The sequence below is a fragment of the Helicoverpa armigera genome, chromosome 27 (assembly GCF_030705265.1).
Source record: "Helicoverpa armigera isolate CAAS_96S chromosome 27, ASM3070526v1, whole genome shotgun sequence".
In the NCBI taxonomy this organism is placed as follows: Eukaryota; Metazoa; Arthropoda; class Insecta; order Lepidoptera; family Noctuidae; genus Helicoverpa; species Helicoverpa armigera.
This window is the reverse complement of record NC_087146.1, coordinates 3,593,208-3,665,296: the sequence shown is the minus strand read 5'-3', so window position 1 is coordinate 3,665,296 and position 72,089 is coordinate 3,593,208. Positions and strand designations below refer to the sequence as shown.

General features: G+C 36.1%; 8 non-coding genes across 8 annotated transcripts; 2 read left to right on the top strand and 6 right to left on the bottom strand.

Annotated features, from left to right (window-relative positions):
* Nucleotides 1-7,906: 7,906 nt before the first annotated feature.
* Nucleotides 7,907-7,979, bottom strand: Trnan-guu (transfer RNA asparagine (anticodon GUU)). The gene has a single exon. It is a non-coding gene; the product is annotated as a tRNA-Asn (tRNA).
* Nucleotides 7,980-15,512: 7,533 nt separating this feature from the next.
* LOC110369627 (uncharacterized) lies at nucleotides 15,513-16,933 on the bottom strand. Its single transcript, XR_010277904.1, has 2 exons — nucleotides 16,810-16,933; nucleotides 15,513-15,752 (listed from the first exon to the last, which is right to left on the bottom strand). It is a non-coding gene; the product is annotated as an uncharacterized LOC110369627 (transcript).
* A 21,115-nt stretch (nucleotides 16,934-38,048) lies between these two features.
* Nucleotides 38,049-38,121, bottom strand: Trnan-guu (transfer RNA asparagine (anticodon GUU)). The gene has a single exon. It is a non-coding gene; the product is annotated as a tRNA-Asn (tRNA).
* Nucleotides 38,122-44,220: 6,099 nt separating this feature from the next.
* Nucleotides 44,221-44,293, top strand: Trnan-guu (transfer RNA asparagine (anticodon GUU)). The gene has a single exon. It is a non-coding gene; the product is annotated as a tRNA-Asn (tRNA).
* A 1,039-nt stretch (nucleotides 44,294-45,332) lies between these two features.
* Trnan-guu (transfer RNA asparagine (anticodon GUU)) lies at nucleotides 45,333-45,405 on the bottom strand. The gene has a single exon. It is a non-coding gene; the product is annotated as a tRNA-Asn (tRNA).
* A 4,633-nt stretch (nucleotides 45,406-50,038) lies between these two features.
* Nucleotides 50,039-50,111, top strand: Trnan-guu (transfer RNA asparagine (anticodon GUU)). The gene has a single exon. It is a non-coding gene; the product is annotated as a tRNA-Asn (tRNA).
* Nucleotides 50,112-55,966: 5,855 nt separating this feature from the next.
* Trnat-agu (transfer RNA threonine (anticodon AGU)) lies at nucleotides 55,967-56,040 on the bottom strand. The gene has a single exon. It is a non-coding gene; the product is annotated as a tRNA-Thr (tRNA).
* Nucleotides 56,041-56,887: 847 nt separating this feature from the next.
* On the bottom strand, nucleotides 56,888-56,961 carry Trnat-agu (transfer RNA threonine (anticodon AGU)). The gene has a single exon. It is a non-coding gene; the product is annotated as a tRNA-Thr (tRNA).
* Between the last annotated feature and the right edge of the window lie 15,128 nt (nucleotides 56,962-72,089).

The following is a 72,089-nucleotide window of genomic DNA, read 5'->3' as shown; positions in this document are numbered from 1 at the left end:
CAATGCTTGGCGCGGCGAATCTCTGGATTGGTAGCCATCTAAGTCAGCACAACATGCAGCAGTTTGGGCAGGTTTAATTAAAATTAAAAGGCAAATGGTAGGCAAGTAGTGACTTCTACAGTAACTTCTATCATTGTAAGCGCTCTTTTATTATTCTGTAATTCTTTTTGATAAGTTGGAAATCAGCTCCAATCCATCACAGCGTGAGGGAGTGTCAAACTCTTGCTGACTAAAACCCACCAAGTTCCTTCTGGAGCCCACAGTGTACCAGGGCCGCGGTAACTTTTATGAAGGGTCCAGTCTTTTGTCCGCTTCAGTTTTAGATATACTATATAGGTAGGTATGTAGAGGTAATATGTGTGAACATATAGGTAAGAGGCATGATGACCATGCAGGCACCTATTGATCCAAGCCAATATATTATAGGTATAAATTATATAAAATGTTGCAAAGGCCTTGTGAAGGCGTTTTTTAATCTTGATGCGATTTCGTGTTTGGTTTAAGTTATGAACTTAAAATAAAATTCTTGTCCTTGGAACCTAAGTCAAGAAAATTCTTCTTATCGAGTGAGCTGCAGGTTTAATCACTTAACAAGTCCTAGTGTCAGAGTGTTCTCAACTCCGCCTGACGGCCTCTGACGTGGAATTGTAACAACGACTGCTACTGAGTAGCATTCAGGGACGCCGGCGACACGTGCTCACCCAGGCACGGGGGTGTAACACCACTGTATTACACATATTATATGTTTAGAAATGAAACCAACCACCAATTTACAGACTCCGAGTACTTACTTTGTGAAAATTTAAAAACTTCACAAAGCGATTCCGGCCCAAATCATGAATCGAATCCGAGACCCCATGCACGGCAGTCGTGCTTGTTACCACTGCCACTTACGGGGCAACTTTATGCTAAAATTACCTCGGGGTCGAAAAGTTCTGGAATGGAGACCACGGACTAGCAAGCGCAGCGTAGGACGTCCACCAACAAGTTGGACAGCCGACCTTATAAAGGTCGCCGGAAGACGCTGAATGCAGGTCGCCTCCAACAGGTTTCTGTGGATATTTAAGGGGGAGGCCTATGTTCAGCAGTGGACGTCCTATGGCTGAGATGATGATGATGAAGAGAAAATTCTTATTTAGTAAATAACCTATTAAAGATATTTTTTCTCTTATAACTTACCCTACTGTCCAAGTATACATTTTTAAATGATATACGTACATTGTATGATATTAAAGTGAACTGCTCATATTTGCGTCTTGTCCGACTCGCGTTAATAATCATTTCATTCGGCGCGCACTGGCCTGTGTGGTGAGGGAGGCTGTTGTCAGCCAAATATGTTTCTTTAGATATAGAATATATTTATTTGCGCATAGCATGGTATTAAATGGCTGAGAGATAATAGTGTGTAAAATTATGAATCAACGACCATTTTTTTGTTGTACTTTATGAAATAAAGTAAACTGTTTTTTTTATATCTGCCGTTTCTGAAGCTTTTGTATGTAAGTATATTGCATAATTTAATTTTGCATGAAAACCACAATATATGTCAATCATTATGACTATGTAAAAACTTAATGTAGAAATTTACTACTTTATACACTAACTTAAAAATTATGTTAGTTAGTTTGCAGACATCTTTATAATATTCCAAGTCTTAAGAAGCCAGTATTATTTAAGAAAGCTTTGACACTAACTCTAGCTGTGTTACTTTTACAACCCACGTAATAATTAAATATAAACAAGGGCTATTATTACTACCAAAGTTTATGGTATCAGTCATCTTAGACACTTACTTCAAGCTTTAAAACCTAAGTATATACCTACCGACGATAGCCCCTCTCACCTCACTTAATAACTGTGCAAAATTCTTAATGTCAGCGCATTGTATGGTGTTAATTTATAACCAGCACAGAGGTCGAGACGACCGGCTGTGCAGTTCTGTGCAAAACGCTGGGTTCAGCAGTTCTGCGGGATTGTTCGAAAGAGTTACCGTGGCCCTGGTACATAAAAGGCCTACGACGGAACACGACGGTTTTTAGTCAGTAAGAGTCTGACACTCCCTCACCGCTGCTAACCCACAGCGGGAGGGTCATTTGAAGATTTTTGACGCCGTTAAAAAAAAGCACAGTTTTTGTGCAAAATCATGATTGAGCACAACATCGTGCGATTGAAGGCGTGAGATCAAATTATATTCTTTGTTATGGAGCTTATGAGTAAGATATTATGATTAAAAGGTTGTTGTATAGTTTTGTGGTAAGCTACGATTGTCAAGGTCAGTTTATGGATGGGTAATCGTCCTATATAATCGCGCTAGCGCGGTTTCACCCGCGTTACGAAGGCAAAACTTCATGTATAAAAATCATCAGCCAAAAAAAAACAAGCCTACCAAAATTCACCTAGAGCATTTATGTCGATTTGACGCTATGTCAAGAAAGCTCCTTTTCTAAAAAAAAAATAAGAAAAAAATAAAAATAAAATAAAAAAATCTACTAAAGTCTTTTGGTCTTACTACAAAAACTTAGACATGTGTCAAACACTTGTCAAAAAAAATGGACCTTATTACAACGTCATAATCTGACATTTTTTTTAGACAAGTGTTAAACTGACGTTTAAAGGTTTTTGTGGTAAGACGGTTTGAGTCAACTTACCTAATAAATAGATGAATAAGGTGAATGACGCACATACCTACCCCCAAGATATATTTAACAAAGTTACTGAGAATAAGAATCATAAAATATACATAAAAAATATATTTGACACTTCATACATCTTGTCGTCTTAACTTTACTAAACTGACAGTTGAGTTATGAGGAATTTTTAACACAATAACATGAAATAAACTTGATATGTGAATAAAAGAATTTAATAAATATAGCAGACTAATAATTTATGTAATTTTTCTTATGGACGCGGGTGAAACCGTGGGGCACAGCTAGTATATTCAATATAGGTCTCGGCTGTCATTTGAACATCTTTGGCAGTCGTTACGGGTAGTCAGAAGCCAGTAAGTCTGGCAACCAGTCTTACCTTGGGGTAGTGGATTGCCCGAGTAACTAGATTGAGGAGATCAGATAGGGCAGTCGCTCCTTGTAAAATACTGGTATTCAGCTCTATCCGGTTAGGCTGGAAGCCGACCCCAACATAGTTGGGAAAAGGCTAGGTCGATGATGTCTAGCATAGTTCAATAGTTGGGTTCGATGGTGCCCATCAATTTGAGTTAAAAATCGTATGTAGGTGGGTTAATGACATACATACATACAAAGTATTTGTGTAGGATTAGAAATTTTTATGGCTTATACACTCAAAACTGTCGTATGTAGCTAGCTACTGATGTGATTAAACTAGCTTATCTAGCGGCTCCACCCGCGTTTAGTGGGAACTTCTCGGCACCTGGTTAAAACGTAGCCCATAATCTTCCTCAATAATTGGGTTATCTAACAATGAAATAATTTTTTAAATCGCACTTTAGACTGATTAACGGCGAAGGAAAATATAATTTTGAAACCTGGACTTAAAACCCTGAAATCACCAACCTGCATTCAGTAAGCAGGGTGAACTGGTCATTAACGCTCAATCCTTCTCCGTGTGACGATAAAAACACTGATGATGATGATGATGACAAAACAATTGTAAAATTTCTGTATGGTCGACTAGTTAAAAACATAGAATTATGTTTTAACCAATTCCCAAAGATTTAAGATATATTTAAAGAAGATCTTTCTAGGCGGCTGGTTGACGCTTCTCGTGACCAGAAGGCTGGCTATTACCTACCTCGGAAAGAAAAAGAATCAGCATGGCGATCCAACGAGGTAATGCTGCCAGCCTCTTGGGCACGCTCCCAGTTGACAGCGATGGGGACGAATTTTTTGACGCTTTTTAGTTGTTTGTTTTACTAGGATAGTTTTTGATATTTATTGTAAATATGTATTGTAAATATCTATGTAAATAAATGAATTATCGTTCAGAATATATATTATATAAAAAAAAATCGTAAACAAAGATTTAATTCTTTTAAATAAAACCCAGTCACGGGTAACTCCTATAGGTACTTAAGTATATAATTATGTTTAATACCCCACCGCAAAAATAACATTCAACTTTTTTAAATATAATACGTTTTGACAGGTGTTAAAGTGTAATTTAAAAGACCCAGTTTTTACGGTTTTACTGTTAACCATTCAATGGGATGAATACCGTAACTTATGCTCTTTAATATTACATCTCAAGGTTTTAAGTAAGGGGTTTAACACCTCATCATTATGTGGTTCGTTCTTTTAACCGACTTCAAAAAAGGAGGTTCTCAGTTTGACCTGTTTTATGTATGTATGTTTTATGTTAACCGATTTTGATGAATAGTAGGTATTAGTTAGAGTTAGGAGAAGGTTCTAGGTATAGTATTTAGGTAGGCTTAATTTTTTTCCTCAACCCATTTACCCGAGAAGCTCTCTACCTTAGGTAAGACTGGTTGTCAGACTGGCTTCTGACCACCCGTAAAGACTGCTAAAGATGTTCAAATGACAGTCTACAGCTTAGCGTGTCCTCTGAAACACGGCAATTGATATCCAAGATATACTTAAAAAGTACATACAAACTTAGAAAAGTTACCTATCTCGAATCGAATCCACACTCATACTTGATACGTTGGTTCTTTACCCACTAGGCCACTACTAAACTATGCAGTAGTGACAAAAAAAATACGATTTCAAAAAAAAAGTACCGCGATAAACTTATGCCGATAGTCGAAGGAACAAGGAGTGTGTGAGCGAGAGGCACAAGTAAGAGAGAGACAGAAGAGTGCATCATGGAAGGTGTAAAAGATGAAACACGAAAGTGACGCGTGTTTTAGTGGTGGGCTTTTAGTTTCGCGAAATTGTGTTTATCGATGTCGATAATTTGAGGAGTGTAGAGGGGAATTTTGCTTTTGTGGTTGTGGTTAGTAGATTTCGTAGAAAGTTTTATTTTTAGAGAAGGTGATTAAGGGTGCTTTTTAAGCAGGGATTTGGTTTTAATAGTAGATATTTTATTTATTATTGGGAAATTTACCTGGGTGCGTAAGTCTTTGTGACTCGCTTAGTTGATCTAATTTGAGTAATGACAAGTTTTCAAAATAGTATATAAAAGATGAGTGTTTTTACTCAATTTTTATTGGAACAACGTGTATTTTTGGCTTCGATTTTTCTATTTAAACTTCAAAATTAAATTACTAGGCTTTTAAAAGATTTATTTAAACAGAAAACTATTTATTTAAGCTCCTACTCTACCTACTCAACTTTCCTGTTTTCTTTTTATTTGTACCTAAATAGTTTGAAGATGTAATTTAAATATAGGTATCCGTATTGTATACTTATTTCAACAATTTCAATCTATCGATATCGACACCCAAACTATGTCCCCATCGCATCCCCAGAGGTCACGGCCTAAAGTCGTCTTGAAACGAGTTCCCGCCGCCACAGCCGACGACTAAATAATAATAATATATACACATATACTTGTACCTTACGATCAAGCGAATCTGGGGGCAAATTCCACTGTTTTTGACCCCAACTAAAGGTATAAAGAAAGCTTTGTTTTGTCGGTTTTTGCGACATTTTTTTGTAAATGCAGTTTGAGTGTTGAGATGTCTTTTCAGAGGTGATTATTAATAGTCTCTGTGTTATTTTATGAACAACTTTTATTATCAACCAAAATTATTTAAATAGGTTCAGAGATGAAGGAAGAGCGAAAATCAGACAGTCGGATAAGATAGGACATTGGCTACTTTTTACCCGGCTGCGGGAAGTGGGTTTATGAATAAAAAAACACTCATTTGCAAATTGCTGAGTTCTTTGACGAGAGCTGCAAAGGTTTTACATGGTTTTTCCATATATTGCGACTGTCACTAATTCAATAATAGCTACTACTCAATATTATTAAGTATCTGGAGGCAAATTCCACTGTTTTTGACCCCAACTAAAGGTATAAAGAAAGCTTTGTTTTGTTAGTTTTTGCGACAATTTTTTGTAAATGCCGTTTCGGTGTAGTGATGTCTTTTCGTCACTAGTAAAGTGTGAGTGCTCATTTTTATTAATATTGTATTGTATAATATGGCAGTCGTTATGGGTAGTCAGAAGCCAGTAAGTCTGACACCAGTCTAACCAACGGGTATCGGGCTGCCCGGGTAACTGGGTTGAGGAGGTCAGATAGGCAGTCGCTTCTTGTAAAGCACTGGTATTCAGCTGAATCCGGTTAGACTGGAAGCCGACCCCAACATGATTGGAAAAAGGCTCGGAGGATGATGGTTGTATTGTTTAATATCAATTTATTGACTATGGTTTTGCCAGTGTTCTGAGGGAACGACTTACTGCAACGGGACAAAAGTAGCTTAATGTTCTCAGGCTCTAGGTATGCCATATGTTTACCAAATTCTATTTAGATTGGTTGAGTAGCTTTAGTGCGAAAGCGCGACAAACGGATAAACAGATTTTTGGAACTAAGCCTGAGAAAGGATATAGGTTACTTTTTACTTTCTTGCGGGATGTGGGTTCTCTCGAGACACGGGCAAGTTGGGAACAGTTAGTGTACCTATGTATAAAAATATTGTAGTTGTTTGTTAATGCTCAATCCTTCTCCGTGTGAGAGGAGGCCTGTGCCCAGCAGTGGGACGATAAAAAGGCTGTAACAGTAACAGAGTTGTTTGACGAAAGCAGTGTTCCTTCTTTCGAACATTTTAGACCATCATCAATTCACTAGCTACCTACCTTCACAATAGCAAAGTTATTTGCCTAGACAAAGCTTCTATATTTGTCCAATCACGTCGGCTAATAGTGTCATCAGAGATTGCCCCAGTAACATAACAATAGCGACCGGGATCAGGAATAAATTAGACGTTTCCTACTGGGATATTCATTCGGTATTTTGGGTCATAGATTGGTTTATTATACACCAGAGGAGTCAATTTGGTGAGTTATATAAAGTCATGTATTATGTACCTAGGTATTGTATGTAACCATATCTAAGTATTTGTGTGTCTATATGATTGCAAAACATTTTTTATAAGCTTTGTAGTGCAATAAGATAAGCCATGGCGGCTATTCTCTATAGAAAGATTAGCCAGCTTCGCAGGACATATTATAGTGCACAAGCATTTGCGCAGACACAGGTGCACTCACTATTCCTTCACTCTCATAGCCCGATGGGACGGCAATCCGACACCACCGGAGAGAGATCAGGCGCTGGACCTACATTTACGTGCTCTCCGATGCACGGGTGTATCAATCACCAACTTCCAGGCTCCTTGCTGCTTTGTGAGAGTCCAAAAAAACTGAAATGCATACAGAACCCCACAGAGGTATTGCTCCCAAACCATATACCTACTTATCTTTGCCAAAACGCACTTGACTATTTAACAGACTTTAATAAAACAAGAGGTACTCAGTTTCACATGTACCTAGACATTTACAAAAGAAACACATAAGTATTTACAATATAAATTACAAATAAAGTTAGGTATTTTCTTACTATCTTCGTAGTGTCGTATCTACACGTTTAGTCTTAGTCACATCACAGTTTAAGTTTATCTTCCACAGTTGACCTATGCAAATGAGTCCGTATTTCGCGTACTTATAACAGTATTAAAGGAATATTACTTTTAGTGTGTGCTAAATAAAATCATTTTGCCAAAACTAGTAGTTGGAAGTCTCTGGTTTCACAGTTTAGAGGAAATTATTTCAACTTCAGAATAAACTATATTCTCACATCTTTGGGCTTCCACTAACAGGTAGGCCTTTTACTATGAAAATATAGCAGACAGACTATTAAAAGGGATACCTTTGTTATTTGGTTAGTTACAAATGTTTGTCATGTTATTGTAAATATAGTTCAAAAATAGGTAGTCGAACAAAATATCTAGTCAGGATTAAAAAGCAGTCGCCCCCGGGTGGGCTCGAACCACCAACCTTTCGGTTAACAGCCGAACGCGCTAGCCATTGCGCCACGGAGGCTGTGTTTTGTTTTAAAGATGGAAGCACCAGATTGAGGATCTAAGCCCTTGAGACTTACAGCCAGTTTCTTCATCAAAAGTTAAAGCCAAAGTAAAAGTCAAAGTAATATCTAAAGTAAAAGTAACGGTCAAATTCAATTTTTCTATTAGTTCTGCTGTCACTTTAGCCTTGAAAAAACGTATTTGACCGTTACTTTTACTTTAGACATTACTTTAACTTTAACTTTTGATGAAGAAACTGGCCGTTAGTAAAACTACAATAATTATTATTAAGTACATACTTTATTTAATAGTTGCTCCAAATACTGAAAAATAAAGCCAAAATCTAGTTTGATACTGTTGATATCCTTGCGTCACTGAAGTTAGCCGGGTGTGAGAAATAGTACCCTCGCGATACGGGTGGAATAGCGTTTTACAGTTAGAGTTAATGTTAAATTACATACATATATATGGTTATATTTAACCTGCTATTCTGTGTGAGAACTACGGAAAGTTAAGCATTCTTATGTCGCATATTTTCTAGAACTGTGTTCTTGTATAAAAATGTAAGGGCATTTTTTGTATGAAATATTTTGCTCTGAAGAATTTTTGTCTTTGTACACTTAGCTCTCCGTTGGTCTAGCTTGAAATCCTAAATAAAAATAATATTCCAATCTTTTCTCGAATTTTACATTGGCTTACATTTTTATAAGCTTCCTTAGTTCAAGAACGATTCTGATTATGTCGATCTTCTGTTTATTTGAATACCAGAGCATAGTTATAGTAAGTCGTGGTGGCCTAGTGGGTAAAGAACCAACCTCTCGTGTATGAGGATGTGGGTTCGATTCCAGGTCAGGCAAGTACCAATGCAATTTTTCTAAGTTTGTACGTACTTTCTAAGTATATCTTGGACACCAATGGCTGATAAAAAGGTGAAGGAAAACATCTTGAGGAAGCCTGGTCTATATAGTCTGAAATCACCAACTCGCATTGAGCAAGCGTAGTAATTAATGTTCAATCCTTCTCCGTGTGAGAGGAGGCCGCAGCCCAGCAGTGGGACGATAAAAAGCTGTAACAGTAACAGAACATAGTTTTGAAAAATTAGGCTTGGTGTATGAATTAAACAATTGAATCCCTAAGCACGGACTCATCGTACATAGTAAGTACTACAAAAGTCTAGTCTTAGAAACTCATAATAGTACAGCTACCCCACTATATCTCAATGTCAAGATAACTTACATTAGCAACTTATAGTCACAACAATTCGTTTTTATCAGTAAATATACTTAATTAAAATGCATGCATGCAAATTATCTGCGCGTCTGAGAATGCATTTAAATGCTACATTTGTAGTCTTACCTAAATAGGTGAGATATTCTTAGTAAAATTCGTCATAGAGAACAAAATTACTAGCGGAGATATCATAACGCACCGGGGCTGCGGGATTGTTCGAAAGAGTTACCGCGGCCCTGGTACATAAAAGCCTATGACGGAACACGACGGTTTTTAGTCAGTAAGAGTCTGACACTACCTCACCGCTGCTAAGCCACAGCGGGAGGGATTTTTGACGTCGTTGAAAAAAAAAAGATATCACAACGCAAAATCTCCTAAGGAACGAGGAACGTTATTGATTTCCCCCTTACATGCCTTCTATGGAACCCGCCCAAAATAAAATCACCAATCAATCAATACCAATCTTTGACAGATTGGTTTTGATTTGACAAGGAACTCAAACGCTTTCTTAGCTCTAGTAACTGATCACGATTTACGTACGTTGCTTGACCTACAAGAAGGCGCCTGACCTACCTTCCTTATAGCATCTCCGCTATCTTTCCTTCCTCTGTAGTAAAATTACATTTAGTGTTACAAGTAACTATATTATAAGATCTTAGGGAATTCGCTTGAAGAGCTATTTCTTCGAAGTTTATAAACAATTTCGAAATGTTCCGAGTAATTTCAAATTGATTTTATATTGAAACAGTGTGGAGTCTATGATTTCAAGATGGTGTCTAAAAATACTCTTGACTTGATAAAAGGTGAAGAGAAAATACCTTGAAGGAACTAAGACAATAAATTCTTCAAATTCAGACCTCTTTTCTCTATATTTTTCAGCTGCCCAGTATTATATAAGACACTTAAAATTACCTACTAACCTTCTTTGGTATTAATTCACTATGGATTATTAACTCTTTCAACCTAAGGTACAAACCAAAATACATACGTGGTATATTCCAAAATATCTGCAAACAAAATAAAAAGTACTTATTTATTACCAAAAAACCCATACCCATCTCTTAGCACTTATTTCTTTATAAAACGACGAAACAGTATTACCTATTTTGCATGCAGCCTGGCATTCAAATAATCAAAAGACCCCTTAGGTGCCCAAAATCTCGCGAAACTTGAAAAATAACCCTCGATTTGCATATAATAGTCTATAAAGTGATAAAAAGTTGTAATAATATAATTTACAAGCATTCCCGCCAAGTCGGCGGCCATTTTGAAAGATGGCGTAATGAAATGGTGGAAATAACAATGATTTTACCTTCGCGTTTATTGAGTGAGGTGCTTTTTTGAGTGTTTGTTTGTTAGTATTTTTTAGTTTATTAAAGATAATCTTAAAATCAAAATTGCGATGTTCAAAAGAGTATCAAAGTATTTTTAACACGCTTATATTAGCTTCACTTGTAACTATGTATGTAAGAAAATCATGGAATCTTAATTTGACCCACTCCCCGGTCTTCGATTTGGATAAAATTTTGCACACGCTCTGAGTTCTGATGACAATACATGACTAGCGTGTTTTTTAGTTTTTTGAAACCATATTTTTATTTTAAACGTCCCATCTGATGCTCCATAATTATTATTATTGCAATGACCTTTAGTTTTGCCATACTGGGAATTGAAAATACGACTACATATACTTTAACTGCAGTTCCGGTTGTGAAAATGAGCTCGCTCGGGATGCAAGTAGAATCGAGGAAAACAGCTAGTTTTATTCACCTTAACACGATAATTAAAATCCAATATAAAAAAAAACTAAGCATAACCGCGTCTCAAACCAATACACGCAACGAAAAAATACCTCTTTATATAATGCGTCATAAAAAACTCGCTGAAACAGATAAGTATGGAAAAGAGAGTTAAAAAATAATATATTTATACATATATTCTTTTAAAAAAATATAAAAAAATGGAACACGCTACAAGCCTTACACGGATAGCCACCGCAAAATACTTAGGGCTGGCCAAAATAATAAATTAATTTAAAAAATCTTAAACTTAAAAATAGCTAAGAAAAACTAAGATAGGTATTAAGGAAGGTAATTAAACTAGGTATACTATCAATGTAAAAGTATCTGTCTATTTCGCTTTCACGCAAGAACTACTCAACTGATTTAGATGAAACTTGGAAGTAACATAGGTGTACTACATCAGAATAAGTTTCTCATGGTTAAGTACATTAATATACAGCAGAGGCTACTTTTTTATCTGGGTGCAAAAAGTAGGTCCCTATTAAAAGTCTAAGTTTAGACCTAATATCATACTACTGGTATTTAAGGTTGTCTTTAATTAAAAACCAAAATTCTGGCTATATGTATATGTATGTGCATATGTAAATTGAGTCCTAAGATAGGCCTTATAAAACTTCATTCAGGCTTTGTATTGTCCCAATAAAATCAGTTTTCTTTCTTTGGTATTCAAATATAGTGTCTGGTGGTCAAGTATCCTGTATGAAAAATATATGCATTTATTAATACCCATGCACGTAGCATAGAATTTTTATGCACTACCATGATCGAATTAAAGCGTGCGTGAGAACTTACGAGTATGTTATAAGATACCAATATTTTTTCCTTTTTGTTGTAAATCTGTTAAATTAAAATCCCCTTTTGTTAAATCTTGAAATGTGGTTGGGTGACCATTTTGTCATTCGTTCCTACGTGTTTCGGAAAGCACGTTAAATTGGTCCCGGCTGTTTGAACATCTTTGGCAGTCGTTACGGGTAGTCCGAAGCTAGAAAGTCTGACAACCAGTCTTACCAAGCGATATCTTTAAGGATAAGGACATTTAAGGACTTTAAGCTTTCATTTTATAGTCTACAGAGCTAATAATTTTGGGAAAAACTACTACTTAAGTCACTGTGATTTATTATTATATATCTTAGCAAGCAATCATTATGATACTCCTGCCTTTATTCCAATTTTATTTGATGTCAGCGCAGCATATTTTCTCCTTCCATAATCTTCTATACGTACGCCATGAGTTCACAAGTATATTCTTTGCAAGCAAGACCGCAACACCAAAAAATTGTGGAAGTACCTAAATATCATATAAAATATTAAGTAGGTACACTTAATAAATACTGCCGCGCGCCAACCCTGACGATCGGATATCGCACAGCATGTCTCCTGCGCAGTTTTCAACACAATACAAAGAAGTTATTATGTCTGTGTGTACGTCTCGGGATCGGCAGAGAGACAGCTATCGACCCTGTGTATAAATAAACTGTTCAACTTTGCATTCATATGAGTAATACATTCTTTTGCGGTAGGTACCAAGTCTGGCCACCAGTCTTACCAAGGGGTAACTGGGTTGAGGAGATCAGATATTCAGTCGCTCCTTGTAAATCACTGGTACTCAGCTGCATCTGGTTAGACTGGAAGCCGACCCAAAACATAGTTGGGAAAAGACTCGGGAGGTGATGAAGTACATAAGTACCACGCGATTTTAGTTGCGTCCCGAGGGAACTAGTTTTTGAATCTCGATAATACCTAAGTAGCTAATATGTTACTTCAATGTATGAGCAAACTACTATAAAGTTTCATCAAAACTGAAAGAAAACATCTCGAGGAAACCTGGACAATTAAGTCTGAAATCACCAACCCGCATTGAGCAAGCGTGGTGATGAATGCTCAATCCTTCTCCGTGTGAGAGGAGGCCGCAGCCCAGTAGTGAGACGATAAAAAGGCTGATGATGAAACCCATGGGGACAAAACCTCATCATCATCTGCCGAGCCTTTTACCAACTATGTTGGGGTCGGCTTCCAGTCTCACCCGATGCAACTGAGTAGGTACCAGTGCTTTACAAGGAGCGACTGGGTATCTGACCTCCTCAACCCAGTTACTCGGGCAACCCAGTAGCAATTGGTAAGATTGGTGTCAGACTTACTATCTTCTGACTACCCATAACGACTGCCCAAGGCCCAAGATATTTAATGATAGCCTGTGCCCAGCAGTGGGACGATAAAAAGGCTGATGATGATGATGCTGACAAAAAAACCTCATAAGGTATTCTCTAAAACTTAAAAACGATGAATGAAACTCTCATATCATGATACAAAATGATTTTTTAAGAGACACTGACAAATTGCTGGGAAATATTCGAAATATTTAAGGCCTGACTTGTAAAGGTTATTGTTCTAATATAATAGAGGTTACCGGGGTATTATAAAGCGGTGGCGATATGAATTTACCCCTTATTAATGTGTGGGTTGTGCCTTATCAATGTTTTGACGTTACGTTAATGACGTCATATTCTTATCGGATACTATTATAATTTAAATAAATAGATAAATTACAAGTGTATGTTAGTATATGTGAACGTATACTTTTATTTGCTACTTAGAATTTTATTACACTTCTAATAATTTGTGTAGCTCTCAAACTAATGAACCAATTTGAAACGGTTTTTATAGATAAAGTCTAGTGATTCATAGATATGTTTTGTCAAAATCGACATCGGCAAAGCTGTTTTAACATTGCCAATACGAATAGGTGAAGAAACAAATCAATGAAAGACTATTTTAATTCTAAGTATGTAGCTTCTGCCAGTTTGCCGCTTACGGATACAAATTGCCAAGCCCATATTTTATTCTGATAGTAGATCAGTAGATTTAGTTTGAAAGAGTAGCAAATATAATTATATACAATCTACACTTACGGCCAGTTTCTTCATCACAAGTAAAAGTCAAAGTAATGTCTAAAGTAAAAGTAACGGTCAAATTCGTTTTTTCAAGGCTAAAGTGACAGCAAAACTAATAGAAAAAATGAATTTGACCGTTACTTTTACTTTAGACATTACTTTGACTTTTACTTAGGCTTTTACTTTCGATGAAGAAGCTGGCTGTTAAACATACATACATATTACTAGGATTTATATTAGTAGACTCTTTCTTTGTTCACTGATGAGAAAAAATCTCGTGACGACATTCTAACAATGAAAACGCACAACCCCCGTGATTTATAGGCACAAGCCAGTGTTGTCGTGTTATGAAAATATTTAATTATTACACTGCCGCAGTGTTGCCAGACTAAAGGTGACGATTACCCACACGGTAACTTGAATAAAAGGAGGGTACCACAAAATATCTTTTGGGCTTTTTTGTTTGAAAATTATTAGGTTTTTGTGGCCTTTTTGGGGTGAAATTGTCAACTAATTGTGGGGTTATTTTTTATGGAGATAAGCAGTAATATATAGGAATCCCTGCATGTTAAACATTACTTATACTAATATTGTAAAGCTGAAGAGATTTTTTGTTTGTTTGAACGCCCTAATCTCAGTAATTACAATACTGATTTAGAAATATTTTTTGTGTTAAAAACCCTTTTAATCGAGGACGGCTATTGGCTACTTTATATTCAGGTGTCGTGAGGTGATGTAGTTCCTACGTGACGTATGTCATCTACACTGTGAACACCTTTTCGGCCATTACAGAAACCAGTAAGTTTGACAATCAAGGGGTATTTTGTTGCCCCAATAACTGTGCTTAGGAAGTCAGATAGGCAGTCGCTCCTTGTAAAGCACTGGTACTCAGCTGCCTCCGGTTAGACTGGAAGCCGACCCCAACATAGTTGGTAAAGAGGTAGTCATATAATTACTGTGAACACCAAATTACTAACCTATACAATTAACCCAATAATTAAAAAATCATCCATATAGATGATCAATTAATATAAAAACATATTTTCTCGCTTTTCCTGAAACCATAAAACTTTAAATTGTTTTCGGAGACCCAGTTTTTTACCACAAACAATCAATTGAATGAATTGTGTTGGACGCTATTCAACTGAAAAATTACCGCAGAACTGCCAAATAAATTAATTGAGTGGAAATTTAAGTAGGGATTGCAAAGATATGGAGACGATTTAAATAGTATAAAAAAGCAAAAAATGTATTACTTACGACCTCTTTTTCTGTGGTTTCTATCGGGGAAAATTATTTACGTTCAAGGATAAAATGTAGCCTATGTTACTTGTGGATAGTGTAGCTTTCCAACAGTGAATGAATTCTCAAATTGTGCCAGTAGTTTCAGAGCCTTTAGGATACAAACTTACAAAATGTTTTCTCTTTATTATATTTGTATGTTAGTTTTACTAGAATTATAGATGTACCAGGGGATAGTGTAGCTTCTAAACAGTAAAATAATTTTTGAAACTAGTTCAGTAATTTCTCCGAAACTTTAGGGTACAAACCATTTTTATTCTCTTTCTAACATTATAGGTAGTATATAGCCAGTATTGATAGATAAATAAAACAACAAATTAAAAATGTAAACAATAAACATTTATTTCGATAGCCATTCCATTTCAAAGATTTTCATCATCCTTCAGTTATCTTCCATCATCCAAAGAACGGAGGTGGAGGCGGCGGTGGTCCGAATCCCGGACCGAAACCGGGACCGAATCCCGGACCAAAACCGGGTCCAAATCCTGGTCCGTAGTACGGACCAAAGCCTGGCGGTCTAGGATAGAACCAAGGTCCATAATGTCCGAAGAAGTGGCTTTCAATGTTCTGAAAAGAAATACGCATGTATGAATTTACAGAGAAATGTTAGCGAAAATTAGGGTACAACGGGCCCATGAAATTAAATTTTAAAATTGACCCTTTATTTCAGTGTGAAGTCAAGTTTTCAAATAATAAAACAGACTATAGAAACAAGTGAATGTGTATGTCTATTCCTTCCTATTGCTATTTCTTTTGTTCAAAAGCTAGTCTTCCACCAGTGATTTCACACCCGTCCTGTGGGAGTACATCACACACCCGGATAAAAAAGTAGCCTATATATTCTTCGACAAATGAGCTATATTCTAACACTTAAATAATGTTTCAAACTGGTATAGTAGTTCTTGAAATTAGCCAACAAACAAACACACTTCTTATTTTTCACTATACATACATATATACATGAGGTATAGGTATAGATTGTCTTTCCATATCCTTAATGACCTTCCAATATTATTGAAGTTTGTTCAAGAAATTAGACCCACTTTGTCAATCCTTCCTATTAACAGCATTGTATTAGCAAAATATTTGCTTTGTGAAAAAAACATGTATTTAGCGTCTTTATCATACATGCGGTCAATGACTCTACATGGTTTAATATCAAAACATCATTGGTGTTATTACAAAAAAAGGTGGTTGGTGATCAACGCTCAATCCTTCTCTGTGTGCGAGGTGGCTGCAGCCCAACAATGGGATGTTAAAGGCTGATGATGATGTGTGTCAAGCCAGTTTAAGTCTTTTGTTCCTAACATTAGCGTGTTCGAAGAAACTCTTCATCCTTATCCCTAAGTACCTATGTAGCTAGTACTAGTCGATTTCCCGCGGTTTCACCCGCGTCTCACAAGAACTACTGCCCGTACATACCGGTTAAAATATAGGTAGGTTCCCACCCTATTTTACTCGGGAATAGAGTAGCTTTCCAACAGTGAAATATTTTTTTAAAATCGGTTAAGTGGTTTCGGAGCCTTAAGGGGCAAACTAACAAACAAGCCGTTACATGTTTCCTCTCCATTATATTGGTATGGAAGTATAGATTAATATAAAGTACCTATAAATATCTACATACCTGCACCAATCCTAAAACCACAATGCAAACCAACAAAAAACTAGCAAAAGACGCCATTTTGAAAAGAAAACAAAATTAAAAAATCCAACACAACAGTTTTTCTGTACTTCTTTTTACTAATTGTAAGATATAGCGTAAGTACTCCTGATATATATGAGAAAAGCCACAAAAATATACTAAACTGTGTTTTTAATTCCCATAGCTCTTATTCCGATGGGATAAGGTTGAAAATTGCGTGACTTATATAATTTCTATAGCGTTATTTCTGTGGTTTGCTCGACTATTTGTTTTCGCGTCTTAGTGAGAAATGGTATATCTATATAAGGAGATAGTTTTTTCCGTGACAGGAGGGTTATTCCCAAATCAATTTTCTTGATAGGTACTTGTCAATTAACCAAAATATTTGCAAATATTTGTCTCTGTAGGGAAATTATAGGGTATTTCAAAAGTTATGAAATACCTATGCAATAGAAGGCAAACTTTATTTTTTGTAAAGAAAATAATACACGTCATATTTATTCCAAATTGCTACTGAAAAATACTCTATTAAAACGTAACTTAAGAATTGAACCTTATACCCAGCTTAGCAATATACCTAGTACTATGTACTAAATAGATATGATATATGGCAGTTTTCTATTAAACATTTTGACCCCTTTTCAATTTTTTATTTTATTATTATTTTTCAACATTTAATTACAATTTATTGTACTTATAGATAGTTTTTGTATATAAATATTTTGTACGTATCTATAAAAAATCCTTACCAGTAAAAAAAATCAATAATGATAGCATCCAGACATCCTAATGAAGTAAAAATGAGCTTAAGTTTTGATCAAGTTTTCAATTAATTTATTATACAGAATTTGATCCAAATTCCTGCAGCTGTTTTTCTCTTGCCGATGTACAAAGCACACACTTTCTCTGCCTCACCAAAAATATTAGGATCACCCTTGAAGACATGGCGAATGGTAAAGTAAATATTATTATTTTTGATATAGATAAGTCACGAATTATCTCAGAAGGGATTCCCGTAATCCAATGTAGGTTAGCTGGTCATCATGACCTGATAAGCTTGGAGCATATGGCTAGCCTTTTCGTAAGTATGGGTCGGCTTCCAGTCTAAACGGATGCAGCTGAGTACCAGTGTTTTACAAGGAGCGACTGCCTATCTGACCTCTTCAACACAGTTTCTTAAGCAAACCGATACCTCTTAGTAAGACTGGTTGTCAGACTTTCTGGCTTTTGACTACTCGTAACGAGAGCCAAAGATGTTTCAATGACAGCCGGGACCTACAGTTTAACGTGCCACCCGAAACACAAGTCCAAGATATACTTAGAAAGTACATACAAACTTAGAAAAGTTGCATTCAAACTCAAACTCAAACTCAAACTCAAAATTTTTTATTTCAAATAGGCCTATGAAAGCTCTTTCGAAACGTCAAAGTTAGGTGCACGGTTCCAAAGAGTTGGTCTCATGGAGAAGAACCGGCAAGAAACTCCATGGACACTCTTTTTAAAAGAAAATAAAAATAATTACAAACATACAGTTTTCTATCTAGTCCTGAGAATGTTATACAATCCAAATTGAGCTAAAAATGTATTAATAAATTATGCAAGATAATTTTTGTGCAATCGTTACTGGAAAAATAATTTATACAATTCAAAGAAAAATATATTGGGTAACCCAGTTATTATATAATACAATTTGGGGTCTTGCTGGCTTGGGCTTGGCTGGTCTGGGCGGAGGCACTCCCGTGCCCGTGGTCGCCGGGGAAGCCACATGTGCAGAGAAAAGAAAAACAATATTAGTTTAACGCCAGGCATCACTGTCATTAATGTAATCCTGAATTTTATAATACGCCTTTTAATCAAAATGTTTTTAACTACATTCTTAAACTTTTTATCCGTGAGATCAAGGATACATTTAGGTAGCTTGTTATAAAAACGTACACAATTCCCTAAGAACGACTTATTTGTTTTTGTTAGCCTAAACTTGGGAACCACTAATTTATGTTTGTTACGTGTATTTATCTGGTGAATGTCACTTTTAACTGTGAATTTATGGATGTTTTGCGAACAAACATAATATTTTCAAAATATACAAGGAAGGTAATGTAAGTATATTAATTTCCTTAAAGAATTCTCTAAGAGATTCGCGAGAGCCCATGCCATAGATCGCTCGGATCGCCCTTTTTGCAAAACAAAATTGATTGGACATCAGCCGCTGCCCCCATAGCAAAATGCCATATGACATCACGCAATGGAAATAGGCGAAGTATACAAGCCTGGCCGTAGCTACATCGGTCAGTTGTCTGATTTTTCTGACTGCAAAAGCAGCAGAACCAAGTCGCCCTGATAGGGAGGATATATGGGGACCCCATTGCAATTTACTGTCAATGGTAATGCCCAGAAATACTGTACTGTTAATTAACTCTAATTTGCTCTTATCGAGCATTATATTTGTTTCAACCGCAGTGACGTTAGGCAAACAGAACTTAAGACATTTAGTCTTGGAAGCGTTTAATAATAAATTGTTGGCTGCGAACCATTTGGAGAGAATTTCTAGGCTTTCATTAATGTGACTAACATTGGGGTTCTTACGCTTAACTTTAAAGACAAGGGAAGTGTCATCCGCAAACAAAATAACATCCGAAATATCAGACAACACAAATGGAAGGTCATTTATATAAGCTAGGAACAGAAATGGACCCAGTATAGAGCCTTGAGGCACGCCCATTTTTACAACTGTCCCCGAAGATGTTGAGCCGCAGACATCCACTTTTTGCTGTCTGTTGGATAAATAAGACCGGACAAGTTCAAGAGATTTTCCACGAATGCCGTAGTGTCTCAGCTTAGAAATTAGTGTATCGTGGTCCACACAATCAAACGCTTTGGAGAGATCACAGAATATACCGACGGCATCCTGCGAACTCTCCCAGGCTTCCAAAATCTGAGTGACTAACCGCGCACTTGCGTCCGTAGTGGACCTACCCTTTGTAAAGCCGAATTGACGGTCGTGCAGTATATCGTTTAAGTTGAAATGGTTTAACATCTGATCAAGCATGATCCTTTCGAATATTTTACTTAGAGCCGGGAGAATAGAAATGGGTCTGTAGTTTGACGGATTTTTCTTACAACCTGACTTAAATATTGGAATGACCTTACTATGTTTCATCAAATCAGGAAAGGTGCCTTCATCTATACACGAGTTAAATATTTGACTGAGTATTGGTGCAATATTGTCAATCACGGAGCTCAGGGCTTTAACAGAGATGCCCCATAAGTCTTCCGTTTTTTTTAAATTAAGGTTTTTGAAAGCTTTTTTTACTGTATTAAAAGTTATGTAATGGAATCCGAAATCCGGTACTTCTTTAGTAAAATTTTGTTTTAGTAATGACTCTGCAAGTGTAGAGGACGAGTTAAGTGATTTAGTAACCTCTACAGGTACATTAGAGAAAAATTATCAAACGCGTTAGCAACCTGCACATTATCCGACACAGTTGCATCATTAATCGTTAACGATAGTTCAGTATCCCGGACTTTAATTTGACCCGTTTCCGCATTTATTATTTTCCAAACGGTTTTTATTTTATTATCCGATTTAGTTATTCTATCACTAATTGATTTAGACTTTGCGAGAATACATACACTTTTGAATACCTTAGAGTAGTTCCGTACATGATCATGAAAAGATTTATCAGATGTCATTGATTTTTCTCGATACAGGTTATACAATACATCTCTGCTTATCCTAATCCCTTTTGTACACCATTCGTTGAATTTTAATTTATTGTCGATTTTAGTTTCTTAATAGGACATGATTTATTAAATTCTAGACAAAGTGTGTTAAATAACTTATTAAATTTAGTATTCGAGTCCTCTGATTTAAAACTACTGCATAATTTATTGACAACATTATTTTTAAAGGTTTCTAAGGTTCTGTCTGTTAATTGTCTGTATTTTATTACTACGCTTGACGGAGTGTTTCTATTAGCAGGAAAGCTAACAAGCTGCCCTAAGTGATCCGATCTCACACCAGCAATAATGGAAGAATGCTGAACCACACAATTTGTAAAAATATTGTCTAAACATGAACTTGAAGATGGTGTAATTCTAGTGGGTTCATTAAACAAATGTTTTAAATTAAAAGATTGAAATAGAGATAACAGTTGATATTTATCAGAAGATTCAGAAGATATATCTATGTTAAAGTCACCGCAAATGAAAACTAGTTTATTTGACTTAAAAATCTTCCTAAGTATTTCCTCCATATTTGTAATAAATAATGAAAAGTTACTTGCTGGTGGTCTATATACACATACGAATAAATGACTTCCTATTTCTGCACATGCTACCTCGCACAGGCGATTAACAGAGCTCGAGGTGATGTCGCTTCTATCCTTAAATTTTAAGTTATTTTTACACAATATCAATGTACCCCACCCTCTGCAGTTACCCTATTAAATACACTAGCAACCTTGAAATTATTAATATTAAATAACATTTTCTCAGGCTTGAGCCATGTCTCACAAAGACATAATATATCTATAGAAAACTTATCAGTTAAAAGTTCAATGTCTAATATTTTGCCAGAAAAACGGTTTACATTCTGATGAAATAGGATGAGGTTATCGCTACGCTTTTCTATTGTCTTAGAACCTAGTTTAAACAATCAATCACAGTATTGTTAGAATAACTAGTCAATACTGGCTCGTCGCTTATCCTACATTTTGTCATATTGTTGGCTATGACAATGTTAATATTATATGCTATCAATGTAGCTATATTATCTTTATATTTATTAGGGAAAAACATGCTTTCCCTACTCAATGAAATTCACTAACAAACTTGTTAGTGTCAAAGAATAATAGTTTGTCCCTATGACAACATGTCAATGTGTATATAAAATTGTTCAGAGTATGAACATAACTATTTTGAGTGTCAGAAAAACAGTCAGAATATGGAAGTGCACAAATCATTATGTTTTTTAAATTTAGTTTTAATAAGGTGTTGATACCATAAGCAATGTCACTTTTAATTACATCAAGACTGTTGCCTATCAAAAGAACTAGTGTAGTGTTAGCATCAAACTGTGTATTTACTATCTTGTTTATTATGTTGTTGAAGTGTAGGTTTGGGTAGCAATAACTAGTTACATTATGTTCTTGTGGGAGTGAGTGTTGAATATATGAGCCTAAACCTTTACCAAATTTATCTGTAAATAAGACTGACTTGTGTTGCTTAGTGTTGTGAATGATTGGAACAGTATGAGGGGGTCTAGTAATGTAGTAACAGGCCGGGTTCAGGGATTGGGATTGGGTGAGCACGGGTACAGGAAAGATTATTAGTTAGTGACTCATATCTCTCTGCACTGTATTTCACCAGATCCACTAGCTTACCAGCCTGCAACAAGCGCATACTCAGTTCATGTTGAGATTCCTCATATTTCCTGAAAATATCAGATAGTAAATTTTCTTTCACAATTAATTGTTCATGCAACTGTTTTATGTCTAAGTCATGAGAAACTTGGCAATGTTCTAGCTCAAGAGAACAGGTTTTTAATTGTTGGACTAGCTTTACCCTATCTCTTCTAAGATTAACACAGTGTTTTACCCTACTCTGTTTTTTTAATGCTAAACGGCACTTCCTAATAATTTTGTTATACTTAATATACTTTTTAAATTTTTTATTACTCAATACTAAAGGACATTGTGTGATGGTATCATCACCGGTCAGGTCTATAATTGCAGCAGAGCTGTCCACAGCTGTGGTACTTCCTACCAACTTAGTGAAACGATTGAGGGTGTCAGAAGTTTGCACCCGAGCTAAATCAGACTCATATGAGGATATTTTGTTGTAGGCCTCACTTAGTTCAAGCTCGAGTTCAGTTATACGTCTCAAAGTAAGTTCATGTGTTTCACTACATTCCTGAAAAGATGATACAAATGCCTGAAGTTGGTTATGTTGGTCTAGAAGGTCCATATGCTGTATATGCAGCTCGGCCAGGTCATTTTTTAGGACTGTGTTTTTGTCGACAACATTTTTCACTTCCACCTCGCTGTCCTCCCTTTCCTGCAGTAACTGATTACACAGTGTTCTTGATGCCTCAAGATCCTTTAGAGTGGCCCTTAGCTTGTCCTCCAAGTCTTTGATAGCGGCCCTCCTGGTTGTCATTTTGTAAACTTTGAGTTCAGTTATCTGAAATGTGACAGGAAACAGCTTAGTGGCAGGCAAAATATGTTTCTTAGGACACAATCAGGGAAGAGCAATAGTGAACAGAATGAGAACTAGTAGAAAAAGAAAAAAAAACACAAAAGAAAATTTAACTAAAAATAAAAATTAAAGTGGGTAGGGTGAATTAATATTAAAATATTAAAAAATATTTTTTAAACAAGATAAGTGACTACAGTTAAGGAAGATTACATTAAACACAAAAGTTTGACTTTATTTAGAAAAAACAAAAGTGAAACTGACTATGTACAAACAAAGGAATTGGTTTGTAAGTTTGACACAGAACAGAAGTTAATAGAAATACATTGAAGGATTGATCATGGAAAAGTATAGTAATACTTAGTAGTTGTATGAGTGTATATATTAAATAATTGAAGTGTTTGAATGTCTGCGGCGAACGTTAACGTCGTCGATTCTGCTTCCACAATATTGTCAAGCAGAAGGAGACAGTAACTGAGCCGATGTGTGTGTAGGGACGTTGCTCATAACAATGAGCAGTGTACTTAAGTGGTTTGTATAGTGTATAAACACAGAGATACAATAATATTATAAAAGAAAAACAAAATACTCCCCAGATTTCAAATTGTCCGTTTGACAGCTGGTTCACTCAATTACATTTGCTTTGAATTTTCAATATTTGCGACAAAAACATATTAGCAACACTGTTACATACACTTATTAACTATATTACACGATTTTAAACACGATTATCAATAAATAACTATTTTTCTAAAATATTAAATCACAGAGCCGTTTTTTCACGACTTGACAGTTTGACACCAGTGTTGCCAATGCATTGGAACCAACGCCCTCATACTTGAGAGGTCGGTTCTTACTCACTAGGCCACAACGACTATCTCAATTTTTATCCTTTAATTTATTCACTTAACCATACGATGAAATCACGAGCTCCTAATATCTCAAAATAAATTTAATAAAAGATATATTTATTTTAATATTATATTTGACTGTCTCCGCCCACAGTACGGACATATTGGTTGTAGCTCATCCATCACTGTCTATTCTATGGTATGTATGGGGTAGTTTGAGATAAGGGTTAAACAATTTTAAAGGGTTGTTTCATATTGACTTTTGATGGTCATTTTTGAAAAAGGTATATTTTTGAGTGTCATTGCAAAGGAACTTCTTGGTATAAGATATACTCTTTTCAAGGCAATATTTATATTATAACTACTAATTAATTAAACTAGGTAGCAATTTCTAGTAATTTCAACGCGTCCTAGAGGAAATTCTTCCCGTTCCAGGATAAAATATAGCCTATATTACCTGAGGTTAAATAAATAAGCTTCATATCATTTTAACAATTTAGAAAAATGTATTTTTGTGTATATTGTGGATGTACCTTATTAAATAAATAAATCAGTTCAGTTGTTTCGGAGCCACGGTACAAACAAACTAACTCCCTCTTTATCATATTAAATAGGTTCATTAAATAGATAAGAAAACCCAAACAAAAAACCCTTGTTTAGCTTCCTAACTCGTAACAGCCATAAAAACAACAATAATACAACAGAAATAGTTAAAAAAAAAACATTTGAAGTACAGTCACCTCCAAAATGCGTGGCTTAAGCATATTAACACTGCCTACCTAACCAGACGTAATTAACCTAAATATTATATACCTATGTATCACGCGAATAAGTACCACTTTAACTTGAACTGCCTTGACTTACGTTCCATTCAAGATATTCTATCTAATGTCCTCCTCGCCGATTATCGGCTACGGTGGCTGTTCGTGTAAGGAGCTCAGCCAACTGCGCACGACATATTATAGTGCACAAGCATTTGCGCAGACACAGGTGCACTCACTATTCCTTCACTTTCATAGCGCGATGGGACGGCAATCCGACACGACCGGAGAGAGATCAGACGCAGGAAAGACATTTACGTGCTCTCCGATGCACGGGTGTATCAATCACCAACTACGAATAGCTTTGTGAAAGGCTATTCTATCTATCTACTGTTTCTTACTCCATCATCTCCCGAGCCTCATCCCAACTATGTTGGGGTCGGCTTCCAGTCTAAGATGCAGCTGAGTACCGGTGCTTTACAAGGAGCGACTGCCTATCTCACCTCCTCAACCCAGTTACCCGACCAACCCAATACGTCTAGGTTAGAATGGTGTCAGACTTACTGGCTTCTAATTACCCGTAATGACTGTCAAGGATGTTCAATGACAGCCGGGACCTACAGTTTAATGTGCCATCCGAAATAGAATCATTGGTGTCTAAGATTTATACTTGATATGATAACATGACCTGCCTTCAAAAACTGCTCACAAAAGTTCTGAGGTCTTTTAACTGGTTATTAACTTGAAAATAACCAGTATAAATTGACCTGCCTTGGAGCATACTTTTCAAAGGATAGTGGGTCAACCAATACTGGAGTAACAAACATAAGAATACTAGTATAAGTTGACCTATGTTGGAGAATAATTTACAAAGCATGGGAGGTCAGGTAATACTGGTATTATATTAGGCAAGCATGGTGTTCTGATTCGAATAAAGGATAATTATGGTTACTTTCTTATGTTATGTTTTATTAATTTAATAATGTTTTTGGTGTTGTAATGCTCAGTTTTATTAAGGAGCAATTAGTTAGTTGTGGGTTGTGTGAAAACACTGGTACTCAGCTGCATCCGATTAGACTGGAAGCCGACTCCAACATGGTTGGGAAAAGGCTAGGCAAATGAGTCAAGTTAAAATAAAAAAAGTCACAAATTGAATATTTTTGCTATATCTTGTAAAATTAATACAAAATTAATTACTTTTTGTTGACACTATTAATTGCCTCTTTTTCGAAATTATTATATGTCGTTAATGTTTTGTATATTGAGGACAAAATGACTACACATTTCATAAAGACTTGTATTAGTAAGAAATCCTTACAGCATTTTTTCGAACAAATATTTTTTCTTACAAAACTTGCTATGTATGATTGATCATGACGCAACGCGGTTTCGTAGGAAAAATCGATATTCCATACATAAATAATAATGTAGGTAGGTATGTATTACTTATCTACACTAATATTACTATTATAAAGCTGAAGAGTTTTTTCGTTTTTATGCTTCAACGCGCTAATCGTAGGAACCACTGAACCGATTTGAAGAATTCTTACTGTTACTGTTACAGCCTTTTTATCGTCCCACTGCTGGGCTGCGGCCTCCTCTCACACGGAGAAGGATTGAGCGTTAATCACCACGCTTGCTCAATGCGGGTTGGTGATTTCAGACTATATAGTCCAGGCTCCCTCAAGATGTTTTCCTTCACCTTTTTATCAGCCATTGCTGACTAAGATATACTTAGAAAGTACATACAAACTTAGAAAAAATCTTACAGTATAGATATAGCCGATGTATCAAGTCATACAGTCTATAGGTATTAGACAAGTTTTTAGGTAAAATACTTTTTTGGAAATTCTCACATTTTACCCAGATTAAATCAATCGAAGGCCATCCAGCTATTTCGGAGATTATCATCGGAAAAGGCAAACATACAAAAAAATGTTTGATATTCGTTTAGTTAAAATTGTATATTTTGACATAAGTAACGTCCCACAATATTCATATTTATTAATTTATATTAATATTAACATAATATTCTGTTAACGTTTATTTCTTATTTTGCAATATTAAGAAATATTGCCTTGAAGATATTTTTTTTTCACGCGAATCCGAAGTAGCAATACTTATGGTAAATCCACCGTTTATGATGGGGACACTAAATGAGCGTTTTTAACGTTTCAAGCGTTTTTCAAAATTCTATGTAAGTATATGAGTACGCCAGTATGTATGTTACTGTTTCACGCTAAAACTATTGGAACATGGATTTTAATTAATCTTTCTAGTAATCTATGCCAATACAATAAAGATGATGTTTTTGTTTGTTTGCTTATACAATAAAGGCTCCGAAACTACTGAACCGATTTTTTTTTCACTTCTTCCCGAGTAACATAGACAATATTTTATCCTGGTTCCTACGGGACGCTGGAAATCGGCCAGTATATAATAAAATGTAGACAACTCTTTATCCCACATGCGGGAAGTATACAGCTCCCCCAGTACGCGGGTGAAACCGCGAGCAGAATCTAGTTTGAAAATAAATACATTCGCAAAAAAATCTTTCAACCTTTGAATAATCTACAAAAAAGGGCTTTCAAAATTATTACTTTTCCTTCAAAAGGTAACTAAATATTTAACGTGCTCTCCGGAGCATTGCGAAATCTCTATTTAAAATCTGCGCACCCATCCGTGTCCTGACCGCAACAAGTGCTACTTAACCTCTGAAATAGTATTGATCAGTGTGGTTAACTCGCAACTTACAGATATCTAAAATAAATTATACTTAGTTACAATATTGTAAGGTACAAGCTGTGTTTTGCGGTTTTGTTCTTATTTTTATTGTTGTTTTTTAGATATAACTAGTCTACATTTTGGTCGGCTCTCAGAATGTTATAGTTATCGGCACGGATAATGAGCTCTCGGCGGAAGAGTCGGGATCGCTTTGCGCACTGTACACTTAAGACAATAAACCAATAAATCACTTCTGTGCAGGTGAAGGTCAGGGCTCAATATCCTTGCCGATGATTATACTTGACTGTCCAGTGAAAGTTTCTAATACAAAATTAAAGCTATTTCGATTCAAAAGCAAGTTGGCAAATTAATTGTTTGATTTCTCATCGATATAGATGATACTATAGGTACATTAAAGTTCAAGAGTTTTCTTTTGCTTTATTCGCTACCTATTCTTAAAAACAATGGGTGAAAAATTATTTCATTGTTAGATAGCCCATTTATCGAGGCAGGTTATAGGCAACTCCTTTACACGATTGCGGGAAATGGTCCTTATGGAACTTGGGTGAAAAGCAAAGAACATAGCTGTATAAAAATAAATCAGTTTTATTTTTGTCACAGTCACTTAAATCGCCGTTTTCATAGCCCCATCATACGTTATTATTAATCCTTATTTACTGTCCAGCCGTGTCAAATAATTTTAACCAGTAACGTGTCCTCAGATAAAATTTAATATAAAAGAAAAAATAAAAAAACCTACACTCGAGCCTTCTACAGGTTTAAAAATAACTTTGATGTGTAAAGGTTTTCATAATAAACTAATTTATTTAGCCTTCCAAAAGATGTGCTTAATAATCCTATTATAAATGTGTAAGTCTGTCTGTCTGTCACGGTAGAACGGCTGAATCGATTTGGTTGAAATTTGGTGTGGAATTATAAAGTTTAAACTTGGGCCTATATCACACACTGCTTGATGATGGTGTCACATATTTATTTTTATTTATTCTTCAATTTATTTTCCTGTTTTTCTCGAACCCTCCTCGAAAACCTCGAATTGGAAACCGATAACCAAGTAAAAGAGAAGGAAAACATTTTGAGGAAATCTTCACTTTGAAGTATGTACTTGTCAATTCACCTTGAGCTAGCATGATGATTAATGCAAAATCCTTCTTGTATGATCAATTAGCTTCTGCCAGCGATTCACCTGCATCCCGTGGGAACCTTTGCACGAACCCGGATAAAAAGTAGCCTATAGCCTTCCTCGATAAATGGGCTATCCAACACCGAAAGAATTGTTCAAATTGGACCTGAGATTAGCGCGTTCAAACACACAAACAAACAAACAAACTCTTCAGCTTTATAATATTAGTATAGATGACAGCCGGGACCTACAGTTTAACGTGCCCTCTGCAACACAGTCATTGATGTCTAAGATGTATGAACTCAGAAAGTACATACAAACTTAGAAAAGTTGCATTGGTACTTGCCTGACCTGGAAAAGAACCCATACTTGAGAGGTTGGTTCTTTATCCACCAGGCCACTGCCACTTCAATTCGATGACAAGATCTACCTCGTTAATACCAGTATCACTTCATTAACAAACAGACAAACTATTATCATGAAAATATATGTTAATATACAAGAAATCAACATAATTAGCTATATTAGGCTCCTCTCCACGGGCGGTCTCTGGCTCATGCGACTATATCGTATAAGTTCGATTTTACCAATCAAAACGAATATTGTAATTGGTTTAGACAATTTTTTGGTGTGGTTCCGTATAGTTATATCATTTTTACATTGAAAAAATGATTCGATTCGACACCAATGACTGTGTTTCCGAAGGCATTTTAAACTGTGGGTCCCGGCTGTCAGTGAACATCCTTGGCAGTCGTTACGGGTAGTCAGAAGCCAGAAAGTCTGACACCAGTCTAACCAAGGGGTATTGGGTTGCCCAGGTGACTGGGTTGAGGAGGTCAGATAGGCAGTCGCTTCTTGTAAAGCACTGGTACTCAGCTGAATCCGGTTAGACTGGAAGCCGACCCCAACGTGATTGGGAAAAGGCTCGGAGGATGATGAGACAGCGCTATACACAAATTAATACACTTTACTTCTGTATTGAATAGTTTAGATAAAAAATACGGAACCCTAAATATTGAAAAACTCTACATCACCACATAATTAACATAAGTATAGGCAATAATAATAAATTTATTAAATTATTCAAATCTTGATCAACAGACAAACATACGAGCAGTTATCGGCGAATTATTCAATAGATCTACCTATCTATACTAATATAACAAAGAGGAAACATTTATTTGTTTGTACCCTAAAGACACCATTTTTTTTCTTTTTTTTTTCAACGTCAAAAATCATCAACTGACCCCTCCCGCTGTGGGTTAGCAGCGGTGAGGGAGTGTCAGACTCTTACTGACTAAAAACCGTCGTGTTCCGTCGTAGGCCTTTTATGCACCAGGGCCGCGGTAACTCTTTCGAACAATCCCGCAGAAGACACCAAAACTACTGAACTGATTTGACGCATTTTTTCACTGTTGAAAAGCTGCACTCTTCTCGAGTAACATAGGCTATATTTTATCCCGGTACGGGCGGAAGGTTGCCACGGGACGCGGGTGAAACCGCGGGAAAACGGCTAGTGTATAAATAGTTTTATTTATATGAATGTCAGTTGGTCAGTAAGCGGATTTTCATCAATCTTGAAGTCTCGTAGTTGTGATTTATAGAGAGCTTAAAGTCAGTTACACACTGTAGAATATCTTGGACCAATGACCCTGACCAAGGGCACGATAAACTGCAGGTCCCGGTTGTCATTTAAACATTATTGGCAGTTGTTACGGGTAATCAGAAGCGAGCAAGTCTGACAACCAGCCTTAGAGTATCGGGTTTCCCGGGTAACTGGGTTGAGGAGGTCAGATAGGCAGGCGCTCTTTTGTCTTTTCAGTCTTTTTCGAGGTTACTGCTTTTCATGAACTGTGGAGATACCATAGACTAGAAGTTTGTTAAAATCGCTCTTAACAGCTATATCTTCAGTAACATTATAAATATGTATCAATTTTAATATATCTGTCTGTGCTGTTTTCATGCTTAAAACACTGCTATGTTGGTAAAAACGACTACGAAGTACTTTTTCATTCGTGAGAAATAAATTATAAAATGTAAAACAAAATTTTTATGATATCGTTCTGACATCAGACCACATTGACTGATCGGCCGATAGCCTTTTAGTTATAAAACCGGCACGTTCCCCGCCTTTATTCAATGGTCGTCTAAAATGGCGCTTTCTATAAAAAGGTTTTTTTTTTTACTTTTGGACTCAAAGATACTATTTTTATACGGAAATACAGTTAGTATCTTTAGGTTAATGATTTTCATGGTTAGATTACATAGTCATAGAAATAATAATAGGTAAAGTTTTGAACTTAAACTCACGTTTTTTATTTCACATACATTACATTTTATATGCACAGAAAGTCCATAAACATTCTTTTCCAAAAAAAAAACAAGTGTTTAAAATAGTTTTCTTACAGTACAAGCTATCTCTGACAAAAGTATAAAAGAGTTATGAAACAGTTTACAAATCAAACAGCATTTTACTAAAACTTTTTCTTTCATATTGAAAAGACGTATGTCTCAAAGTCTTACCTTCCTGTACCTAAAACAAGATCATAATTATTAACATTATCATATCTTAACACACCATTTTACCACATCCCGTCCTATATTAGGTACTAGAAGGTGCTATAAGCGTCGTTTTAGCGGCGCGGCACCGTGACTCATACGTAAATATTTACCCAAAGCGATGCTCCGCGCCAAATGTTACCTACCACAGACTATAAGTAAGGATAGAAGGGGAAGTCACTATATTTTAGAATTATTTATTTAGTGAATAATAAGGAAATCTGAAGAAAATACTTTTCTTATTTGATTTGTAGTTTTCAACTTTGACTGATTTTTTCAAATCGGTTTTAAGTTTCGGAGCCTTTACAACAAACATATAATATATCTATTTCTCTATTTAATTTATGGTTGTGTGAATAAAATACTTTTGCTAAATAGTCTATCTCAGTAATGTAGGGCTTGTGCGTTGCACTATTTTCGAGGATTATAATTTCGACAGTAATTTTTATTTTTGCTAAAAAATGCGAATTACATTTAAATTCAATTATTAGGTATTGGAGAAGGCGGGTAGCCATAAGCTGTACCTTTGCATTATATTCTTTGTTTTATTTTCTTCTAGGTATTTAAATCTAAATAAATTGTCTTCACTTATTTAGATTTTTAGTTATTTTGGATTCTAAACGTGTCCTCTACCGCATCCCTAACTCTGCAGCTACATCATAAAATGCATTACGGTGTTGGAATTAGCGCCTCTAAATGTTCCAGGTTCGATGCCGGGATGCAAACAACTAATATCATTACTGAGCCATCGGGCTATAGCGGGGGTCAGCAGGGTTCTTTGTTTATTAGTTTTTAAAAATTCTATAATAGCTTTGGTTAAATTGGACATTGGGTAGACCTAGCCTTAAAAGTTTATATAGCTCTGTAAATAATCAACATTGGACATGACTAGAGTTATAGGTTGCAAGTGATAAGTATAAACCTTACTACTATTATAAATGCGAAAGAACTCAGTCTGTATATCTTTAGGTATTTTTACGCCAAAACTAGGTACTTACTGAACCACCGGTTTAATGATCAGCAATGGTCAGTGACATTTGATTGTATAGGCTACTTTTCATCCGGCTGTGGTAAGTAGTTCAGTGTAGCATATGGGTCTCTTCGATTAAGGGCCCTATCTAACACTGAAATATGTTTTCATATAGGGCCAGTAGGTAGGGCCAGATCTTGAGGTTCTTAAGTTTTCGTTAGGTTAATTATGTTGAATGTTTATTTCTCTTTTATAAACACTATAACATAGGTACTTAATTCGATTTACAGTGCGACAACCATAGAATTCTACGGCAACAAAATACCACATTTTACTATTTACTACCTATAAAAACAGCCCAAAACCAGATGCTTCAATCATTCTAAAATATAAATTAAAAAAATAACGTCCATAGATATAACATGACAATTTCACCCCCAGCGCTTCTAATAGACAACTATAAATTAAACATTTTGCAGAAAAGCAATTCACTTTAATGGCTCTATAACTTTGCTGGTCAATAATTAAGGTCGTTGTTTAGTATTACACTGTTAGTTTAAATTGGACGCTTCGACGAAAGATTTTTAACCGACTCAAAAAAGGGAGGTGTTAGTTTGACCTGTATGTGTATGTTTATGGGCGATTATCTTGCGTTTGCGCACAGCATTTGTCAAACTTACGAGAGGGTTTTGGGTAAATTATTGGAGTCTTTTTTAGGGTTTCGTACCTTAAAGGTAAAATGGGACCCTATTGTTTTCACTCCTCTGTCCGTCCGTCTGTCACCAGGCTGTATCTCATAAACAGTGAATCGTGATAATTAGAGAGTTGAAATTTTCACAGATGATGTATTTCTGTTGCCGCTATAACAACAAATACTGAAAACTAGAATAAAATAAATATTTTGGGGTGTTGTTGCGGTTTTATAAGAAATGGTACGGAACCCTTCGACTTGCACTTGGCCGGTTTTTTAAACCAATCACTAGATGGACGGATAGCTGAAGATCTAGTAAAGTGGTGAACCTTTGGAGAGGCCCTTGTCCAGCGGTGGACGTCTTTCGGCTGAAACGACAAGCAAGGACATTTACAAAGACATTTCAATTATTATAAAATGAACAGCAGTTTTCTAATACTTAATTATAATTATGTTTTTTTCCTCATTTCTATCGACTGGAAAAATACTCAAGAAATGGGACTTATTGTATTACACTTTAAGCAATGTTTACTGTTTTTGTGAAAAGAAGAAAAAATATGTGATGTTTTTTTTCAATTTTCTATTAATATTTAAGAATATTTCTCGGAAGGTGTAACATCTATTCCACATCATAACATGAAAGCATTTTCCTTGTGTTTTTGAAGTATATCTTAAATATATATTTTTTACAAAATGAAAGTATAAATACATAACTAGCTGTTGCCTGTGGTCTCACCCACATCCCAAAAGAACAACCTTCAGCAGTCGGATAAAAAGGATCCTTACACCTTTCTCAGGCTCTAGACTATTTGTATACAACCTTTCATTGAAATCGGTTCAGTAGTTTTGACGTGAAAGCGTGACAGACAGACAAATAGACAGAGGCATTTTCGCATTTACAATATTAATAAGGCTTATTGAAAATATCAATTGGTTTAGACTCCACAGTATTTTGTTTTGTCATAAAAGCGCTTCTGACAGATACAGGCATTGTTACTTTCGCATTTATAATATTAATCAGGATTATTGAAAATGTCTATTAGTTTAGATTTCAGGTCAATTTTCATAGTATTCTGTAATAACAGTTAATGGATAGTGATGACTATAAATTGCAATTAGTGTATTACTAGCTTTTGCCCGCGACTTCGTTCGCGTGGAATAGTGACTTCCGACAGATTTTTGGTTTGACATTTTATTTTTTATTTTTACATTTTTTGTAATAAAAACTATCCTATGTCCTTTCTTAAGTTCCAAACTATGTATGTAAAAAAAAAAAATCACACAAATTGGTTCAGTAGTTTAGGCGTGAAGAAAAGACAGACAGAGTTATTTTCATATTTTATAATATTAGTAAGGATTCTGTAAATGTTCTCTTACAATATTATATTCCTAAGATTTAATATTTGTACCTTTGCTTACGTAGTAACTATTTAGTAATCTTTGCCTTAATGAACTGTAGCTGAAATATAGGTCAGTTTACTTTCGCAGATTATTTTGTATAAGTTTGAGCGGGTTTAAAAGATCTTTCATAAAAAAAGTAGGTTGTTAGTCTACAAAATTATAAAGTACCTTTTTAAGGTTTTTGTGAAAATTCCTGTTGAAGATAACGACGTGTTTTTTTCACTTTTTTATAGGTATCAAAGAAATATTAATTGCTTGAGTTCCTTCCAGTTTTAGTCAGAAATCTGTATTTGAAAAAGAAATGATTTGGACATCGATTTATTTCTTAACCAGTTACAATTATCTAGATGATTTTCAGAAGTTTAAGTCTCAGAAAGTACTTAAGTCGTAATTAAGTAAATCCATCGATATTTTTTTTTACCATCGAAATATGAAATATTTTGTCATCTAAAAATGTTACAATGCCCAACTACAAAACTACTACTAAAACCAAGTATTAGAATTAGGGCTTTAACAAATAAAAATAAACCATAGAAACTACATTTGAAAATCTACAAAATTGATGTCAATATAACAATAAATTAAGGCATTGATGACAGTGATATTAAGATGGCCGACTAAAGGTCATACATGCGTGACCTATACAATCAATAAACTGGGTATTAAGTTAACAAAAAAATATTGGTCAAGTTCGATTCTCCGGGTCCTGTCTGGGTTCCGCTGTCGCTTAGGTCAGAAGTTATTTATTTTCATTTGCATTAAAACATGGTATTTACATTTGTACATCTATACTTAATATAATTAAGAGAAAGCATTCTTTAGTTAGTTTATTTGTACCGTGATGGCTCCGAAACTACATTAATGGAATTATTATAATTATGAAAAAGATTCATTATGGAAACCTACACTCTTCCTGAGTAACATTGGCTATATTATATCCCGGTGCGGACAGTAGTCCCCAAGGGACGACGAAAAGACTAACAACTAGGTAATTTGAGTGCCAACTAACGTTATTTCGAAAGTAATTTTTTACTTTAAAATGTTGATCCCTAAAAAACTTAGTCATATCGATGGCTATCGCTAAATTATTAGATAGATTTACACAAATTATAGCAATTCTCGTAACCTTTTAGTTCTTTTGTTATAAACTATTACAACGTTAAAAGGTTTAACGGGTTTTGGACATTTAATTGAATTTATACACAATAATGTATTGAAAACAATTTCTTTTGTTATTCAGATAACTATCAATGTATACTAATATGCTAAAGAGCAAAATTTTTTTTGTTTGTTAGAAAAGCATTATCATAGAGGCTGCAAAACATGAAACGAATTAAAAAAAAAATCAGTATTATATTAAATTCGATTACACGTACGTGGCGTGGGTAAAACCGCGGGAAAACAACCAGTTATTGACATAGGTTTTGTATATCTTTCACTATCAATATTAAATCCAGTTATTTTGCCAAAAAAAACATTAGAAAAAAAAAACAATTCACATAATGAAGTACCAAAGTCAATATTGTTATCATGAAAATAGGTCAAAAGCTCCACAATAGGGTCCTATTTGAAGTAGTCAAGTTATAAATAGAAATGACACTAATGTTTTCAAATTGTCGAAAAAATTTGTGGGCATTTTTTTTTTTTTATTAACTCTTGTTATGTTTTTTATTTCTCTTTGCTGTTCACATCTGTTAATACTTAATGCTGGGTTTTTACTTTTTTATTAGTGTCACATTTTTATTGTTTAATTTTGTTAAAAGCAGTTTTTTATTAGTAAAAATATTATTGCTTCTGTCTTTTTTAAGTATAAGTATATCGTCAATGACTGAGTAGCAATATGTAAGTACCATATATACGTGCTCTCCGATGCACGGGTGTATCAATCACCAACTTCCAGACTACGGACTGCTTTTTGAAAGTTTCTTACGGCCCACATAGTTGTTTCGGCCCGACCCGGGAATCGAACCTGAAACTGTGGTGCAAGGCTGTCGCACTTGCGGTCTAGTAATCACTAGACCAACGGAACCAAAAGTATCTAACATACCAAAAGTGATTAAAAGATTCATCATCATCATCATCATCTCAGCCGGCGGACGTCCACTGCTGAACATAGGCCTCCCCCTTAGATCTCCACAGATACCTGTTGGAGGCGACCTGCATCCAGCGTCTTCCGGCGACCTTTATAAGGTCGTCTGTCCACCTTAAATGACTAAAAGACTAGCGTCCCGCCCCGGCTTCGCACGGGATAACAGTATGTCTCCACTATTTAATGTATGTTATTATACATATAAACCTTCCTCTTTAATCACTCTATCTATTAAAAAAAGCCGCATGAAAATCGGTTGCGTTGTTTTGAAGATTTAAGCGTACAAAGGGATATAGGGACAGAAAAAGCGACTTTGTTTTATACTATGTAGTGATTCACCTATTACAAAATACCTAATTACCTATTATTATGCATACACTTTTCAGCAGTCGGTAAAGCCACCTGTAGTTCCAACACTATGTAGATTTACGAGATCTGTCGGTATGTGTGTGCTTGTGTAGTTAACATAAATAATATTAAGATCGCACATCGCAAGATGGGCAGGTTAGCCCGACAGGTAAAGTGCGCTGTTCATGACGCGATTTTGTTAGCAAGGATGGGGTGTAAAAAGTCGCTAGAATAGTGTGTATTGGAGTTTTTGAATGAAAGAGAATTAAAGTTCAGTTTTGAAGTTTGTGGTGACAGTTAAGGTATAAAAAGGATAAAATATTTTTTATTTCTGTTAAAACACGGGTGTATATTTACAAACCAGAGAACCAAAAAATCTACTTTATGTCATTAGAGCTAGTTAGGTACTTTTGACATTCTATACATATATATATAATCTACATATTTAATTAGCTTCATCCGCTTCCCAAGAAAACTACTTCTCGCACCCGACTAAAAAGTAGCCTAAGTTACACTGATATTTTTGAGCTTTATTGCCTACTTTTAAAGTATATAAGTACCTAGTCCCTTTAGGACGCGAGTGAAACCGCAATCAAGTAAATAAATATCTATCTCGATGGTCGATTTTAAAATACTTTTCAATTTCTATCCTACATATATTTTAAAATGTGTAAAAAAAAGTCGCTCACAAAATTCGTCTAATGAACAGCGTTCCCTACCAAGCCATTACGTTACCATAGAGTATCGCATGAATAAGCCATAGAGTTTGAAAGGCAAGGCAGGGCCCGAGGCTGTTTGTGTTATCCTGTGCCTTATCGAGATGAGATACCGCAAATTATGAGGCAGCCTCAAAATGTGACGCGAAGCATTTTAGGGTTAACTGTCAACATGGCATGTCAACTTTTTTGGTAATAATTTGTATTTCTCATCATCATCATCTCAGCCATAGGACGTCCACTGCTGAACATAGGCCACCCCCTTAGATCTCCACAGATACCTGTTGGAGGCGACCTGCATCCAGCGTCTTCCAGCGACCTTTATAAGGTCGTCTATCCACCTTCTTGGTGGACGTATTTCTACGACGTATTTCGTACGTATTTCTGCTGTCATTTAACATCTTTGGCAGTCGTTACGGATAGTCTGACGCCTGTAAGTATGATAAAAGTCTTTCCAAGGGGTATCGGGTTGCCTGGGTAACTGGGTTGAGGAGGTCAGAAAAGCAGTCGCTTCGTGTAAAACGAGATATGCGAGTGAATGAGAATGGCTATCTTATTATACTTCTCTGAAGGAAAATATCTTGAGGAAACCTGGATTATAAAGTCTGAAATCAGCAACCCGCATTGGGCAAGCGTGGTGATTAATGCTCAATCAATCCTCCTCCGTGTGAGAGGAGGCCGCAGCCCAGCAATGGGACGATAAAAAGGCTGTAACGAGTTCTGAGTGCATGAAGTAGGTAAGCAACAACATATAGTTCGGCAAAATAAATATAATCGCCCCCGGGTGGGCTCGAACCACCAACCTTTCGGTTAACAGCCGAACGCGCTAGCCATTGCGCCACGGAGGCTGTGCTACTGAAATATGAAATGTGTCAAGAATGGAGTATTTGGAAGTATTTGTAGGTACATAGTATTTTATCTTTATAAGCGAATCTTGTGAGTTGGGGAGGTCAGAGAGGCAGTCGCTTTTTCTAAAACACTGGTACCCAGCTGAATCCGGTTAGACTGGAAGCCGACCCCAACATAGTTGGGAAAAGGCTCTGGAGATGATGATTATGAGTTAGCCACGAGCCACCCTAACGTGTAACCGGAATAAAAATCGTGATCGTTTTTAAATGCAACACACAATAATTATAACATTTGTAACACAATGGTTTCCAAAAGGCGTGTTCTTAAGCCATCAATCTTTGAACTAAAGTTTCTTTTGTCTTAATTGGTTTTAACTTAATTATAACGGAAAGGTATGTGTGAAGGACGTTTTAATTTCTATTTAGATGTTATTTACTGAGTTAACTTTGTTTTTTTGTTATTTTTTTTGTGAAAGTTTAACGAAGATATTCAGGTAATAAATGTTCTGTTCTGTTCAAGTTTGCTCTATTTTTATCGCGAGGAATAGAAGCGGGTACTTCTGACCTATAATTGGATAGCTAACTGGGTTAAATATAGGTATAATCCTTTATCATAGTTGTTCATCTGGTAAAACATGTGACCTGTGAAAAATATATTATGTACTATGTGATGTCACTTTCATTTATCGTTCTGATTTACGACTTACTTTTTGTAGACCGTTTGCGTTGCACTATTGTTATCAGCTATCCGTGTATTCTAATTCCCTCCTTCAAAAAATCGGTCACCCATTATCGGACGAGACTTATCTCATCTCGATGAGGCAGAGGATTTCACAAACAGATGCAGGGTCTACTTTACCTTAATCATCTCCGGAGCCTTTCCCCAACTATGTTGAGGTCGGCTTCCAGTCTAACCGGACGCGGCTGAGTAGCAGTGTTTTATAAGGAGCGTCTGCCTATCTGTCCTCCTAAACCCAGTTACCCGGGCAACCCAATACCCCTTAGTAAGAATGGTTGTCAGACTTTCTGGCTTCTGACTACCCGTAACGACTGCTAAACCATCTAGTAGTATCCGGTTAGACTGCAAGCCAAACCCAACATAGTTGGAGAAAGGCTCGGCAGATGATCATGCAGTAGAGAAATATGTTCACGTTCGGAAACGTGTCCTATTCAAATCAATTTTGTTCCTTTTCATAGAATTGAAAGGGTTGCCAGAGTAAAAATATTTTTACGGGCTTTTGTTTATTGTTGTATATAGTCTGTGAATGATTGGATGGCGCTTTGAAAATGTTTATTTTCAAACTAGTTTTTTCCTCGGTTTTGCTTGCATTGTAAAAAAGTGTAAATTTTTACGTGGACCTCCAAGTTTTTCCAAAAACAAGAATATTCTTGTTTGTTATAAGGTCAGCTGACGGTCATTATGTTCTATCGAAATCAGTCGAGTAATTTCAGCCAGAGTTAGGCAATGTTAAGAATTAAGTATAGTTTAATTATAACTTTGTTTTACCAAGATCACTCCTGCGTTTCTTTGGAACATACAAAGTGCTTTTTAATACAAACAGACATACAAAACAATATAATTTATTTCTGCATATTGAGATTTGTATCGGTTTATTTAGACGTTTTTTCGTAGAAGAATGTATTTTGTCATGCTACATGCCGTCATGATGTGTCATACCTACAAGACCGTGGCTAAGTAATAGTCATGGTTATCAGTTCTGCTTTTAAATTTAATAATATTTCGTTAGGTAAAGCTAACTTTGTTGTGACTAAGTTACCGCCTTATGGGTCATTCCATCACAGGTTAAGCAACGCTTGGCCAAGACATAAATGACAAGCTATGACATGTCACTATGTCATTATGAGTTTCTGTTCCTATGTGTTTCAGGATTGTGAATGACAAGCATATACATGATGTCCTCCTAGCCGATTATCGGCTACGGCGGCTGTTCTCATGTAAGGAGATCAGCCTACTGCGCAGGACATATTATAGTGCACAAGCATTAGCGCAGACACAGGTGCACTCACTATTCCATCACTCTCATAACCCGATGGGACGGCAATTCGACACGAGCGGAGAGAGATCAGGCTCAGGACCGACATTTATGTGCTCTCCGATGCACGGGTGTATCAATCACTAACTTCGGGCTGCTTTGTAAAAGTCTTCTAAAACCCACAAAGCGATTTCTGCCCGACTCGGGAATCGAACCCGAGACCTCGTGCTCAGCAGCCGCACTTGGGACATCTAGACCAACGAGGCAGTTAAATACATATATAGATACTCGTACATAGCCATTAGCCACCAATCTACGGAGCAACCGTGGCTGATATTTAGCCACAAGCGAATTTCTACCAAAAGCACACATAATAATTTAATTTTTAAACTATGTATTTCAGGATATTTCATCCATCTCAATAACCGAAATATTCAATAACCCTACCCATCTATCCCCTAAAACTAAATTTTCAAGATGGCGTCCACAACTTTACGACCTGGTCAGCTGACGAGTCGGTCCTAGCTTCTAATATTAGATAGGTGACCTGGATCTTGTATTGGAACAGGTTAGAATGCTAGATAAAGTTCATGTAGCATTTTATTTCAGTCGGTAGAACCTTTGTAGGTATTTAGGAAGTCAGTTCATAGAGGATTGAGTTTTCTTTAAGTACCTACGTTCTTTGAATCGTTCATCTGCTGTCCTGTTAGTGTAAGCTATGACACTAATGCCCTTAGGTAAATAGGTATTACCTACTCATATTATATGCGAAATTAACTCTGTCTGTATGTCGCGCTTTTACGCAAAAACCACTGAACCGAATTAAACAAAAAATTTGTACACAATATAGTCCAAAGCCTGAGAATAGTCTAAATAAAATGTAAGCGCTTTTTTGCCCGGTTGCGGGTCTCCTGGACGTTGGTGACAACGGGATTATCATGGCATATTTTCAGGACGGGCTACCTAAAGGCGTAACGAAATATATTTCAATGTCGAATACATTTTGACTGTGGAATAGTTCTTATACATTACTCGATTAAGAGCTTACATTTTCTATTTTTTACATTTATAATAATATTTAGTAGGTTTTTTTTTGTTTCAATTTGTATTTTAATATATCTATGATTACATTAATTAATACTAAAATAATCAAGGGGGAAATATTAAAACTAAGTATCAAAAAATTCATCCGCTGTCAGCGGGGATCGTGCCCAAAAGGCTGGCTGCATTGCCACGCTGGATAGCAATGCATATCCTTTTGGTCCAGCCTTTTGGTCACGAGTGGACTCCACTAATCGCTTACTGATTTCTCGAAAGAGTCTTAAATAACATAAAGGTCTAAACATATGCACATAAAAATCCTTTGATCAAAAATTGCAATGAAAAATCGATCAATGGTTCCACCAAGCTTTTGTCACACTTCAAGACTAGAATAACATGTCATCGCACACACAACAAAGAATAATTACAATCTTTATTTGTTAAGATTGTGAACAAAACTTCAAGGACCAATGACAGATGAACATCAAACCTTAAAAGAATCGTAACTTCCATAAAATAATAACAAAACAATGAAAAACCTAACAAAAGCGAGAATCAAAGACTGATTTCACATTAGATACGTATTGAACCATTGTTACAACAAAGAAACAACATGTCCGGCTTCCTTAAAAGGTATCCGAATCACAAATCTCAACTCTATAAAGTGCAATCTTGGTATTTCCTAAGAACACTTCAGAACAAAAAGATCCAAGAAAGACGTTTTATACGCCCAAACAAAAACGCAGAAAGCACTTCAACATTACTCGACAATAAATAAACGTATAAACTTAATTTAACAGCAAACCTTAGCGCTCGAAAATAACATATTAACCATATCCCGTCAAGATCTTTACTTCTAAAGATACCCATTGAAACATTCCAAAAAAAAACTTACATACTGCTCTTTTTTTACAATTAATCAAACGTGGCCGAACAAAAAAAGTTTCTAAGAGTTTTAAAAAGTTTGCACCAAAGCATTGACGGACCTTCTTTCAACGAATATCAGAATGACAGTTGATTTATGATTTTCCATTGTGGCAACACAACGTTCGTTATGGCGCGAAACTCATTTATATTGCTAATGACATTTGGAGATGTTTAAAATGGCGGCTGATAATGCGCGGTAAAGTTTTTATTTTTATAGTTTTTTGAGATAATCTTTGAATGTTATTGTGTTTCGTGATTAATTTTGAACGTTTGTTGAACTTTGGCTTCGGTGTAATTAGTTTGGTATTGGTTAATTGCGTTGTTAGAATCAAATCTTTGAATGGAATATATTTCTGTGCGATTACACCGTTTTCATTTTAAAGTTTTCCCTTGGTTTAAGAAGCGACGGTCATAGGTACTTGATTTGAAATAAAAACAACGATAAGTTTGTGCTTCCATCCCACAACAACTTAATAAAATAAGTATTCAAATGATTCATTTCAATAATTCACTACGAATTTTGAAAAAGTTTTTATTATCATTTAAAAATATACTATGTATCTGTCATTCTACGAACTTTAGTTTTTTTTTTCAGCCCGACCTATACCTACTTTTCTACTACTCAGCCAATTTTTGATGTCACCTTATATTCCCAGTTTCTCTTCAAAATCCCATTCAAAAGTACGTCAATACGGAATCAAAGAGATAGTCAAATCGTCCCGATCTTTGCGTACAAAAACCACCCCTGTACCACCCCTGAAAAACTAGAAGCCAAGGGATTTTCAACTCTATTGCCTTAGTAATAAGAGTGTTGAGTATTTTTGGGGGTGTAAGAAAACAATTGGTGATCGCCAAACGGTTTACGTAGCATACGGAACGATTCCGAATCGATGTTTTTTTGTGCAATCGAGAACGGGTGCATCGGTTAATCGAATAGTCGGAATCAAGTATCGATGGAGTTTTCAATCGGTTTGAGGAAGGATTGGCAGGTATCGAGACTTCAGAGTGAGAGGTTTTATAGAAGAAGTATGACTGACGTCTTTTGTTGAACTTAAAAGTCTGTGTGTCTGGATTTGACGGCATAACTATTGTCTTAAATGAAATTTTGTTCATAGATAGTGTAGAGCCTGAGAAAGGAAATAGGATTATTTTTATTCGGATGCGTGAAATAGTTTCGAAGAACGTGGGTCAAATCACGGGAACATAGTTTGCGCAAAAATGCGGGAAATCTTACCAATAATCCTTCAGTCAGATTTGATATTCTTAAATACCTACTACCTAAAAGGACTTCCAACTTTCTGAATACCTAGCTACAAATGACAGCCGTTTGCATTCCAAAACACGAAGGTACTTAGTATGACAGTTGACCATCCACTGACCGACCGCACCGGGTTGCTTAACCTTTGTTAAAAGTCCTGTTATTTTAGCCACGAGGTCGTCCTTTGATTTACAATATCATTAAAAATAAATACAAGCCTTTAAACCGTTGTTAAGGAAAATACAAATAAAACATTTAAAAACCTTTTTGCTTGTAATCGGAAATCATGTGACAATAACATATTGTTAAATGATAAGGGTCAGAAATAATGTATTTTATTGTAATACTTTTGATGTATTGTGTGCATTAAGTACTGTTTAATGTTGGCTGCAAACTTTTAGTCGGCCGATAGTTTAATCTTAATATTACCAATCATCATCATCATCATCATCTCAGGCGGCGGACGTCCACTGCTGAACATATGCCACCCCCTTAGATCTCCACAGATACCTGTTGGAGGCGACCTGCATCCAGCGTCCTCCGGCGACCTTTATAAATATTACCAATGTATAGATATCCTAGGTTAAGTACCTATTACTTTTTATCACTCCTAAGTTCGTAAACTAAGTCCTCTTTTAACTTTTTTACCATCAGAAGAAAATTCGCACAAGGACTCAATTGGACTATCATCATCTCCCGAGCCTTTTCCCAACTATGTTGGGGTCGGCTTCCAGTCTAACCGGATTCAGCTGGGTACCAGTGTTTTACAAGGAGCGACTGCCTATCTGACCTCAACCCAAGATTCGCAGATAAAGATATAAGATAGTATGTTTATACAAATATTTCCAGTCTTGACACATTTCATAGTTCAGTAGCACAGCCTCCGTGGCGCAATGGCTAGCGCGTTCGGCTGTTAACCGAAAGGTTGGTGGTTCGAGCCCACCCGGGGGCGATTATACTTATTTTGTAGATCTATTATAATATGTTGTTGCTTACTTACCTACTTTCTGTATCCAGATACGTATAAAAGCTAGCTATGTATATAATAGCGTATGTATGTAACCTAGCTGTTTCTCATTTACATATCACTCTTCACACAAAAATTAATCCTTTTCTCTCAAGGAAAATACGTCTTGAAGAAAAAGTAGCTTGTAAAAAGTAAAATGTTCTGTCTGTGACTCTAGACTACCGGTATGTTTCAGTAATTTTGGCGTAAAAGCGTGACAGAAAGTCTAAACATGGTATTAGTAGGTAAGGAATATAAATAGTTTAGTAGTCTTGACTTAACTTTGTTAATTTCATTTTAACTGACCTATACCTAATATAAAAATGCAAGTTGACGATATCTCAATACTACCTAAATAAGTACATAAAAATAAATATTAATACGTGGGTTTAAAACTTTAAAATAACCAGGTATGACGTCATAAGGCACAATAGTAAGACCACAAACAAATAAAAATGGCGACCACAAGTGACATATGAATAAAAACTATAAAGAAACTTATTATTACCGCGATAACTGCTTACCCGTTAAAAGTTTAAGCGTGAGAGTTACCGTAATTCCAAAAAATATAGTCGTTTAACAAATGCTTGACAGAAGTTCCACTATTTATAAGAAACTATGCTACTATTAAACTACTTTTGAAGTAACGTTAAACTAAGAATTATATTTTAAGTTAAACTTCCTGATATCTTATTATTGTTATTTTTTTGTTTATCTCGCTTATTTTTACATTAAAATGGGACAACAATCCGACACGTGTAATTGTGTGATTGATGCACCCGCGCGGAGAGCACAACTCACAGACTCCAGGCTGTTAGAGAAGATTTTAAAAAGTTTACAAAAAGATTTCGGCCCGATCCTGAAATCGAACCCGGGACCCCGTGCAGTACTCGCACTTTGCGAACACTAGACCAACGAGGCAGCTTGATATCTGTGTTTGGCAGCTGTAAGACCATTTTTATTAGGTGAATAAAAGTAAAAGAATCGCCCCCGGGTGGGCTCGAACCACCAACCTTTCGGTTAACAGCCGAACGCGCTAGCCATTGCGCCACGGAGGCTGTGTGACTCTCTCTGAAATATTATATTTGGCTGTAAATCAGGAAGATAGAATATTATTAATTCACATACAGATGACAAGAAACCTCTTATAAGCTCGAAAAACATAACATTGATTTTGTATTTTAATTGTTTATGTTTACAATTTTTATGAACCTATTCAACATTTTTAATCTACGCACGTCCCTATATGAGTAATATTAATACTTGATCTAAAGTGAACCTTCTTCTAAACAGTTTTATAGTGACAAAGGTCTTAAACACAGAGGTCTTAATAACCGAAAGGTCGTGGGTACGCAATCAAATGCATTTTATGTTAAAATACGAACAAAATGTGTCACATTTCCTTGAAAACAGACTATTTTGATGCGAAGAATGCGTTTCTGTATGTTTTTAGTAGTTTGAGTCATACATAAGTACGTGTTATAGACTGTTTCCCGCGGTTTCGTTTGTTTTTGATGTAGGTACCTACTTCGTATATGTCATCATCTGCCTAGCCTTTCCCAACTATGTTGGGGTCGGCTTCCAGTCTAACCGGATGCAGCTGAGTACCAGTGTGCCACATGGAGGGACTGCCTATCTGACCTCCTCAACCCAGTTACTGGCAAGCCAAAACGTCTTGGTAAGACCGGTTGTTACACTTTTCATCCAAGCTTAATTAAGCAAATTTTATTTGTCAGCTAATTCTCTGAAAATGCTAAAATGCAGTTTATATTTAAATTCATTATAATAAGACCTTATTAAATCGAACAATTATAAAATCCTCATTAGTTATATGTCACACAGACATTTAAGTCAAAAAGAAAAAAAATGTGAAACGTCGTTGTCAAATTTTTTATAAACACACCACACAATCGCAATATAAAAAAATCCAAAATTAATAATAAAATGCAAAATCCATGCATAGAAGCCGATCGGGACATTAAAGATGATAATGAAGAAACGATATTCAACGCAGAAAATGAAATAGATAATCCTATAGCGGACATATGTCAAGGAGATTTGTATGTCATTGGCACACTATGGATTCAGGCACTTAGAGCTGTCCTAGTAGGTGGAGACTTACCCTTGGTACCAGTAGTCAAAGCTGCTGATAAACCAGCGGAGTCAACACCACAGAAACCACCACCAATGAAGTATGAAGACCTACCAATATACGAGAGCCCACACTATGAATATAAAGACTACATGGCAAGCAAGAAAGCATGTCCCAAAGCAAATGTGAAGATCCTACAAACGTACTTGTACCCAAAAGTGAAGAGCTACAGGAAGAGTTGGGTGGACTCTTTAGAGGAGTTGAAGAAAGATGTAGGGGAAATGAAGGCTGATGCATGTGCATGTTACAATAAAAAAAAGAAAGAAATAAAGACATATTTGAGGGCACCGGAGAATTCTGGGATAAGACAGGCTTTCGTTGTCGCTGGGGCTGCTACAGGATACTACCTAGGTTCAGGCAGGGGTATACCACGAAGGATCTTCTACACAAGCTTAGGAGCCCTAGCATCTGGTGCCGTATGCTTCCCTAAAGAAACTGATGAGTTGTTCAGAAATATGTCGTACAATTTCGCGAAGATGGCTATAGCGTTTTATAACAAGACATGTGGGAAGAATTATAGTTTGAGGGAGAAAATGCCTTGTCCTGACGAAGTGCCTCCTCCTCCACCGGCCAGACCTCCTCACCAGGTGAACCCGTGTCCGAAGCCCCCAAGTGTTCAAGCTCCTCCGTAATTTGAAGTGTCCCTTTTAAATCTCGTTTTATAATAAAAAAAATATTAATTAAAGTCATGGTCATGTTTGGCAACAGTAAACTTTTGAGGTAACTGCAAGTTGGATTTTTATTTTGAAGTTTTTCAAGTAGTTGTAATTATCATTAGTCTGGCTTTTTTCGAAATCAAAAATCGCAAGAGAAAGAGCCGCCATGCTAAATATGTTTCAGTTTTCAATTCTTTTGATTATCCAAAATACGGTTATTGCCATTTCTTACTTCATTAACAACTAGCTGTTTGCTCGTCTCGAATAAAAAGTAAGCTGTCTCTCAGGCTTAAGATTTAGACTGTGTGTAAGTTTAATTGATATCGGTTCAGTTATTTTGCATAAAAAAATATGCGAAATTACTTTTATTCTTCTCCTTTTTGGGAAATAGGTTAAAAAGCCCAACACACAGAGTAACTTTCATATCACAATTATTTTTGTAATTAATGTACCTATAATCATCGGCAGGGATATTGAGCCCTGACCTTCACCTGCGCAGAAGTGATTTATTGGTTTATTGCCTTATGTGTACAGTGCGCAAAGTCCCTACTCTTCCGCCGAGAGCTCAATATCCGTGCCGATAACTATACCACCTCCTTCAACTAAATACAATGCAAAAACACAGCAATGACTAACCATTTTCCAAAGACAATACTCATCTCTCACCAAGCATAAAGCCCACCATTCACTCGACCACACCCAGCCCGTTCCACCAGGGGCCCGATTCTCCTAAGTTAATAATGTCAAAACTGAATAGAAATCGAATCGCAATATGATCGCAATAGCAGTTTTAACCATATCGGGCATTCTGTTACTATATAATATGAGATCAATCGTATTCCAACGACATTCGATTGGTTTGCGATTGGTCCATACGGTAGTTTGCTCTACAATCATATTGCAATCGTAAATCATTTGCAGACAAAATGATTCATTATTGAATGACAGAAAAGGATACAAACGGTTATTTCAAAGAAAAAATACACACACCACATACGCTTCAATCGTAATCGAGTCGTGATGGGATCGCAGTCGAACGTGAATCGTATGTTGCTTAAGTAAAATTAGGAGAATCGGGCCCCAGGGTTACCATTCACAAGACGTATTTTTATTACCGTCACGATTTTGTGTACCCAAGGAGACGATTTTTTAGTCGAGTGAGCAACTAAATGCCGTGACGGTTTGGGTAAGTAGTGTTGATAGAACTTCTAAACTGTTGTGTTTATGTTAAGGCTAAGATATATATGTACAGGGTGATTTTATACCGCAAAATCTTTTAACAATGCATAGGCGTCTTTCCTAAGTATGAGATATATAAGGTTTTACGGGTAATATACAGAACTTGGATTCGAGAACATAGTAAAAACTACCTTTTTACCTTACCTTCACTACCTTTCCTGGACTTGCCTAGATATACCTAATGGCATAATATGTATGTACCTATAGTAGTTTTAATATGTAGGTAGAGTACCTGCTATATAATTATTTCCTTACATCTCAAGGCATCCAAAGATTGTCTATAAGAGATCGCTTTTAGCGATAAGACGTGTATATTGTGTCATCGGAACTTTTTAATTTTTGAATAAGTTTGTATTGTTGTACATAATAAAAAGGAAAATGTACCTATGTAAGGGTAGTACATAAGTGCCTACATAATCTCTTCATGAGATAAGACCTTAAACTGACCAAAGGCTAAAATTGTTCGTGAAATACCGCAAGGGAAGTCTTGTTCCTAACCCCATTGAGTTGCGTATTACGCTTGACCGCTCACAGACAGACAGACAAATTGTTGCTATTTGTATAGATGTGTAAGTTATGCAAACCCCTATGTTACTTGTGCTAATAATGGAAATCTACTATAGGTACCGAGACCTAACTAACAGCCGCACGCCTCAATCGATCATCATCATCATCATCATCTCAGCCGGCGGACGTCCACTGCTGAACATAGGCCTCCCCCTTAGATCTCCACAGATACCTGTTGGAGGCGACCTGCATCCAGCGTTCGCAATGGATCATAAGGTTAAGCAATGCTTGACGCTTTTGTGGATGACTTTCTTGTTATGACGAGTTCCTCCGTGTTTCAGAAGGCACGTTAAATTGATGGGTCCCGGCTGTCATTTGAACATCTTTGGCAGTCGTAACATGTAGTTAAAAGCCAATAAGTTTGACAACCAGTCTTACCAAGGGGTATCGGGTTGACCAAGTAATATGGTTGAAGAGATCAAATAGGCAGTCGCTCCATGTGGCACACTGGTACTCAGCTGCATCCGGCTACACTAGAAGCCGACCCCAACATAGTTGGGAAAAGGCTGAGTAAAACATTTCTAGAGGTCATAAAATTTGTCCCAGTAAAGTGCTTTTACACTTTTTGGCAGAGAATCTATCTATTAAATTAAGTGAACTGTGTCTCTAGTTTAACCTACGATTAGTCATAAAAAAGTAGTTAAATAAACTACAGTAAAGTCGTCTAATGCTTATATGGAGTTTGTACCAGTTTTCAACATGTCCCCTAGAGATTTAAAAGTTTGAATGATTTGGTATAGAATTGGAAAAAGAAATAGTTGTTTTATGGGATTTTATATGCATTTTGCAGGTTAAGTGCATCTGTGAAAACTAACCTAGGAGCCAAAGCTTATATAAAATCGATTTAGGTACAGTTAGCAACAAAAAATCATTAACGCAAACAAAAAAAAAAAGTCGATAGACTTTTAAAAAATAAAGGTAAATATTAATTTTCAGTTGTACCTACTTATGTACAGATATAATCAAAATATTATTTTCATTAGAAAACTATGGACATAGATTTTATATTTATAACACACTTTATGAAGAAAAATATATTTCTGAAAACTTTCATATTTATAAGACACATCTACAACAGCCTCCGTGGCGCAATGGCTAGCGCGTTCGGCTGTTAACCGAAAGGTTGGTGGTTCGAGCCCACCCGGGGGCGATTCTTTTACTAAAGTAGAGCAAAATAACAAGTTCTTACAGAAAGATTTCTTTACGATTAGACCAAGATCCCTTGAAACTTCGCCATGCACCATGTAACTTCTAACTTCTATAACATTATGGTAGGCTACTATTGATCGTTGCAATATTTTAAATAGGTTTCCTTTATAAATTATTTTGTCCATCATCCCAGTTGCCCTTGTAACTGGGCCGAGGAGGTCAGATAGGCAGTCGCTCCTTGTAAAACACTGCTACTCAGCTGCATGCAGTTATACTGGAAGTCGACTCCCCAAAAGTTTGGGAAAAGCTCGGCGGCCGATGTAGCTTCGATCAACCAACCAATTGTGAATCAATGGATATACAACAGCTAGAAGTGACGTCACGAGCCGGACAGGCTTAACAAGAACATCTTGTAACAATACATCGTAAAAATAATGAGGTATTGTTCCCCTTGTACCGTGGTCAGCGGAGTTATACCACTGGATGTGGCTAAGGGCTCATTTCTTGGTGGTGAATTAACTTTATAGGTACATATTGACATAGTTTTGCTTGTTAATTTTGTACCCAGTTTTTAAAAGTTTTTGACCTTTACCTACTTATCATGTAAATGTACTTTTATTTTATTTTTAATATTTACTAGTTTGCGCCTGCAGCTTCGCTCGCGTAGCGTTCGGTTATATCGAGTTTCCAAGAGAATTCTTCAAAAGTCCGGGATAAAAACTATCCTATGTTCTTTCTCAAGGTCAACTCTCTGTACCTAATTTTATCAAAATCAGTTCAGTGGTTAATAGACGTGAAAGCGTAACAGACAGACAGACAGACAGAGTTACTTTCGCATTTATAATATTAGGAGGGATACTTTTTGCATATATGTTACAAGACAATGTACAAAGGCGGACTTACCAGTCAATCTTTAGGTGGAGGGACAATAGTATTATTATTAAAGAGCATTTCCATAACGCCTACATCCACGTACAACTTGCGATAAAACGCATATATAATATAAAAACAATACGCTTGCATGGAAGCGCGAGTCTTGCTGATCCGCCGATTGTAACACAACGCTGCCCCGCGGTGTTGCTTGAGCCAAGCTTGTTAGCTTCCGGGGTGGGCTGGTATTCAACTTGCTGTACAGCTTAACACGGATTTTTCCAAAACTTTCATATTTTCATATATAAATAGCAGCGGCCTAGCCTTTTCCCAACTATGTTGGGGTCGCGGTACAGCCGAGTACCAGTGTTTTACAAGGACTGCCTATCTGACGCCCAACTAAGAGTTTGTGGTATCTGACCTCAACCCAGTTACCTGGAAAACCCAATACCCTTTGGTAAGACCTTCTGGCTTTTGACTACGCGTAACGACTGCCAAAGATGTTCAAATGACAGCCGGAACCTACAGTTTATCGTGCCTTCCGAAACATGGAAGAACTCGTTATGACAAAAAAAAATACTCTTTTTATTATATTAGTATAGATATAGCTCAATAACTGCAAATCACACAATATTATGATCTGGGTTAAACTTAATGGGATATCAACCCGCATCGCTGGATATCCAATATTTGTCAATGAAATACTAATCAGAGTAATGTATGCAAGGGAGAATATTAGTAATCCAATAAATATAAAATAGGGGCACTGTGGGAACGGTATTTTTACCACAATAATTTTCTAAAGACTCGAATTTTGGTAAAAGCGGGTAAGAAAGTCAACTTTAATGTCTAACAAATTAAGAACGATTTTTATACAATTTTAAAAGTCGTTGGAGAAACAGTGTGATGCAATTCATCATCTTATTTGAATAGGTCTTAATATTCTGTTTCTTTATCACTACATATTGCAAATCACGTTAATCATTAGCTAATCACCCTATGTATGTTTGTTACTTAGACGCGCGCAAACGTCTGATATGTCCAATTAGTTTAATATTACCTGCATAGTAGGTAGGTAATATGTATAACTACATCAGACTAATATAGAGGCTATATTTTGTGTGTAAGAGGTAAGTACATACATAGTTCCCTCAAAATGAAATTATGTATAATCATCGGCAGGGATATTGAGCCCTGACCTTCACCTGCACAGAAGCGATTTATTGGTTTATTGTGTACAGTGCGCAAAGCGATCCCCACTCTTCCGCCGAGAGCTCAATATCCGTGCCGGTAACTATACTTACTCTAATTCTGAGTTTTTGACTCTTAACACTATATTTCGCCCTCAAGATAGAGTAAAATATCTCTCCAAAAGAAACATTGTGTAGAGTACAATATGACAACACCCTATTGTTGTAAATCAATTGTCAAATATATACAGGTAAACGACAAACCCCATACATTACAATAGTTATTTTTTTATTAATATTACTCTTATTTTTGTTTAGAAAATATTGTACAAAAGTCGTCTTGAATTGTAGTCGTATTCTGTAAAGGTGCGTACGGATTGCGCGTTCCTGTGTTACGCGTAGTTGGGAAGCACTGTCCACGCGTACATTGGATACGCGTACAGCTCCTGTACTGACCGCCGCGAACCTGTACGCGAGGTCAATCGATCCAGAGCGCTCCGCGAGCCCCAGTCATTCGCCATGACACCGACAAGAACACGCGTGTTTATTCATTTTGCCGTCCAAATATAGCGTAGCCGGCCGCGTGCGTCCTCTTTGACGCGCGACCAAAAACCGACAGACGGTGGCTCGCGCTGCGAGTTGGCTCGCGCGGTACGCGTGCCCCAAGAGTGAACGCGTAGCTGCAGGTATGGACTAGGCGTTCCGGATACGCGTAAACTGAGTACGCGTACCAGGGTACGCGCAATCCGTACGCACCTTAACAAAACAAAAATCATGAAGTGTTAATGTGAGAAAGGGATGAAATGTACGGGTGTATAGTTCCATCTCGTTCCTGCAATGGTTTATGATAGCTAGTACTTAGATCTAGTACTTAGGTACTTAGGTAGTAAAAAACTAATTTAAGGTGCATCGGCCTAGAAGTCAGTGGCAAAATTAGCTTAGGAACATCCATAAGACACCCACAAACAAAAGACACACACAAAAGTTTTTTATTTCAAATTAATTAATATGTTTTCCTGTTTTCCATCATTATATTCTCTAATACCTGGACTTAGGAGATCAGCTACTTAGTACTTAGCTGTGCAGGACATAATATTACAGGGCACAAGCATTTGCGCAGACACAGGTGCACTCCCTATTCCTTCACTCTCATATCTGCACTTCAGAATTAAGTAAGAAAGTAATGCAACGTATTATTATTACAATCCTAAAGTTAACTACAATATCACAGCACTTCATAATCTCAGGTAGCTCACCCTTATTTTTTGTAAACAAATTAATCTTTCACGCACAACTCTGCATTGTATAAGATCAATAATACCCCAGTAGCTGAGAAATAAAAAATCGGTAAAAAAACTTTTAAGTTAAACGGTTTTATCTTATGTGCACTGAAAACTAGAAAATAAAAAAATAGTTACTTACCTGTCAACCTACGTAGGTGGTCCCGGTCATATTAGACTAAAATAAAAAAGTGGGGCCCATTAACTATTGCTGTAGTACTTTCTTCTAGAGGTATAATAGGTGTGGATTGCATCGACTTACTATAATCGTAACTGGAGATTTTGACAATCAATATTCAGCCGTAGCGGCTTCACCAGCGAACGCCGAGCTCATGATCTACCAAAGTATAAAGATATGCTTTGCCATAGGTAGGATTTCACAGGGGCCCCACGTTTTTATTTTAGTCTAATATGACCGGGACCACCTACGTAGGTTGACAGGTAAGTAACTATTTTTTTATTTTCTAGTTTTCAGTGCACATAAGATAAAACCGTTTAACTTAAAAGTTTTTTTACCGATTTTTTATTTTCTAGTTTTTAGTATTTAATAAAAATGCCTACCGAATATTCCTCATTCTATCTAATTCATTTAGTGCATCATTATTACACGGTCTCTTACCTGACAATTTATTACAATCTAATTCCTCCAAGCCTCTAAGCCCTTCCAGATACTTTTTTTTAATGACCCCAAAAATCATCACATGACCTCTCCTGCTGTGGGTCAGCAGCGGTGAGGGAGTGCCAGACTCTTGACTAAAAACCGTTTTGTTCCGTCGTAGGCCTTTTATGTACCAGGGCCGCGGTAACTCTTTCGAACAGTCTCGCAGCCCAGGCAGGCCTTGGCCCTGTTGGGCCCCGCTGGAGTTACTGACAGTTTTCTACTTGTGAAGCCCTTTCATTTGATACCCATATTGGTGGGATTGATAAAAAATTGTTATCCGCCATTTTGTAGCGGCCGCCATCTTGGATTTCAATTTTTTATAGTATATTGTATTCTGCTTGTTGAGCCCTTTCATTTGATACCCATATTGATGGGATTGATAAAATCTACGTTATCCGCCATTTTGTGCCGGCGGCCATATTGGATTTACAATGTCATTGATATTACTATGTTGTATTGTCATCGGAAATAAAGGTGTATACAAAATTTCAGATTAATCGGTTGACAGGAAGAGGGTGAAATTTGAATGACTAAATTTGACCCAAGAAAGAATGAATAAATAATAAAACAAACGGGGTGAGCTAAATAAAAACCGTTTAAAAAAAAACTATTGAAGAAATACTATCTTTTTTGAATGTATTGACAAATATACGGAGAAGGTTCGTGGCTTAGTAAATGCCGCTATGGTCGGCTTGTTGGGGCTGTTTTGTGGATGGGTGACCATTTTAAGATTTTTGGAGTCAAAAGTGGATATGGGAGAGCTTGATGCATACATATTTTAGAATAATTAGGAGAATCTATAAGTATTGTGAGTGAGTGGAATGGAAGGGAGTGTCATGCCCGTTTTCACCAACAATCTCTTAATCTAAGTGCCACTTAGAATAAGGGCTCTCCCAATTTTGACATAAATAGTTATTTATGTCAAAATTGTCCCTTATCCATAGTTATGGATAAGGGACACCTAAACTTTGGTGAAAACGAAATTCTTATTAAATGTTCCGTAAATGCTCTTAGGGGATCCCTTAATTTAGGTATTTGTTGGTGAAAATGGGCATCAGACTCTTATTGAGTAAAACCCGCCATGTTCCTTCTGGAGCCCACAGCGTACCAGGGCAGCGGTAACATTCATAAGTACCAGTGTTTTACATGGAGTGATTAACCTATGTGACCAACTCAAGTCAGTTTCGTGAACATACCGATACCCTTTGGTTAATATACAGATTAATTAATTTAATTGACAATGCGGATGAAAAAATAAGAACAATTTATCGTAGGCGCCGTGGCTTAGTTGGTTAAAGCGCATTTTAATACTAGCAGAAACTTCACACCTGTTCACCTACAGTTTCTCCCGTATCCCGGGGGAACTATTTCCTGCACCTGGATAAAAAGTAGCCAATAAGGTACTCTGAATATAAACTATATGTAGTTTCGAGTAGCGAGGTCAAAGTTTCATCAAAATTCATTTCGTAGTTTTTGCGTGAAAGAGTAACAAATATCCATACTTACATCCATCCATATCTACCTAAATAATATTAGACCTATTATATTAGAAGTCTCAAATGAATCGTTATTATGTAGAGGTAAGTACCTACTTATATAAGATCGTTAAACGTGCAAACTTTAGGTATTGGATCTTAAGCTAAAACAATTTATCTAGACTTAGGACTATGAAGTATTGCGTCTATATACCTACCAATACTCAAAACACAATACTCCTGGGCGATTAGGAGCTAATAATATATGCAACTTGGCATGTAGGTACCTAGTTATTTACTGCATGATTAATATTAAACTATATGTAATATATTAATTATACGGAAGGAATGACAAAAATATATATTTATAGTTATAACCAAGGCCCCGGCGAGATTCGAACTCACGATCTCCTGTTTACTAGACAGGCGCTTTAACCAACTAAGCCACGGCGCCTACAGTTCATTTTCTTATTTTTGCATACACCTTTGAATATGAGTAGGATAATGTGACACTATTTTAAATTCTCAAATAGAGCTGTTTCACGGGACTAACCAGTGGGAACTACTACGCGCACCTGGGTTCATAAACATAACTTATATACGTTCGTGTCCATGAAAATACGTAGAAAAAAGATGTTACGTACCTATTCTTATTATAGTAAGTAATTAAAATTCCTGTGATGTGAAAGTGACAATGAAAGAGGATCTATACTGTTTCAAAAAGATTCTTAATACCTAAGTGTGTACAGGATAAAATTAAAATATGTTTTTCCTCTCAATCATTCAAGTAGGTTCCCATTTTCATCGATTTAATCAAAATACAGCTTCATCCAACCCATTTAGGTACTCCCTTTTACTACACAAAACAGACTCCCTTCCAACTGATTACCAGCCAATAACTTCTAGAAACAACAAAAATATGGCCGCAAACGCCTCTGAATAGCTAAAAGGTCGATATTCACGTTAATTACGGTAAAATTCTTATCTGTTCGCCATTGATACGCCATTAGTGCCGAGACATTTAACTCAAATGAACGCGAACGCCTAAAATACGCAAATTCATGAACAACGTTGTGGGTAGGGGTGGGGTAGTGTCGATAGATAGGTGGAAAGTTGTCGATGAATTTCAAAACTGAAAACTTGAAATATTTTTTGCTAGAATGTTTATTTTTGGTGAATAATTGATAACGTTCCTTATTTATTGTTATTGTTGTTTTTTGATAACCTTATGTATCTATGTGAAAGAATGACTGGAGAATTCTCAGAGAACTAAGGTATGGTAAAAATGTGTGTAACAACGAAGGCCCCGGCGAGATTCGAACTCACGATCTCCTGTTTACTAGACAGGCGCTTTAACCAACTAAGCCACGGCGCCTATGACACAGTGCTCTTGTTTTTCATCCACAAGGTAAATGATATTAATTAATACTAGTATGTATTTATAGCTTGGAGTGGTATGTTTCTTTCGCGGTGACCATCTTGTCATGACCAGTCGTCATGCCGAGTCCAACTTGGGAAAAGCTAGGCAGATGAGATTTTGTTGTTGGGCTATTTTGACAAAGAAACAAGATTGTAATAAATTCAATAGCCAGTTATGTTTACTTAAATCTGTACATTTAGAGATAAATTATAATATGTAAGATTGTTATCACCTATATTTTTAAACAACGCTATACACACGTTCTAGTTATTAACATGACAATTTTGAATCCATAACACTTTATTACAAAAATATCGATACTTTCATTCGACGCTATATAAAACTATCGACACACAAAATCGATGGCGTATAATCTCTAGCGGCGGGATTCGAATTCGATGTTTGAATTTTTAAAAGCCGCCATGATGATGACATTTGAAAAATATTTTATTGATGGATCATGGCTGTTCGTAAATTGATGTTTTCGTTAATTTTAAATGTCTGATAAAGTAAACGGTGGACGTAAATCACTGCTAGATTTAACTAAATGTTATCTTTCTAATATTACTTTACTTAGGTACTTCTGCTAGCGGTTTCACCTAGCTGCGTCCCTTGAGTAGGTACCCATCGCGCACCCGGATCAGAAGTACTCTATAAATAGGTAGCCTTTTCGAAGGAAACATCTTGAGGAAACCTGGACTATACATATAGTCTGAAATCAGCAACCCGCATTGAGCAAGCGTGGTGATTAATGCTCAATCCTTCTCCGTGTGAGAGGAGGCCGCAGCCCAGCAGTGGGACGATAAAAAGGCTGTAACAGTAAATTTATTATATTCTAGCTTCTGCTAGCGGTTTCACCCGGCTAGTAACTGTTTAGTTATCTGATTAGGTATCTGTGACTAAACCGTGTACCTGGATAAAAAGTAGCCTTCCTCTATACAATGGAAATACACTTAAAACTAATAAAATTATTATATATTTTCATCAGATTTTACTAACTATTGATAGAGCAGCCAAAGCCGTTTAATTGCGGGTTTTGCGATGATTGAATTTTAATTGTCTTTCAATTCTTACGCGCCAAACAACAGATAAGTACCTAGTTAGCTTATAGAAATCCACCATAAATACCTATGGAAATTAATCGTTATCCCTATATCGCTATTATTTCTCAGCGATTGATCTCAAAATTCACAATCCGTCGAACCGTGTCGTCTTTAATCAAATCGGATATTCATTCAAATGATACTTAATTTGTTCCATTTAGCCGCCATTACAAGTTAGTAATTTGTATCAATAGGTATGTTAGCTTTATGTATAATTTCGTCAATCCCAACCGTGCAATCAGATAATTTGTACTAAACGCAGAATACAGAAATCGAACACACGTAGTTAAAGGTACGTTTTGGAACCGAGCTGCTGACCGCACGTGCAGCGACTGCATGAAATCGGTCAATATTTGTGGGTGAAAATAGGCAGTATAAGTCTCAAATGAATTATGAGATTTTAAGTTATTGTTTGTAGTGCGTACATAAATTGTAAAATAAATAAATAAATAACGATTTCAAGTAAATACATACAAACCAGTAGAGTAGTGCAGTCGACAGTTTGCTTCCAAAACGTACCTTTACTGTTCGATATTCAAAAAATACTGAGAACTGACCGCAAATAAAACTCAGATCATTCAAAGCTTTATATAATTTCGAAATTGGAACAATAAATATTCAAATGTTCAAACGGTAGCCTATAATAATGTCAATACGTTTATTTTCTTTTTTAACAATCAAATAATAGAATACTTTTGCTTTTATAGCTAAAATGGAAAATATCTTAATGCTGAATTTTATAGTTTATTTGCATAAATACTTAAAGGTTGGTTTACAATAGGTAGCTCGGGAATTTTTCCTTGTATTACCAAGAATTAGGAATCTTAACTTGTAATTACAAAAATTCTAAAAAAGTGAACCTAAAGAGATACGTAAGTACATAATTAAATTAATAGGTATCGCTTTACCTATACTTGTCGGGTAAATTTTCTTGTTAATGCTCCGTAGAAAGTTCTACGAAAAACTGCTCTTGTTTAAGTAGGTACTTAAGTATTCCTTACGCTATATTTATTAATATTAAGTAGATATATTTCAGTTAAATCTCTCACGACAAAAAAGACAGCATCATAACATCAATAGGTACCTGCCTAATATTTAATTTAACATCTAATTCTAAAGTAATAAATCTAATAAGCAAAAAACATTCGATGTGACCAAGGCCCAATAAATTCACGAACCGATCATCATTAAAAAGTTAGCATATTAAAAAATTTATACGTTCCTAATTCAAAATCATTTGGAACGTTCGAACCGTGGAGGACAAAATGACTAATGGAGATGTCATAATGCAAAATCTACTAAGAAGCGCACTTACTCTTACTAGCTCCGCCCTTGGAACCGACCATTTTTTGGATTACGAAATATCAAAAGGCAAAGTCAAAGCTCTTTATTCTTTGTACATAGGTTACAATGGTGTTAGTATGTAAGTACATAATATTAAGTCTCACTATGCCCTGCCCGTAAAGCGTACCTACAGAAATAAATACTTACCTAAAAGTAAGTAAAATCTAAGTAGTTGTAATCTTTGACTGATGTCTCAAACCCGAACGCCTTCACTCGCAACTGATCGTTTAGATCATGCCCACCATACACATTTGACCTAGAAGATATCCCCTGACCTACCTGCATCACGGCATCTCCGCTCATCTTTCCTTACTCCATGATTCGAACGTTCGAACGTTCAAATAAATTCGATGCCTGCTGGCTAAACGCACGTTACAAGCGGAATGCGAATTCGAAATTCGAAAAATTGATGTTTATGTTTTGTTTTTTTTTTTTAGTTTAGCGTTTAGTTAGGATGAATTTTGTATGCGTAATTTTTATTGGTGTATGATTTTTTGAATGGTTTATTTTGTATGTCTGTTATTCATGAATTTCGTGTGGTTTTCACTAAAAGATAAGAAGTATGATTCATGAGAACGGTTTTCTTATGTTTTACGTTTGTACTTTCGAGTTAAAAATAATGGATTTACATAGACTGTTTAGAAACTAAACGTGCCTCAGAGATAATGAAGTTTTGGTAAGTAGATAGATACTTTATTATAGTAACCAAAACAGGACGTACTTATCATGAGAAAAACCGCAGATTACAGCTAGTATTTCATTATTTAATGCCTATTAAACCTACTTGAACTTAATCCTACTTACAAAACTTTTTTTATATCGCTGACGCAATATTTTAAGGCGAACCCATTGATCAGCTGTACATTTTTTTTTTACTAATATTAATGATTGATGACTTAAGTTGTTAAGTCCAGTTAGGCCTTTGAAAACAGTTGTACAATACTTCTACCCACGTATTTATTTGGTTGTAGAAACGAGGGCTTAGAGTGTTTTTATTGACCTAGGTATTAAACTTAACAAATTTCCTGAGGGAACTACTTCCCGCAAACGGATAAAAAGTAGCCTAAATCTTACTCTGATGTATTAGCCATATTATTGCCAAGTTTCATCAAAATCCATTCAGTAGTTTACACGCAAAGAAGTAACAAACATACATACAAACTTTTGCCTTTAATATGTATTATTTCTAACCTATTTTATTTCTAAAATTTAATGGCTTAAGTAACCATTAAATGTCTCTTGAGTGCGTCCATAAGATACCTAAATTCAGGTCTTTTTTCCCCCTACGCAAAGACAACTACTTAATAAATTCTCAATCGGAACATGTATTGAGCCACATTTTTAACCGACTCCAAAAAAAGAGGTTCTTATTATGTCCTATCAACGTCCATTACTGGTTATTATGTTTTAGAACGCTGTGTGGTATCTGTGGGCCGACACCCTGCTGTTACAAAGAGTTTTTATTCCGAACCGACTGGCCAGGTAGAAATATGCGTTCGAATTTCAAACTTAGTCATGTTGAATAAAAAAAAAATAATGTGATGATCGGTGATGATTTAATAAAATATTTTTTTGAATTTGGAGTGTAGTGTTTTTTTTTTTTGAATGTGGGGTTTTGTTCGTCATTTGAATTTGGTCTAATTGAGGTATTGTGTTATTTAGAAATGAAATACCCAAGTACATAAAGAAATAAATTTGGAGGTATTGTGTTACTATTTACAAATAAATGAAATAGGTACATTAAGAAATAAATACCCCTTTTGGTTTGGAGTTTGATATTTACCGGACTATTGGTACTTACCTATATTTTATATTAAAGTAGTTATAACTAAGAAATATTATTAGTAGTTAGATATAAAAATCCTAAATGGGATACTTACCTATTTATTTCCTTCTGTTCAAATTCTTATTTGGCCTAATAAAAGGGTGTTAAAAAGCTGCTTTTGCACAAAAGGACTAAGACTAAAAGAAATAATCTTGTTTTCAAGGCAAACTAAAAAAAAAATAGCTACCTTTAGCGCAATTAAAATTATTTTTAATTCTTCACAAGTAAAAACTTGACACTTCAACACCACAGGATGTAAATAGTTAAGTTCTTAAGTATTTAACTTTTAGTTCAATCATATTTATGCCGCGTCTGGTTAAAGAAATTAAGTTATATTATTAAGACATACCAAACTATACCTAGTTAATTGTAAGCTTAACTACCAGTCAATACATACCAGTTAAAGTTATTTGACTGACTAGCTTGTGACAGCGGTTTTGCCTGTGTCTAGAGGGAACTACTTTTGACATCTGTACTGTTCTCTATACTGTATAATACCTACTTACTTAGTACCTATGTAAAACGATTCTTTTAGTAATTTTAAAATAAACGCATACAACGAAACAGATCAACCATAGTTTAATAATAATAGAGCTAGTCTTTTCACGCAGTTTCACTCGCGTCCCTTGGGAACTACTGCCCGAACCGGGATAAAATATAACCTAAGTCTAATAATTTTTTAATTAGGTTCTGTAGTGCCTTTAGAAATAATTTAAAAACATCCTCTTTATTACCTATACCGTAGTATATTAATAGTATTAATTATTGTGATAATCTAAATATACTTACCAAATAAAAAGACTAGGGGGGCCATAGGTATCTATTTCCGTGGATTTCGCATCGGGATACCTTTTAAAACCGATATAAAGTTGAGTAAGTCAAATCTAACAACTTTAAGTTTTAAGTTTAGAAGCATATCTATACTAATATTAAGAAGAGGAAAAAGTTTGTTTGTTTGTTTGTTTGGTTGTAATGGATAAACTCAAAAACTGGACCGATTTTAAATATTCTTTCACCATTAGACAGCTATATTATCTGCGAGTAACATAGGCTATATTCTATCCCGGTGCGGGCAGTAGCTCCCACGGGACGCGCGAGAAACCGCGGGAAAACGGCTAGTATTAGTATACATAGATACCCATACAAAGTCAAGGCGGGTCACTGGACAAAAATTTCAAACGCAAGCGATGCCTCGGGGCATTAACTAGCTCACGATTAAAACAATAGAATATATTACAACAGTTTTACTGTCGCAATGAGAAAGGAAGGTCATAGTAATAATTATTAGTGCGGTCTGTAGATGTTCATTAATCTATACGTTTAATTATAAGTTTTCGGATACATACGGGCTGGGAGTTGGACGAGCAAGTTTTAGTAACCTAGTTTAAAATTAAGAGGTTGACTGATTCGTTTTAATTTTTTTACTGGTTTTCTTTTAATGAAAAGTTTTTACGGTACTTTGTGTATTAATTTCCTTTTAATTATTTCCGAAAGATAAATAACGAGTTTCATGTAAAATCCTACTTGATCGTAGATAGCTACATAAACGTTATTGAACATTATAAAATGATAAATAGGTACCTAATCAGACTACCTACTACTAAAGTTTTTAATTATTACACCTGTGAAACGTCTGATTTACATTTTTAGGGTTAGGTACGCTAAAGGTAAAACGGGACCCTATTGTCCATCAACAAAAATACCAATAATATTGCATGGCATATATTGGCAAATGGCAAACTGTTACAGCCTTTTTATCGTCCCACTGCTGGGCACAGGCCTCCTCTCACACGGAGAAGGATCCAATGGTATGTATCTACACAAATATTCCATCAAATAAATAAATAATAATCCATTTATTATTACTACATTTATCCAACAAGCTCGACGCATTACCAGCCCGTATCACTCGCCGTCATCAAGCAATAGCCAGTCAATAATGAGCAATGACCGAGTGAGTAATGAACTATTCTGACACAGTTACGTGTCATCGCTCAATCCTAAACAGCATTACTGATACACACATATGTAGTTCACTGTATATTGAAGACTAGGTCATCATCATCTGCCTAGCCTTTTCCCAACTATGTTGGGGTCGGCTTCCAGTCTAACTGGATGCAGCTGAGTACCAGTGCTTTACAAGGAGCGACTGCCTATCTGACCTGGTCAGTGGGTCGTCTTAGGGGCAGAACCCAGTTACTGGGCAACCCATTATCCTTGGTAATTCTGGCTTTATACTATCCGTAACGACTGCCAAAGATGTTCAAATGACAGCCACCAGTTTAACGTGAACGAAACACGGAGGAACTCTTTACATATAATGATGACTTATTATTTTTTATATAGGTATGTTATGTATACTAGTATTTGGTTTCTCATTTAATCAGTTTGATAAATAAAACTTACAGATAAAATTCGCGTTCACAAAACAGTAGATAAATCTCAAATACTCTTGAAACATTACACCACTCCGCGCAGTCGATACGTTCATTCAATTTCGTTCATTCGTTTAGGGTTGAACGAGAACGAATTTTCCAGAGTAAAAAAATATATGTTTATTTTTTAACGAATTGAAATCTTTCAGTATAAAAAAAAATATTAATTAAGTTATTATAGATTCTGTCAATAAGTCTTGCCAAGGGGTTTCCCGGATAACTGGGTTGAGGAGAGGAGGTCAGATAAGCAGTCTCTCCATGTAAAATACTGGTACTCAGTGTTTGGTTAGACTTGAAACAGACCACAAATAACTAAGAAAAAGCTAGGAAGACGTTTTTCGAATGAAGTGACGAAGTTTCGAATCTTCGATGATCATAATTACAATAATTACGAACAGTCATAATTATAATATTTGTTGCATTTACTGATTTCAATAACTTATCTGTCTATTGTTTTGCTTTATATAATAGAGACAGGATTTCGACAACCCCATGCAAGCAATATCAAATTCCTACCTGTAGATAGTAAGTAAATCCACATCCACAGATAGGTAGCTTATTGCAGTCCACCATTAAGAAGGTTATCGGTATTGACACAACTGCAGTGAAAAACCACCTGACAAGCTTACTAATAGTCAAGTACTAAGAATTAAGTTCAATATACCCAAAACAATAACTTTGGATTGGCACGTGCAAAATCTATAAAGGATACACTCCCTTTGAATTTGAACGAATCCTTGTATACGGACGTGTATCTTTTTGTCAATTATTTTTGTAACCTCCGGAGCAAAAATAACTCTTGTTTGAACTAAAAATATTTAGTTCTTTCTGGAATTTAGACTATGCAACTCTATGCAAGCATTTTTTACAAAACACCGAAAAAAGCCACTGCTTTTAACTTACAGCTCTGGATTTATGCTTTATATGTATCTTTAATTCATTTTTTATTTATTTCTTTCTTTCCTGCCCTCTTACTTTCTCTCTATTATTACCTCCTTCCCTTTTAACAATAAAAATGCGTACAACTGATTATTAGCAGAATATAGTTAAAACTGGATACTTTAAAAACGTACAACTTGTTGTGTCCATATTCTTACAAATAAATATTTCTTTCTTTCTTTCATTTTCATCCAATTTTCTTTCTCTGATTTCAAAACAATTGAAATCAGAGAAAGAACTTAAAACTGGTTTTAACCCAAAACGTACCTAAACTAATTTCTCACTACACACACGCAAAGTTAACTACAGGACAAATCTATTTACATGAATAGTCCTTCACACATATACCGTAGGTGTAACCCGATTGAGTCATTCGTTCATTACCATTCATTCACTATTGAACCGCGATGAGTAATATAACCTTCTGAGGAAATTCATTGTTCAATACTTGACAGCTAATTGCGGTTTCTGTATGTCAAAATGTGACTAAACTGTTTAGGTTTTGACATACGGCGTGTCACTTTGTTGTGTTGGGCAATACCTATTTGATATTGTATTGTGGTCTTGTTTATGTAAATGAAGTGGTATAGTTATTAGTATTGTTATTGTTCCAAGTATATATTCACACAGAGAAGGAATGTGCTCAAGGATGATTGGCGATTTCAGACTTTAAAGTCCAGGTTTCCTCAAGATATTTTCCTTCACCTTTAATTCAGTCTTTGTGTGTCCAAAATATAGTTCCAAAGTATATTTAATTTAAAAAAGCTACATTGGTACTTGCCTGACTTGGAATCGAACCCGCACTCTCGAGAGAGGTTGGTACTTTAACCAGAAGGCCACCACAGTGTTATTGATAAATGTTTATTTTCAACTAGCTTCTGCCCGCGACTTCGTACGCGGATCCAGTCCCTTATGCCAACGACCACGGGGTCAGCAAAATCAAAGATCTGAATCGTCTGATATTGAATTTTAAGGGCCCGTTGACTTGAAAACAACGGAATACGCATAACCATTAGAAACGTTCCATATATTTAATTTTTGTACGTCAACGGCAAAAGCACAGCAGACTAAACAAAACGCTGAGAACTGAAGCGCAATAGGCGTGACCATAGGGATAAAAGTAGTGATTCTAATTAGTCCGCATTTAAGTTGTGTGTGAAAAAATATTGCACGTATTATTACGTAAAAAAAAATTCAATATAACTAAGATGACTAATTCGTGGTGACTTAGTGGAAGTCGTGGTGGTTTAGTGGGTAGAGAACCAATCTCTCAAGTATGAGCGTGTGACTTTGATTCCAGGTCTGGCAAGTACCTGCCAATGCTACTTTTCTAAGTTCGTATGTACTTTCTATGTATATTTTGGATACCAATGACCGTTATTTGGAGGGGATGTTAAACTGTAGGTTCCGGCTGTCATTGAACATTCTTGGCAGTCGTTATGGGTAGTCAGAAGCCAGTAAGTCTTACCAAGGGGTGTTGGATTGAGCGGGTAACCGGGTTGTGGAGGTCAGATAGACAGTCGCTCCTTGTATAACACTGGTTCTCAGTTGCATCGTGACTGGAAGTCGACCCTAACATAATTGGGACAAAGGCTCTTGAGATAATAACGACAGATATAAGCACCGCAGGACGTCTGAGGCTGATGACGGGGAGTAGCGACCCCGCGGGGCTATACAATATACCGAGTGCTCCAGGGAGAGTATACTGTCTCCCACCTCCGGCCGGCCGGAGTGAACCATGACGGGGGTTTGCCGTCCAGAGTGGAGTCGCTAGAGCATGGTTAGTAGCCCTTCTCGGAGGGCAGGTGCGTCCTGGTAAGTGGCGACTGGGCCGGTGATGCTGGACCCACAGGGAGCGCGTGATCTGCGTTTTAAGTCCGCCGAGGTATCCTCGCCCTTCAGCCGCTCTGACTACGACTTAATTTTTTGATTCACCATACCTATTTTGTAACATTCATTTATATACATTTCAAGTGTAGTAGTGCTCTTGAAGTTTCACATCAGGTGTTCCAGATCTTCGATTTTTATACGTCAATAGAGTGTGCTTATCAGATTGAACAACTTTTGCTAAGACGATATACCTTTATATGCTATAGTCTAGCTGGGCTCCTGGAGTTCCACATCAGGTGTTTTAGATCTTGCGGGTTGTTCGAAAGAGATACCGCGGCCCTGGTACATAAAAGGCCTATGACGGAACACGACGGTTTTTAGTCAGTAAGAGTCTGACACTCCCTCACCGCTGCTAACCCACAGCGGGAGGGGTCATTTGATGATTTTACGTCGCTAAAAAAATAAATAAAAAAAGGTGTTTTAGATCTTCAATTTTTGTAAGTCATTAGAGAGTGCTTATCAGATTGAACAACTTTTGCTAAGACGTCATACCTTTATATGCTATAGTCTGGCTGGGCTCCTGGAGTTCCACATCAGGTGTTTTAGATCTTCAATTTTTGTAATTCAATAGAAAGTGCTTATCAGATTGAACAACTTTTGCTCAAACGTCATACCTTTATATGGTACAGAGTAGCTGAGCTCTTGGGGTTTCACATCAGGTGTTCCAGATCTTCAAATTTATTATCTCAGCAGAAAATGCTCATCCCATGAAACAATTTTTGCCATGGCACCAATTTTGTATCTCTTATAGTTTTGTTGGTCTGTTGGAGTTCTGCATCAGGTCTTCAAGTTTCGAAGATAAATTATAGCCTATATGTTGACCAGGATTAATACCGATACAACAAAGAAAGAATCATTGAAATCCGTTCAGTAGTTCCGAAGATTAGCGTGTACAAACAAACAGACATACAGACATACAGACAAACAGACAGAATTTTTTTTTTGGATTTGTGCTCCATTACTGTTTCTAAACCCCACCCAATTATTATTTTTTTAATATATTCAATGTACAGACACACTTTTTTTACAGATTTATTATATGTATATAGATTTATGGTATGATATATGATTATTCATTTTATTATTTATAATAGCTATATTATGATACCAAAATCTCTTCAAAAGGGAATAATTTATTTGAAAACTTTTTATACAATAGAGTAAGTACACTTAGTGGAGTATTTTTTTGTAGTCATTTTTTAAACCCACACACGCGTCGATAAAAAAAACACAAATTAAACAAAATAAAAAGACAAAAATTTATATCAAATCACATGACAACCCTAACAAAACAGCCCTTGAAAATAAAATGTAACGCGCACCGTATTAAAAAGATAAAATTCGCTGCAACTGTCAGGGTGCGAGGGTAGATTGATAACAACCCTTTATTGTAGAGTCATGACTGACAGGTATGTATGTCTGTATGTCTGATTGTATAGAATGATACAATTTGCATGTGGGGTGTAATATCAAGAACTACTGAATTGATTGCACCTATGTGGATCTAATAGTAAAGAAAAGGGTTGATTTTTTTTGGAAATGATTCATGTAAATGTAAATCTCAGTTTTTTTCATTATATATGAAAATATGTAAACTAAAATTATAATACACCGACGTATAGTCATTGCAGTCATTGTAGTCATCATGATAAAAATCTGTCTTAAGCCTTCCCCGTTACATGGGCTATCTTACAGGGAAATAAATATTCAAATCTGCCCCGTTGTTTTCTGAGATCAGCTTGATCAAGTAAACAAATAAAATCTTCAGCTTTATAATTACCTAGCACTTATAGATGAAGTTGTATATCTATGTATAGGACATCTATGTGTTCCATACATTATCTATAAATAAACAATTGAAGTGACTGTTATATTGGAATACTCCTTTTTTACATTTCTGCAAACTCCTGAACTTAATTTTGTCAATATTTAACTAATAACTAAACCAATGACTACCTCTGAACACTAAAACATATTACAACAAATACCTACTAAAACTAATCAATGATTACAATTCCCCTAAGACCAGTTATGAGGGTGTCCCCATGTCCGGCCTATGGGGCTGACGCATAATATTGCAATAAACGTCACTATACATCACTTAACCGACTATAAAGGGGATAAAGGTGTTATATCATTAATATAGTAGAGCTAGAAGACGGAAATTGGATGAAAACTCATATATTTGTAATTATAAGGGTATGTTAGTGGTTATTCAATCGATTTATACCCTACTGCCAAGAAGGAAATATATGTTTTATTAATGGCCAAATTGAAGTCAAAAAGTCTGTCAACTCGATACTCCTTACTGGGTTGAGGAGGTCAGATAGGCAGTGGCTCCATGTGGCACACTCAGCTGTATCCGGTAGAGTGGAAGCCGACTCCAACATAGTTGGGAAATCTAGGCAAACGACGATTATAATTTTCATTATTAAAAAAAACTAGGTATCAAGTTATCTAAGTTTTATTACAAAAATATATCTACGTAAATAAAAGTTAAAAAGGCCGACGATTAATTTTTCTGACGTAGCCCAAAATGCAAGACATGTAAAAGATTAAAGATCAAAGATAAAGATAATCTTTAAGAAATATCTTTTTTATTATTTCGCGATCGGTGTTGCAATGTTTTTAATTAAATGTTGATTGATGCTGTAATGTGAAGATATGATCTCACTGTGAGATAATCAAGAAAGCCCTTCTTGAATAATTATAATTAATATCTATAAAAGTTGATAAGTTTTTATGTTTTGTACTAAAAAAAATATTTCAAAAACAATTAAAAATGTTTAAGTGTCATACACTATATTTTATTCATCCATCCTCTGAGCTTTTTTCCCAACTATGTTGGGGTCGGCTTCCAGTCTAACCGGATGTAGCTGAGAACCAGTGCTGTACAAGGAGCGACTGCCTTATCTGACCTCCTCAACCCAGTTACCCGGGCAACCCAATACCCATTGGTTAGACTGACTGGCTTCTGACTACCCGCAACGACTGCCAAGGATGTTCAATGACAACCGGGACCTACAGTTTAACGTACACTATATTTTACTCTGGTGTGTAAATTAGTTATTTCGGGACGCGGGTGAAACTGCGTTAAAATACTAGTCCGTTATAAAATACTATGTCAACGAAATGCCAAGAAATACAGCATCTCAGCTTCTATAAACTGAGTTAGAATATCTATAGCATAGTAGAGATTTATTTACCAATACCTAGGAGTAAATAATTGAGATGTATGGTTGTTTGTACGCATACAGCAAATATATAAGGTCTTCGGCAGACCTGTAGGTTGTCATAACTATTTGTCACCAAAACTATGTATAGGCTCTAAAGGTATCCTCGGTTTTTTTATCATTCCAAAAAAATGCCTGAATCAGTAAAAATCAGTAAAAAAAGATTTGACGAACTTATTGAAAAATAATAAGTAAATGCTAATTCTCCACCACCCAAAGGTAGACTGGTAGAAAACGCCTAAGTCGTTAAGTCCGCCCTTGTACAAAATGTGCAGAAGTATTAAATAAATAGTTAAAAACACTAGAAAAACACGCTTTTATAAATGCAAGTAAACACTAAAATCCTGTTCATATCTGCCGGCTCCATCATCAGATCAGTTCGACAGTACCATATTATTGTATTGTCATCAGAACTACATACAGCTGACAATTTTCATGACGCTACGATCCTTGGAAGATGGCAAACCGTCATTTGCAGAAAGGTCCATTAAAATTAAAGCTTCATTAAATCTATTGCTAACACTTTTTATCTTGTTGACTAAGAAAGAGTCAGCAATAGCTTTAAAGAAACTTTAACTTTAATGAATCTTTGTGCAACTGACGATATATTAGTTGACCTTAGATTCCATTACATATTTATGTTATACAGGTTGACCTAATACAAGCCCAAAAATATTCAATACCTTTCAGCCAAACCCATTCATTCAATCATTCAATCCTTTCAATGGAATCTTCAATCCATTCAAAATAAATGCCTTCTTATATAAAACAACGAAAAATCGACTCTCCCTTCGGACCACGGAGGAAGGAAAGATGGTGGATATGCGATAAGGAAGGTAGGTCAGGCGCCTTCTTGTAGGTCAAGCGACGTACGGTATACTTTTGCGGCACGAATTTTGAGCGCTGACCTTCATCTGCGCAGAAGTGGTTTATTAGCAAAGAACCAATCCCAAGTGACGGCTATGACGCGATGCACTGCGGGCCAATCACCGCTTTAGCCCGCCCCCCGCCTCACTTCGTACCACCAAAGGGACCCAATAAATTACTTCTGTGCAGATGAAGGTCAGCGCTCAAGATTCGTGCCGATGATTTTAGGCGTGATCAGTTTAATAAAACTAACGAGACGTTTGGATTCTTTGTCAAATTAAAACCAATTTGGCAAAGATTTTATTTTGCAAATAATGGACGAGTTCCATAGAAGGCGTGTGACGGCGGAGCTAGTAAACGTTCCTCGTCCCCTCAACACCCGCATTTTGTCGCGCTACTTTCTTAGTCGATTTTGCGTTATGACATCTCCGCTAGTCACTTCGTTCTCCATGCCTCGAACATCGCAATTTGAGACGGTTCGAAGAATTCCCATTTAAAAAAAGAACGATAGACAAAAGCGACCTCTATCTGTCAGAACGTGACAATGAACTTATGACGTTTGACCCGTGTGAATCTGACATCGTGACGTTCGGGTCGCGTTCGATTTTCGATTATTTGAAAAAAAATTCGGAGTGAGTGCCAGTTTGATTTGTCGTGGAATGGTTCCGTACTTTTTTGTATTCTCTTTTCTAAAGGTAGGCTGTCTGCCTACCTCAATATATTATTAGTTGGTTAAATAATCTAAGTCAATGATTTTTTAAACAACTAATGAAATAAATTATATTGTTAATAAGAGTTTTATTCGTGAACTTCCAATTATATCAAACGGAAACTAATTAATGTAGGCACTTCCTTTTCTCAGAATCTAATCTCGAATTTAAACGTTTTCCATACACAAGTTTTATATTAAAAATAGTCACTTTTCAATTGAAAATGAAGACACTTACTTCCTTTCATTTTTTATTTATAAAATAGCTGATTTCCCGCGGTTTCACTCGTGTCCCTTGGGAACTACTGCCAGTACCGGGATAAAATATAGCTTATGTTAGTAGTGTAGATTTTCAACAGTTTAAGAATTTTTCAAATTGGTCCAATAGTTTCGGAGCCTTTAGAGTAGGTACAAACAAACAAACAAAAAAATGTGTCCTCTATATTATATTAGTTAATATAGATTTCCCGATACTTATAAGCATTTACCTTAAAGGGTCCACAGTCCATACCGTACCACCACACGGAACCCTAAACCCGACGTCACGGGCCACCGACTGATCAGAATGTGTTCCGCCATCAAACGTCAGTCACGAACTCACTAATTTACTAAATTGAATCTTTCGGAATGCACGGGATTTTGTCAAAAAACGCCTCTTGTCTATACCGTGGCCTACCGTTTGTATCACGATGGATTTTCGGCCTATTTTGGCCTATTTTAAGGTAGTTTCTTCTCACA